Source organism: Plectropomus leopardus, chromosome 1 (genome assembly GCF_008729295.1).
Source record: "Plectropomus leopardus isolate mb chromosome 1, YSFRI_Pleo_2.0, whole genome shotgun sequence".
In the NCBI taxonomy this organism is placed as follows: Eukaryota; Metazoa; Chordata; class Actinopteri; order Perciformes; family Serranidae; genus Plectropomus; species Plectropomus leopardus.
The window spans coordinates 8,225,156-8,297,244 of NC_056463.1; the positions used below are offsets into that span (position 1 = coordinate 8,225,156).

General features: G+C 38.1%; 4 protein-coding genes across 17 annotated transcripts in view; 1 reads left to right on the forward strand and 3 right to left on the reverse strand.

The window, feature by feature from the left end:
• myo9aa (myosin IXAa) overlaps nucleotides 1-4,913 on the reverse strand; it is a 141,086-nt gene extending 136,173 nt beyond the window's left edge. For all 10 annotated transcript variants that reach the window (XM_042491017.1, XM_042491039.1, XM_042491047.1 and 7 more), the window contains exon 1: nucleotides 4,585-4,913. The gene's annotated coding sequence lies outside the window, so the exon portion shown is untranslated. The remainder of the gene's footprint in view (nucleotides 1-4,584) is intronic.
• Nucleotides 4,914-6,326: 1,413 nt separating this feature from the next.
• senp8 (SUMO peptidase family member, NEDD8 specific) lies at nucleotides 6,327-10,247 on the forward strand. 2 transcript variants are annotated; one of them, XM_042491363.1, is made up of 2 exons: nucleotides 6,327-6,520; nucleotides 8,886-10,247. In XM_042491363.1, exon 2 carries the CDS (start codon nucleotides 8,905-8,907, stop codon nucleotides 9,568-9,570), a length of 666 nt encoding a protein of 221 aa, XP_042347297.1. In that variant the 5' UTR covers nucleotides 6,327-6,520; nucleotides 8,886-8,904; the 3' UTR covers nucleotides 9,571-10,247. The 2 variants fall into 2 exon arrangements, with proteins under 2 accessions (XP_042347297.1, XP_042347288.1); XM_042491354.1 differs by lacking the exon at nucleotides 6,327-6,520 and adding an exon at nucleotides 6,610-6,698.
• A 12,225-nt stretch (nucleotides 10,248-22,472) lies between these two features.
• Nucleotides 22,473-56,846, reverse strand: gramd2aa (GRAM domain containing 2Aa). 2 transcript variants are annotated; one of them, XM_042491424.1, is made up of 12 exons: nucleotides 56,639-56,846; nucleotides 48,768-48,872; nucleotides 41,448-41,505; nucleotides 39,082-39,154; nucleotides 36,505-36,608; nucleotides 35,882-35,980; nucleotides 32,151-32,222; nucleotides 31,976-32,032; nucleotides 29,589-29,766; nucleotides 27,014-27,107; nucleotides 25,889-25,993; nucleotides 22,473-25,333 (listed from the first exon to the last, which is right to left on the reverse strand). In XM_042491424.1, the coding sequence occupies exons 2-12, from the start codon at nucleotides 48,860-48,862 to the stop codon at nucleotides 25,330-25,332; spliced, it is 939 nt and encodes a 312-aa protein (XP_042347358.1). In that variant the 5' UTR covers nucleotides 48,863-48,872; nucleotides 56,639-56,846; the 3' UTR covers nucleotides 22,473-25,329. The 2 variants fall into 2 exon arrangements, with proteins under 2 accessions (XP_042347358.1, XP_042347349.1); XM_042491415.1 differs by having other exon boundaries at nucleotides 39,082-39,397.
• An 8,593-nt stretch (nucleotides 56,847-65,439) lies between these two features.
• LOC121946717 (zinc finger protein 609-like) overlaps nucleotides 65,440-72,089 on the reverse strand; it is a 109,123-nt gene continuing 102,473 nt past the window's right edge. For 2 of the 3 annotated variants that reach the window (XM_042491447.1, XM_042491438.1), the window contains exons 8-9: nucleotides 71,439-71,517; nucleotides 65,440-69,378 (exon numbers count right to left, since the gene is read on the reverse strand). In XM_042491447.1, coding sequence (XP_042347381.1) covers nucleotides 71,444-71,517 — 74 coding nt within the window. In that variant the 3' untranslated portion in view covers nucleotides 65,440-69,378; nucleotides 71,439-71,443. The remainder of the gene's footprint in view (nucleotides 69,379-71,438; nucleotides 71,518-72,089) is intronic. The other variant, XM_042491455.1, reaches the window with a different exon arrangement.

The window sequence follows — 72,089 nt, forward strand, 5'->3', positions numbered from 1 at the left end:
GTTAAATCAATGTTTTTCTCAGTGGAGTTTGGCTGTGAAGAAAGTGATTTAACCGCTTCATTTTTATGTTGGAAATCAATGTCAAACTTTAAACTACAGCAGCGAAAATACTCTCAAAACAGTGTATACTGAAACTTTTTCAGTGGTACTGTATTTAAGTGGCTACAATATGTTTTGTTGCTGGACCCCTATGCATAGTAATACATTGCTTAGCTTCTGGATCTGACTTCCAGCCTTATTCTCCAAACTGGGGGTGTGCCGACTAACATCTACTGTATGTAATACACTGACTATAGGTAAGTAACTATCCCTTTAAAGCACAGTAACTGTTACTTGTTATAAGGGTCACAGTGTAGTGAACTTTTAACAGGAAAATAAGCTAAACAGCAAAATAAATACTTTCCTTTATCCCCCTGCTCAGTTAGAAATGTCTTATAAAATAATGCTTTTAAAATAGTCATTTATATATAAATATTTCAGCAAAAAATCCAAACATTATGATAAACTCCCCCACACTAATAAGTTAAAGTTGATATGACGATTATTCATAGAACAAATTCACCGCTGTGGTCGCCAAGCAGTGATAACTCTACCTCTCTCTAAATTTTGTAGCTGCTGTACAATATCTGCAGAGCTATTTTATAAAACCACAGACATATTTCACTCAGGAGAATGAGAGGTTATATATAAATACAGAGTTGTTCTACTGCTGATAAATATCTCATGACAGGAAGGTTTAAAGCTGCAGAGTGATGGGTTGCTCTTATGCCTTAGCTAGTCTGCATCTAAAATGTGCTGCAGTGCATTTCTGACAAACACAGGGGAGGTGTCTTCGTCTTCAGAGATGATCACGGACATGTAACTGAAACAATCTATGCCAACCTATATGTACAGAAAGGTTGAAAACTTGTGTTTTGAAACACAGAAAAGCAAAATATTTCACTGAGGAATCTCACAAAATCTTAGTCATATTTGCATTGTGACCGACATCTTTACTGGTGACTAATTAACAGGAAGTTCAATCGATGGCCACGGTTTCAATGTGACAGACGTATGAATTTATGTGAACTTGAGTTGAACTCATGATACAGTGAGGCCACACCTCAGGTCTGACCAGAGACGGACATCATGTACAAGGTTACGAAACCTGAAATTGTTTCCAGGAGAAGAGCACAGACCTAAGGTCTTAGTGTGCATGATTAAGGGGGATATATTGGCAGAAATGTAATATAATAAGCATGTTTTCTTTAATGTATAATCACAAGAAAATGAGAGTTAGTGTTTTTGTTGCCTTAGAATCAGCTGTTTTTTTCTACATAGGGAGCTTCGAGGGTGAGGAGCTCCTCGACCTCTTTGTTTTCCCAATTTATTGACATTTTCAGCCGCTTTTCTTCTTCTTTGAGTTAGCTACTAACTGCTATCAGCTACTTTTAAAATCTCAAACAGTGAGTCACACACATAACAGGTTGTCCAAACACACCTGTGCCACCCATGATCACGTCGTGCTGGACCTCATTTCGGCGCCGTTACTAACTCCATTCCTGGCTCAAAGGCGAGACAATGCTGTCCCCCCATTACTCGATCGTACCTTACATACAGCACAGCGAGGCGGCGTAACGGCTGTGTGTAAGGCGCTACTAGACGGGGCCATTCATGTTTTGACATCCGCCACCACAGCAAGCAAAAACTCTGCGACAAGCCGAAACGAAAAACAGATTTTCTCACATGACTCTTCTTCATTTAGTGTTTTGTCTTTTAATCATTTGTTCAGGAGAGGAAGAGACCTCTGCGTAAAATCAGGCTCCCCGTAAAAAGCTCCTGAACAATGAACACTGAAGAATTTCTAACCGGGAGATCACGCTTGGCACATGGGGGAAGGTTCAGCTGGTTGCTATCTGCAATCTTCACTGCTAGATGCCACTGAATCCTACTCACTGCTCCTTAAATCCCAGATTGTGTATCTTTAAAAATGAAAACTTTGCATTAAGCGATGTATTTTCCAAGTAAAGGTTTGTGCACCATCAATAGATTAGTCTTAAAAGGTTATACTCTTTCTTTTAAGTTCAAGCAAGTATTTAAAAGTAGAATTAGAAAGGCAGATTGTTTCATTAAGGCCGCAAAATCTCCTACAGAATACCTTAAAAACTGAGCGTTGAACCTTTCAGGTCACAGTTCCAGGCTCTCAGGTGGTGTCGGTGATATCGCCCCGCACAGACAGAGGCCGGTGTGATGCAAACTGAGGCCAGTCTTTTAGAAATAGCAGACAGAGGGGGCCTGCGGGGTGTCAGATGTCGACTGGGACCAGTTGCTGGAGTCTCGGCCTGCGCCGCCTCTCATGCTCACAGCAGCTGTGTCTTCTCAGACCTCACATTCCTGCAGGACAGACCCACTTTACTCTCATCACCTGTGCTGATCTGAGGGCAGGAAAAGCATTCAGTGGGAACTGTACTGCTACTTGAATTTAAGTTATATCTCTTTGGTAGATATAAAAAGGATACAGGGATCTAAAGCAGCAATTACAAACAGTTTTACTGAATGAAAAGACAAAAACTTGACTAAAGTAAGGCACCATATGAGGTTTGTTTGTTTTGATATATATGAAATGGGGAAGGTTGGGAGTCCTCCCTAAGGAAATACTGAGTATAAAACACTTAATCTTCTGCATTCTAGGAAATTTATATGCAAGATTTTTTTTTTTCCTTTTTTGCATCTATTTAAGGTGAAAATGTTTAATTCTTGTCAACACAGAAGTCTCTGCTGCTTCCATGTAATTACTGTGGGGGCCAAATAGTAACTGATAAATGGAGCTGCACTTGTACAGCACCTTTCTAGTCTTACAACCACTTATAGAGCTTTTTACACGACGAGTCACATTCACTCATTCACACACACTGATGGCCAAAGCCACCATCTGAGGTGCCGCCTGCTACTCAGTTTTCACCGATGGAAATTCGTTAGGAGCAATTTTGGGGTTCAGTATATTGCCTAAGGATACCTCCACATGCAGACAGGAGGAGTCGGGATCAAACTACAGGTCATCCGATTGTTGGATGATGGCTCTACCTGAGGGAGACGTGTCCCTTGTGTCCCACTCAAAATTGATGCCTATTGTCACCTTATAAGTATAAAGTTTTGTCAAAATTGGTATACATATTCTTTTTCTGTGAGTGAGTCTGTGAGTCTGTGAGTTATATGCATTTTTAGACTTTTTATCTAGAAAACAAACTTTGAAGATCAATATCTCCAAAACAGCTAAAAACACAGACAGAACCTTTTTTCTCACGTGGTTCTGTGTCTAAATCTAATAGCGATGTTAGTATATAATTTTCACACAGAAAAAGAGATGGAAGATGATCAGGGTGGTTCACAGATACTGACCACGTATTGCAACGTCCCGGTTCGAGCCCAGCTGAGGACCTTTGCGGCATGCTACTGCCCTCATTTTCCTGCCATCACTCTACTGACAACTCTATGATAAAAAGGCATAAAGTGCTCCTAGCAGAAAAGACAATGTACTGTACTATAAACTCAACACCGAGCAGCACAGACACAATGAAGGACAAAGCCTCCAAAAGCCTCCAAAAGGACTTAAAAAAGTGACCAAATACAAAATATTTTAAACGTGCAATAAAGGCATCATGCACAGACTGATATCTGGTGTCGTGAGTTTGCAGTCGTGAAGCGCCTTGAGTCGACTCTCTGTCCACTGAGACGAACACCCATGATTCAGCAGCTTCCTTACCCCATTAGACCTCCCTGTACAATTACAGCTGCTTTGCAGTCTTTACTGCCTGCGCTGCATTATAAGCTGTACTGTCTGACCTCCACTAAATAATACATGTAAACATTTACCCCACCCTGCTGCAGCCAAACACTCAAAACAACACACAAGTTTATCTTTCCAAGCTCATGAATACAAAATACGAGTTGGTTATTTGAAATATCTGGCTTGTATGGTTGTGAAATGTGCTGTTCTCTAAGGTTTCCTTGTACTTGTGCTGTATGTTTGCATTAATGCATTTTTGTCTGCCTTGTTTGTTTGTTTAGATGCATGGCAACATCAACCTGCAGATGTACCACAGATGAAAATGAGTCTTTTAGCTAAATGTGACACATTCACATCGTATTGATTCTAACTAATGGGTAATCTTTAATAAGTAAAATCAATAAAATAAACCAAAATTCCTCATTTTTACAGGGTTCCACATTTCATTAACACAATTAGGTGGCTTCAGGTGTAGATCAATTACTCTGTAGACATGACACTGAGCTGCAAATTAAACTTTTCACGACCTTCTACACACACACACACACACACACACACACACACAAACAGACACACACCTCTGTTTGTGACTATTCATTCAACAAAAGCACCGACTGAGCCCATACACCTTAAACGCATGAACAACAATCTTGCAAATGCTTGGAGATTAACAGAATAAGTTTCCTGAGTCACTGGTTGCTTGAAGCCTCAGAGCCCCTCTCCCCACAGCGGGGCAGCCCATACACACACACACACACACACACACACACACACACACACACACACCAGTGTCCAACTACTAAACATCACACTCTTACCTCCAGACGTGAACGCTGAAGTCAGTTGTGAGTGGGTATCAAGTTTTCCGTCTGCTCTCGGGATGGCTTGCAGAGCCACACACACTTGTAGCCACACAGAAAGCCTAAGTCTCTATTTAATTCCCAGCATTCCCACTGAATTAATTTGTTTTCCTCTCTCTGTCTCTCTGCCGCCGCTCGCCTCCGAAAAACTCCTCGAAATTCAACTCCGCGCTGAATTCTTGCGCATTTTTTTATTTATCCGTGCGTGTTCGCCGTGGTGAATGTAATTAAATAACGCAGTCTCTCGCAGCTCGGTGACGGTCGCTGAAAACTCCACTTTGCCTGCTAATCAGTGCAGCCGCTTTGGTTACGCGCGGCGGTGCGCGTTCACGCTGGCTCCTGGGCGGGGAGAAAATAGAGAGACAAGCCCCCAGCACCGGAGCAGAGGCCGGGCCGGGTTTGACCTAGTGGTCGCGCGAGGTATTACAATTTCCGCGTGCATTACTTTCATAACGCCCAAATGTGCGCATCCGTGCCCCAAATTCATTTTTTCACATACACATTAAATGGAGAAGGAGTGTCTGACTCGGATAATGATGTTTATGCTTCCGCATAAATACGTCTACCTCATCATGTACAAGGTTAAGGAGGTTTCATTCAAAAGTAAACTATTGCATACATAGATATTAAATAAAATATATCTTATCATGAGCTTCTCTTTTTGTTATATTTATCCAGAAACTGTTTTACAGTCATTTTGGCAAATTGTTCTCAAACTGAAAAAAAAACTGACAATAACCTCTCAGATTTTTCATTGATTTTTTTATTGGCCTATTATTTATTTTTATTTTATTTTATTTATTTGTTTACTTGGTTGTTTATTTACTTTATTACAATAAAACAACACAAGCAGTAGAAAAAAGAGTACCTAGTACCATTTAGTACCATTCACAGAAAACAACGGAAAAAAGTGAGCTACTGGCCATAACTTAAAAAAACAACTTTATTTGGGGAAAAATGTGATGTTTGATGTCTTCTAAATTGCAAGAAAAAAAACATTTATATGTAATAAGAAAGTTGGTAAAAAAAAAAAAAAAATACAGAAATGTAGCCCAAATTTAGGGGGGGGGGGGGGGGGGGGGGTTGTTGTCTTCCTGGGAAATGCTGAGCAATATGTGAAACTACTTTCTAATTAGAAAAACAAAAAGGCTATTATCTGTATGTTTTATTCTATCAAGAACAAACAATGACATGGCACCACAATAAGGGGCCTTCGGAATAAGAAGGTAATTAGCCTAAAACTAATAGTATGCCTACTAAATTTTATATGGATCAATTATAGATTATTCTCAATTGTGATTATTTTTTTTCTTTCGTCTTCTCCTTATTATTATTATTATTATTATTAATATAATAGTATAATGACAATGATAATAATAATATATTTTAATGGCTGTATGCATGTACATGCATGCATGCATTTCTTAAATTATTTTCTCTGTTTATGGGAAGTTTTTTGTGTATATCATGTTAATGATGGGTTGTTGAAGAAATTCAGTATGATTAATAAAAGGCTATTTTTGTCTAGTGTTGTATGCCTCTGGCGCGCAAGCCCAATGGACCTAACACGGAGGAGTTTTTCTGCGTATGCGCTATGGATATATAAAGAACACTCACCACACGCGCCCGCTGCAATACATCCATGATTCTAATAGGAATGAACGGGGGCGCCATCTTTGAACGCCATATCCAGTCTTCTACCGTGAGTGGGGCGAAGGAACCGGAAGTAGGCACAAAATAAGACGGCAGCGGTTTACACCATGACACCACACTTTTTAAAATGATAACAAACCAAATATGAGCGAGTACTTTGTTTTTGTTAAATATTGTCATGACGGGACCTGCGTTTATCTTCACATAGGCGGCTATCCTTCTGGTTTTATAACTGTTAAAGGTAAGCACCGATAACTTTTAAATCTTTGCAGGTACTGTCACAGACTGTTAGCCTTTCAATTCAAAGTACTGTGCAGTTATCCTGTCGCAAAAACGTTCAACGGTTAACGGCAGTAACTGCAATGAGGGACAAGACTGCAGTTTTCGTGGTACTTTTTATTTGAGTGTGTCTTTTACAGGTATGGACATTAAATATGCGTCATGTATTTTAATATTACACTCCACAACTAATATTGGAGAGGCTAAAACGACTGTTTAGCTGAGTTCTTTAGCTTCGCGTGATGGGGAAAGTGGTGGTTAGCTAACTAGCTCATGCTAACGTTTTCTCAGAGAGCTGTCCGTTGACAAACACGGTGAACTAAACGCATTGCAGTAATGTGATGCTCCGCAGTGGCATCACCGGACACGGCAGCCCGTGGTTTATACCGTAACGTTTCATAAAACGCTGTTGTATATATCTGTAAATAACAGCGTCATCTCCTAACACGGTTGCCAGTAACGTCTTTCAGAGAGTAACGTTAGCGGTCCTAACGAACCAAGATGGCATCATAACGGCATCAGTCTGTGTTAGCTCCGATAAAGTTTAACGTTTTCATTTTAATGGTAACATTTCAACTTTGGCACAGCCTCATCCCTATGTAACTTTTTCTGCAGAGAACCTTCAAGTGAAGGTCAGTATTTGGGTTTATATCATGTCCAGGATGATTTTTGTGGCACATGACAGTGAAAGTGTGATTTTGAAACTGCAATTTAATTCAGAAAAACAGACCAAGATCACTGCCTAATACTCTACAACTACATGACACTGAGTCACTAACTCAAAACAGATTATTCCCCTCAAGGGAACACATTAGGTTCCCCCTCTTTCTTATTAAATTACTTAAAAAGCATAGATTGAATAATTCATAACTGTCTAAAGCCAAAAGGTGACATCTTTAAATTGCTTGTTTCTTGCAACCAACTGTCATTTAGTTTACAATTAGAAAAGAAAAAGAAAAGTGGCCAACTCTTAAATTTAAGAAGCGTGAGTTAAAGGTCCGGTGTGTAAGATTTCTGGGGATATATTGGCAGAAATGCAATATAATATAAAAAAGTATGTTTTCTTTAGTGTGTAATCACCTGATTCCTTAATATTTATATCTAATAGGAAGAGAGTTCTCATCTATGAAGAGCTATGAATGTATTAAGAGAACTGGATACAGCAGTGAATGTGAGGCCCTATTCATTCTTATGACAGTAACCCAGTGACGCATACAGCCAAAATTGCCAAAAGTGCCTTGATGAATTCACCTAGATGATAAGTACTTTTTCCACACTGCACAGCCCATAGAGCATTTGCACCAGAAACTTATGGCAGCTGAACGGCTAAACGTTTTTGGTGCTCTGCTAACTTGAATGGGGATAAAATGATTTAATTGTGTGGCAACAGACTGAATAGATCAAATTCTGACAGTGAAACGAGTCATTTCGCATGTGTTGTGGCGCTCAAAAAAAAAAAAGTATCCACTCGAGTGCTCTATGGCTCAGGCACCCCATTTACAGAGGCTTTATCCTCATCACAGAGACCTCAGGTTTGATTCGGTCTCCGCCCTTTGCTGCATGTCATCCCCTCTCTGTTACCCTTTTACGCTTATGCTGTTCAATCAAATAAAAGAAAAAAAGGCCCCAAAAAATCTTTTTAAAAAAACCTCACATATCCTGAAGACATCGCTTTTGTCATGTTAATCAATGGGAAATCATGTGATGGTGTAATATCATTGTTTGGCCATGACAAAAATCTTTCTGCCAAAGTGAAGAACAGACAAACCAAACACTGGCTCTAAATAGGGCCATTCGCATTTTTTGCATCGGTCACTGTAGCCCCTCCGCAATGAGAGCATCAAAAAAACACTTTGTTTTAAAAACTTTAAACTGCTTTATTCATTGGTTTTACTGGTTTTATTCACCTGCCCTGTTTGGTTTGAAGAGGGAGACTCCTCTGTTGATAATCTGGCCTCTGGGAAAAAAAAAAAACCTGAACAGTAACAGTAAAGGAATTATGACCAGGAGAAGTTACAGCTGGTTGCAATCCTCACTGATAGATGCCACTAAATCCCCCGAAATTTTACACAGTGGAGTTTAAGAAATGTTTAGGATTTGCACTCGATTATCAAAGTAGTTGTTGATTCTGGTTAAACATTTCAGGACTGGGGTGCCTGGTGGCTGAGTAAAAAACACCCCATATACAGAGGTTGTGTTCTCGCTGCAGGGGGTTCGACCCCCCCCCTTCACACTTTACCTGTTCTGTCAAAGAAAGGCAATAAAAGCCCCAAAAAAAATCTTAAAAAGAAAACACCAGGACTAAAATCTTCCTCTGTGTATTTCAGACTGACACTCTGTTGGAGGATGGACCCTGTAGTGCTGAGCTACCAGGACAGCCTGTTGCGGCGCTCTGATGTGTCCTTACTGGAGGGACCTTACTGGCTCAATGACCAAGTCATTGGTTTTGCCTTCGAGTACTTTGCTGCCGAGCGCTTCAGAGTCCTGGGGGACACCATCACCTTCATCAGTCCGGAGGTCACCCAGTTCATCAAGTGTGCTTCCTGCCCTGATGAGTTAGCCCTGTTTCTGGAGCCACTGGATCTCGCCTCTCGACACTGGGTCTTCTTAGCCGTCAACGACAACTCCAACCAGACTGCCGGTGGGTCCCACTGGAGCCTCTTGGTCTACCATCACAACTCCAACCACTTTGCACACTATGACTCTCAAAACGGCAGCAATTCTCTTCACGCACGGCGCATCGCCAGCAAGTTAGAGCCCTTCTTGGGCGCAGGGAGGAAAGCGCTGTTCGTGGAGGAGCCCTGCCCGTCACAGCAGAACAGCTACGACTGCGGCATGTATGTTATCTGTATCGCCGAGGCCTTGTGCGAGAAGGCCAGGGTGGAGGGCTCACCGCGTCTTCCAGTGCAAATCATCACCCCAGCCTACATCACCCAGAAGAGGGCTGAGTGGTGCAGACTGATCCAGAGTCTATCTCAGAATGACCTCTGCTGCTCGCTGTCTTTTCCTTAGCACGTTGATTGCCCGACACTATATGCAGAACAGCTGTCAGCCCCTACATATCTACTGCTGGAGCACCTGAATGCACTCCTTCAATACAGTATTTAACTATATATGACGTTAATTTCTATTACTATCATACTCCACAACAGAAAAAAAGTCAAAAATAAACGCAATGTTACGAATGATTGATGGAACACGTGGTGTCATGTTTATGCCTTGTATCTGCACAGCAACATACAATATGTAAACCTGAACACCAGCATGCCGACAGAGGAGTTTACTCCCATGTACATATGTAGTGAGGATGAAGAATATGTCATGTCAAAGAGGAGGCACGGACGTTTCTTTTCTCCATTGTATGAGTTTGGGGCGAATGTAGAAATGTTTACACAGATTATTGCTCAGGGTCATTTTAAATGAACTAGAATTGACGATAAGAATGTGAATCTTAACTTTGGCTCCTACTTTATGTTACATGTTCATTCTGTTTCTCACAACTACAAACTTTTTGAAAGAAAACTGCTGTATGAGGGTAAGATGTGCAGTGTGTGCTGTTACTGTTTACGGGACAAAGGGCAGAGTCGAGTGGTGGAATGTATGATATGATCTCACTAAAAGTAAGTATCAAACTTAGTGTCTGTTGATCTAATAAATTTTGTTGTCACATTTTTGCTGACAAAATGGTACATTTGCTTTGCTGTTTTTATTTGAGCTCCCACCTGTGTAGAGCCTTATTCGTGTAAAACTGTTGATAGTTTCACTATATTTCCCATCAGCCAAGTTGATTTTAAGTAAAACTGTTGGATAAAATATTTTTCTTTTAAGCTTGAATAAAAATACTTTACAGGTTAATGTAAGAAGGAAGACAAAAAAGTCTGTATCCAATACTTAATTAAACCTTCACTTTTAGTCTGCGAAATAATCAGAACCATAATGACACCTTTTAATATTATAGGTACTACAACTAAATTTTGATCCCTATTTTAACCATTTTTGGGTGCTTTACAGAAGTGGGACCTCATTATTGTTCTACAAGTCCTGAGTAGGTTGTGAGTCTTGGCACACAAGTCACAGGTCACGACAAATAACTCCTGAGTCAAGTCGCAAGTCAAGACTGACAATTCCCAAGTGAAATCTAAACTGCTATACATGTGTTTTTGGTCCTAAATAAGTCAGAACTCTCCATTAAATGTAATGCCATATTAACAACAAAGTAATGTGTTGCATTTTCCAAGCTGTTAATTTCATTTATTAAAACAAGTCTTTCTGTTTTGTTTTGTTTTTTTTAGAAGTTATTGCATCTCCATCTGTAATTTTCAACTTGCACATTTCGCATACTGCAATTAGGCATTTTTTGTTGACCGCTGTTTATTTTTTATACATGAACTAATTTATCTTTGTCATAATTTTCTAATCTCATTAATGTAACATTAGTTTTTTATTGTTCTCTTCAGCCTGACTAGATGCTGTCAGATTCAAACATAGTGGATCGGCTGGGGAATTAAGTGTCGACTTAGCACAGCTACTGACCTGTGACATATTTAAAGAAAAAAACATTTCTTTCTTTGGGCTCGGAAGAAGGTATCAAGTTTTTCAAGTGAATAGGCTCCAAGTCCAAGTGAAGTCATTGGTGTTAAAGACAAAGTGGAGTTTTTCTTGATTTTGAGTCCAAAGTCATCAAATTGTGACTCGAGTCTGAGTCATAGCCAAGTCATGTGACTTGAGTCCACACCTCTGGTGCCTTACTTTTGGGAGTAGAGAGATTTTTTTAAAATTCTCTACTGAGTATTTTAAAATTCATCAGTAGTGAATGATATAAAAACTGCTTAAAAATAAAATCAAAATGAATTTACAGCAAAATTTGACCACACAGAATAAAAATATGTAAACAGAATAATCTAAAAAAAACATCCATAACAAACTTTCAGTACTTCTCCAAGCCACAAACATTTCAGTCAGTGCATAAAATATATTGAAGTATAATATCAATACTGTAAAATATCTTACTGTTGTGGTTTGAAGAAAGAAATGTAATACTTACAAGTATGGAGCAACATGATGGATCACAACTAATAAAGCTGAAACACATGAGGGGAAATGTGTAAAGTTCATTGTGTTGACAAGAAATCCACAAGTTATTGTTCAGACAACTGAAATAGATTTTACTTCTCAAGTTTTAAAAATATTTTTATGTTCATCTATAAAGGCTTTCATTTTTTGAAAAGCACTGAAAATATCCACAGTACATTTCCACATACTATGATTAGAAAGAGATAAACAGTAAAAGCTGTCATCCAGTATTGTTCTTAAAGCACACAGGAAGACCGAACTATTCTTTATGTACAACCTAGAGTCAGACTCTTTGACATATTTATAAGTGAGCATTACATTATCATCTGGAACAGGAGACAAACATGCAGCCAAGGGAGTACATTTTGCTTCAACATTGGGGGGAGACATGTGTAAAACAAGGAGTTTTGGGTCCTCCTACAGTACATTTTGACAGTAACACATTTCATTTCCTCCCTTCTGGTGAATTTTTTAGCATAAAGTTTTGAACAAAAAAATATGTCACATATGTGTTTCCAAACAGGTGTGTAGGAGAGGGACAGACAAAACACAACTTGCAGAAAAACTCCAACAAACTAAAATTATAAAAAGATAGTTTGACAAATCGCTCCAACTCAAGTGGATCAGTCCTCACGACAACTACAACAGAATCTGTCTTATTTAGACGTCACATCCAACATAGATCCGAACATCTAATTTGGATCACAAAATGTTTTTGTATGTGATATTTTTGTGTGTGAAAGATGTATGGAGTGTGTAGTTGCACCGCTTTTTACATAAGGTTATTGTTCATGAGTGTCGATGCAAACATCGTTATGGTTATAGTTATAGTGCTTGGTGTGGCTAGCCCTTAACTTGCAAAAATAATCATTTAATTGCAACATTGCAGTAAGCAGACCTTTTGCCCAATGAAGGTCGAATTAATGAGAGGATGCAATAAAACCAATAAAGTGACAGTTTTTCTGCAAGCATTACATTTTGCCTCATTTGCATCAATTTATGGTGGAAAATGCCCTTTAACTTCAAAATAAAAGCATGGGGCTACTTTCATGTTTTTATTGGCGCTCGCAGCAAAGTAACACTATGAACAAAGACGTCTGACAGGAATTTCGTGATCTCAGGAAGAAGGTCATTGTCTCATGTTGTATAATGTAACTGCCAACCTAGAAAGCAAAAGCTAGTGCTGTGAACAGTGAAGATTAATCACACTTCACAACTTAATTACAGTTTGTTGAATATTTGATTCAAAGAGAAGAGATTCAAAAATCTAAAGGCTAATATTAAAAAGTATCAGTTTGTTTTTTTGTTTTTTTTTATCTGAATTCAAACAGTATAATCAGGACGACTCATCAGAAACTCTATTGCAGGAAAAAAAACAGTAAACAGAAAGCGCTCCTGATCTGGCTGACTGCCCTACTCTGCTCTTAAATTGACGCTGCTTGGACTATTTTCACCCTCTGTTCTCCTTCATCTTGCATCTTGTGCACATCTACGTCCCACGGGCGTATTTCACCCGGAGTAACCAGTCAGACAAGTCATCAGGGTTTACTATTGTCCTAATAAAATGCCACAAAGCCGGGCATTCACCACCCAGGCAGCACACTGCATTAGTGAGACAAAGAGCCCGGGGAAAGGCACATTCATTTAGACAGATCTGCTTCTAAATGGTCAATTTACCAAGTCCGCTCCTCAAGTGCTTACAAGAAAACACAACTTGTGTCTCTCTCTCTGTTGTCATCTCAGGTCTTGGTACTCTAATGTACAGTACAGCAGGGCACTAAGGGTTTGGTGTCCTAATTTGAGGGAATGTTACAATGGTGCACTTTGTTATGTGTTGGAAAACCTAAATTGAGATGGATAAACTTAAATCCTGCAAAATCCTGTACCCTGCTCTTTGCTCTTTTGGCAAATGATACACAGCTTTCTGTGGCATAAAAGAAAGCTTCTTAGTATCAGGTGCTATTGTTCTGCTGTAAATCAACAGTAGGCTTACTGATAATCGCTGTTGTAATTAGAAATTAGGCCACGCTTCACCTTTAGGACCTGATTTAAGTCTCTTGTGTGCTTTACGGTGCACCTGCAGTGGTGCAGTAGAAGCACATGCCGAAAACACAGACCTACATCACGGCAAAATACTCCATCTTATAATGTTTTGGATCTGCTTCAAGATTTAATGGGTTCATCTTTGACCCATGCTACATCCCTCCAACAAGTGTCATTAAAACTGGGCCAGTAGTTTTCGTAATCCTGTTGACAAACAGACAAGCAAACAAACTGAACTAAAAACATATTCTGGTGAAAAAGGCTGAAGACAGCGGTTGGCCGATTAAGTGATTAACTGGTAGCATTTGTGAAATTGTAAAAACAGTTTTAATCAATTACTCAAGAGCTATACTTTAGTGCAATTTTGAGGTTCTTGTTCTTTTCTTGAGTATTCTCTTTCTGTTTTTCTCTATATTTCTGCTCGACTACATTTCAGAGAGAAATAATGTACTTCTTGTTCCACTACATTTATCTGACATCTTTAGTTACTATAAAAATTAAGATTTTAGCACACAAACATATGGAGGGCTTATAAAAAGGTTTTAATGTAATTGTAAATTAAACTACAGTTTATACAGTTGAAATGATTAGTGGGTTAATTTAAAAAAAAAAACTGCACTTTTAATAGTTTAATTACATTTTAGATTACAGTTGCATGCTTTCACTTAGGTAACATTTTCATTACAAGACTTTTACTTGCAACAGATTATTTTTTATACAGTGTAGTACCAGTACTTCGTTTTAATTTAATTTAATTTTTTGAATACTTTTTCAACCAATGCCAATTCGATGATATTGATTACAAATCAGAAAAACTATAAGATCCACAACGTTTGACAAAAGGTACCGTAAAATGGATGAAAGTGTTCTTACATGATTTGAAAGGAACATGTTTAAATACTCAAACACTTAATTGTCAACATTTACTAATGGATATATGCCCCGAGAGACTAAAACGTGTGCTACCACAATTTTGAGCTCTAGCTGCATTAAAAACACAGACATAGCTGAAACTATTTAAGTATGCATTTGGTTAAAATTTTAGACCAGACATATACCTTCTTTTACAGACATAAACAAACACAGAACTCCATTAGTGAACTCACTCACCGCTGTTTTTCATCCGTGTTGTGTGTAATTGATTTCAGGAGCAGCAGCCAAGGTTTCCCCTCCAGGATCTCCAGGTGGTTCATATTTACTCGTTAGATAGAAGCCTTCAGGCCTGGAGCAGGTACATATACATTCACAAATGCACGCGCACACACACACACACACACACACACACAAACATTTCCATAACATGAGCTGAAACTGTCTCTAACCTCTGACATAAACAGGAAAATCTGTTTGAATGTTGGTTGTACATTACATCATGTCCTGTTACAACACATCTGCAGCCAACTACAACAACTTGGAACGATTTTAGCTTCATTTACAGCAGCATGCGTGAGAATCAGTTTAATTAAAACAAGCAACATCCTATCGAGAGGCCCAAACCGACACAGTTACATCCTGGATGGCACTGTTTCCAGGTGTGCAACTGCACGGTAACATGTCTTTCTCAAGGGGGTGGAAGTAGGTCATGTCCATATCGCAACATCACATCAGAAATGAAAAGAGAAGGCAATAATTAAATGCTCCACCGCATGTGCAATGTGATTCCCGCGAGATAAGGCTTCACCATTGTGCTCTGTGTTAACAAACTGCACCAGTGAAATGCAGAAGTGCCAGCCAGGCTTGTCCATCTCCTCGGATCAGGTGGTGAACTGCAGTTGCTATGTAGGTCAGTGACTGAACGAGCAATAGTGCAGAAAACAATTGGGAAATCATACATTTGAAATTAAACAGAGACAGAGCAGAGATAAAGAAGCTCTAGGCTCCAGCTTCAATATGTAAAATATTACACTAATCTTAAAATCTGATGTGAAACAGCAGAACAAGACCATTAAAACATATTTAAGTGTAGTCTAAGTAATGCTTTATCACCCTCTATTGGCAACCAGGGAACTGGAGTGATATCTGCTCTAAAGCACTCTGAAAAATTGGCTAAATACTAATATAAATAATCCCGTAAATCCCATTTTGATAATAGCACAGGGAAAATAAATAGTTGAGAAAGCAGTGAATATTAAACCTATTAAACCCTGTGTCATACTTTTAAGCTTGTCATTTTGGGGACTAGACTTCATGGTCAACTTATTTACTCACACATCACTGACAGTATAATTTATGTATTTACATGATAAATAGATCAATTGCTTTCACTAAAACACATTGCAATGCAAAGTCTATGCAGAAGACGTGGGTTGACAGATATTATTTTTTCAGGGCCAACACTGATACGATTATTGGTAGTTAATGAGACTGATAAGCGATATTTGCAACCAATATGCATTTACAATAAGCCACACCCCTACTCTGCTAATTAAAGTACAATTCCTTACAGTTTTTAAAAACAGCGTATTTAATATTTCTGTGCACTGGGGTCCATCAACAGTGTTGGAATTCCGTAAATTGGGTTTTGTTTGATTTTGCTGTTTTCTAATCATTCATTAGAGGACATTTTTTCAGCCTGGGACACACATGACTGCCTAAAATTCCTGGCTTAGTTCAGCATAAATACTGGGGGCAACAAAACCTGCCTTGAGCTTTATGTGCAAAGGTGTATTTTGATCAGTTATTTGATTTAACAGACCTCCATCGGCTAGTCCAGATGTATCTACATTCTATTCGAGATAAATATAGATGCTTACTCTATGAAAAACAGCTAATATGGGTGTATTTTTTGTCGTCTACACTGAGAACTCGCCAACAAGAAGGCATGGCAATTCTGGGCGGCTACAATGAGTTCAACTGTACAAAAATATCTCAGCTACCTCAAAGTTTCAGTGTAAAACATTTCCTTTATCTCTTGCCAGAAGACCTCAAATGCAGAATGCAAAGCAGCCACATGTTAAACTGTGTTTTGATTAGTGGAGATTTGCAGTAACCACAGACACGCCCGAGCGTTCACAAACACGTTAGATAGCTTTACTATATTTATACATCCACGCGCCCACCATTGACTGAGAGCAGCCAGTTCACACCCATTCTCAGGAGAGCTGTCGAAACGCTTTCCTGGAAGGTTGGACCAAAACAATATATTACATTACATATTTTACATATTATATTTTGCATTTCAGCACAAAATAACTCCAGGGATGACATCAAATACAATATATTAGACATAGTTATAATATATAAGGGAGAATTTATTGTTTAAGGAATGACTCTTCTTTATTGGACCAAATCTCTTGAGTTAGGAATTTGGATTTAAGTCAGCTTGATTCAAGGTTTTATGATACTATTCATCATTTCATAGGATGAACTGCAGCTCATTATGTGGAATAAAATAAAAATCAGTTAGGGTCCTCACGGTTGGATAAAAAGCACAAAGATTACCATGGAATTAAATTTAATGTACTTTTTCGTTTTCCTCTTTAATCTCATCTTTTCCTCTGTCTCTGTGTGTTTGCATCTGCACTTCATCAGCTATTTGGATTTCTTTACTTTTCCTTCCAGCAACAACTAATTCAACCCAGAAAGTCCACTGCAGAAAGATCTGCGGCCCGTCATCGCAAATCAGCACATGTACACTTCCCATACAACCAGTGGCTTTGGTTACAAATAGCGCAGTATGTTTGAAGATGACACACGAGTAGTGAAACAAAGAAAAAATAGTTTTTGTACTTACGCTTTTTAGTTTGAGCCATTAAAGACAGAACTAGTTGCTCTAATGTGTTTGTTCAGATACTTTAAGTGACAGACATTGTGAAGATGTTTTGCTGGACATGCACTTTTATGTGTTCCTTCTGAGAGTCAGACAAGCAGATAGATAGCACTCTTTGTTTGCATGATAGATGTAACAGTTAGTGGATTAGCTCATCTTGGCACAAATACTGGAAACTGGGAAACAGTAAGGCTCTGTCTGAAGGTCACAAAATATTGCCTCCCTGCACCTTTAAAACAGCACATTACGTTTTGTGTAGCCTTGTTAAATGCTGTTGTTCAGATTTGCTGATAGGAGGATTTTGTTCGGACAGAGCCTAGCTCACTAGAGTGCAGAGTAAAAATCAAAAGACATGGTTCAGAGGTGTTTTAAAGGTCCAGTGTGTAGGATTTAGGGGGATATATTGGCAGAAATTGAATATATTATCATAAGTATATTTTTTAAGTGTACAATCACCTGAAGATAAGAATTGTAGTGTTTTCTTAACTGCAGGATACTGGTTCCCAAACTATGGTACAAGTTTCACTGGTGGTACATGAGCTCTCATTAGTGGTAGCCTACACAATCTCCAAAATATTTTTTTAAACTTAAATACACTAATTTAAATATATGTTATCTATATCGTGTTAAATATGAAATCCCTGAAATGTAATTTAAATAAATTTTGCCTTTTCAGTGGTATTTTTGTGATTATATCATCCTGCTTTGTGGTCATGTTCAGAAATGTAGCACGCTCGTACACCCATGATTAGTAACAAGCTAAGCTTTGATGGGAAGATATCAAGCGCGGGTAAAATGAATAGTTGAAAAACACCGCAAATGTGGCTCAAGATGACAGCTAAGCGAAGTGTCAGCCAGGAGAATATGATAAGTCAAGTCAGTTTTTTTGGGGGGGGGGGGGTGCTGTGAAGCCCTCTGCTGCTTATGATGACATTGGACTTTGATGAACATAATAAATTTCACATTGACAAGAAATGACTATGTGCTCAGCCGTTTGGGGCATGCTCTGTTACTGGGCTATAATGAATTTTGACTTGATCACTTTGTAAAGCGCTCTGGGTCCCCTTTGGGTATAAAATGTGCTATAGAAGTAAATTTGTCTTGTCTAGGGGCCTCATCTCCACTGAGCCAGATAACAAATAAACACTGACTTATAATGTGAAACTGCTTTATTAAGTATTTTTACAGGTTTTAATCACCTGGGCAGTTTATTTTGGAGAGAAAGAAACCTCTGTGGATAACTCGGCAGTGAACAAGGAATTCTAACGGGAAGATATTTTAATTGGTTGCAATCTGCAATCCTCACCACTAGATACTAAATCCCCCTTAAATCTTACACACTGTCCCTTTGATTCTAGTTATGTAATATTAAAGAGAAAATGCTCTCTAATGCAATTTCTTAGGCCTCGCCAGGTGAAATTATAATAAAATGCATGAACATTAATTGTACACTTCAGCATTTTTCTCTTTTGTAAGTCACTTCATAAACATGCACTTTCTTTTACAGCAAATTGTAACAAGAAACTATCATTTTACTGCCACAGTGTAAAATATTTCCACAAGATGTATGTTATTTGTAATTATATTCTCTCTGGATTTTGGCTCCAAAACCCCCTTGGCTAGGGAGAAATATTTGCACGATGTTCTGCACTGAAACACGGCACCTCTCACTCCATAAATTGATAAACTGTAATGCACTTGGATTGCGCTCTCAGCAGACGCGGACACATTTAATGCACCGCTGAGGTAATGCGTTCCTGGAAAACCTCCAGCAACGCAGCCTGTGTGTGATGATTTTACTGTGTGTGATACAGACCATTACCGTGAAGTTACAGTCAGCGCTCTCCATCACACCACAGAGGTCAGAGGTCACCTGCAGAGCATTCCAGGACAGACAATACGGCTCCCTGGAGGTATGGATGAGGCTGCTGCTTGTCTGGCCATCTGCTTCAACCTGCCCCCGTTTCTCTGCAGCTAAAACTGACTCACACGAACATACAGAGTTACAGTAGTTGGCCCCTGCCCTTTGTGCTTCTTAAGGTCACCAGAAGGCCAACTGTTCAGCTGAGACCGATAAACTATAGGTGCCACATGAGCTAATAATTATAATTAACTTGCTTCTTTTTATGACATGCCAAATTACAAAGTGCTACATACTTCTGCATACTTTAACCCTCTGAAATTTGAACAAAGCGGTTTGATTTCTTTTAAATATACATGGAAAGAAGGCAAGGAGTAACTTAACATGACTTGGCTCAAAAATGAGCACAAAATTTGTAAAAAAAAAAAAAAAAAAAAAATAACAAGAAATGCAACTTTTAAAAGATTACAATAAAATGACGAAAACTTGAAAACTATTCTAAAATATTTATTTTATCTATATATATTTTTTGTAACGTTATTTTAATTATTAAATGACTGATAGCAGTTTTCAGGAAACTTCCTTATTTTTTGGATGATTTTCTAATAATCCTCCCCTCTTTTTTAAAACAATTTTAAAGCTATTTTTCTTGTCACATTTTATTAATTTTTTGGAATTTTTGGGACATTTCTTGCCAAGTTGCTCATGGCTTTTTTCCCCATGTTATCGAGAGAAATCAAACCAGTTTGCTCTGGTTTCATGGGTCAAATAGCTTGGGAAAGGCATCTGAATGCAGCACAAGAAAACTTATGTCAATCCAGGTTTAAAGGGGTTAAATAACTGACATGCACTGGTTTTGGAAGAAGTATTCTGATTCTTTACTCCGGTGAAATGGAAAAATACTCTAATGTGAGTAAAGTCTGGCCTTAACCATTTCTTGATGTAAAAGTATGGATGTATAGTCAGAAGAAAGTTGTATGTATACATACATATATTTTTATTTTTAAAGGATTTTTTGGGGGGGGTCACTTTCTTGTTTTTTTTGTTTTTTGTTTTTTTTTTTTACTAATTTCCTGCTAATTTTTTGGTTCATATTTTGTTAAATTGCTCATTGCTTCCCATGTTTATAAAACAAGTCAAACCACTTTGCTAAATGAAGGCAGTTGCTCAGGTAAATTGTTCAGTGTTGGCATTTGACCAAATGCTGAAGAGTTTTATCTGCCAATTTAGGATTTAAAAAACAACCCAGTTGTTTTGCATTGACAGTTGCACATTTTACAGATTTCAACTCTTTTTTTCTTAATGGTTTTAAATCTATCTTTTTCATAAAAAAAACTATAGTAATATTGATCCAGAGATAAAAAACTCCATTAGAATAATTGACTTTAATTTTGGAAACATGGTGCACTTATAGGTATAAATGTACTATTTTTGGTGTTAAAGTGAGTAAATACTCACAGTAATTATGTTTGGATGACGGCAGAGCGATGTAATGTAATTAACCAAATCCTTCACTGTTTCATATTCACGTTATTCCACTTTCCATTCCTTCAGTGGAGATCTGCATGATTACTGTCACATAGGCTACTGTGTATTATATCTGTCAAAAAACCCCAAGGCTGCTTAGGTCTGCAGGTTCACATTCAAAGTGCCTCTTCAACCACCGCCCTGAGGATTTCTTGGTTTGCAGTCACACATCCAGCAGTTTTCACAGTGAGGCTTGGGGCCTCAGGAACTACTGAACTTAACTTGTACTTTTAATTAAACATGATTTCATTTAATTAAACTTCTTCAAGCTCCCAGTGTGTCTTGGAAAAAATGTGATAAGAAACCCTCCAAAGTCTTGTTAAATACAAAAACATTAAATGTGAATTTAAATATAATTTATTACTTGAAACATTTTAAAAATCGGAGCCATCCCCTCAGTTCAAGGTCTGATCGTCAGCAGGTTTGTTCAGGATCGATTGTGCTGGATTCCTGTCATACTCCTCGGACAGTGACCCTGTGAACCAGGCGTCTTCCTCCCTGGCCCCACGCCCCCTTTTTACTGCGGGAACTACACCACCTGTCAATCATTTAGGTTGTCATGGTATCCAGGTGGTCTAGCCTTTAAAGTAGCAAACTATTGAGCAAGTGACATGATGAATATTAATTGTATGATTGAGGATATGAGAACATGAAAGAAAAGTCTAATCCATAATACTTACACCGGACTGAGCAACACAAAACACTTAAAATAAAGTTCCTTTAATTGGAGTTTTCCAATATTTCAAGCTAAGTTGATGTAAATGTGTATAAACTGATGCAGAAGAGATCTATAGTATGTCTTTCATTGATAAAACGGCACACATCATGAAAAACCTTTTTTTTCCAATACTTACACTGCATGGAAACTTTTATTCTTGTGTTTTATACTTGTCTTGGTATATTTTACCTTTCTCTCATCAAGTCTCTACTCTTTAAAAAGTGTTTTTTACTGAATTTTAATGTCCTTTTATAGTAATAACATTGTCTTGCTTTTGATGTTTTATGTAATGCACTTTGAATGGCCTTTTTGCCAAAATGTGCTGTATATATAAATAAGCTTGTCTATATAAATAAACTTGACTTGTGCAGAAACAGTGTGAACTAACATGGGCTGCTGGTGTCCTTTTTAATTCAGATTGCATTTTTCAGGTAAATGGACTAATACTGAAATTAGATCCATTATATTTGTTTCATAAACTGTCAGAAAGTCTCTCTACTGAATAATTTCTAGTCTTTTCAAACTACATCAGATAATATTAAACAATTTGTATTCATGTATTTAATGACTTAAGTCTAGGATGGTTTTTGTAGCTTCTGAACAGCTAACATTTCAGAAAATACACATTTTTAACCCATGAAAACAGCGACAAGTTATTAAACGGAAACATGGAAGAAAACCAGCCACTGGTTTCCAGCCAATGCTCCATATGTAATCTATTAAAAATCAAGTGCTTCTGCCAACTTAATGTTTGAGCTTTATAATTTAGGGTGAGTTGTAGAGGTTACGTAAATTTGCTGTGCTGTCAAGAGTCAAGGTTTTCATGGTGGTCCTGCAAGTTGTGCCTCTATGACAGGATGGATAAAGTCTTGGCGCCCGAAATGACCAAAAACAAAGTAAAAAATAGCCACAAACACTTTTGGTTAATCTACAGTTTGTTGCCAATTTAATTCATAGGGATTTCACAAACTATTATAGGACTACATTCCAGATTTCTGCAAATTTCATTAAATATCTTCAAACAAAGATATATAATCACATGAACACTCATTTTTAAGTCTTTGGTGACTTCATTTGAAATGTATAAAAGAAAAAAAACCCTGGTAACTCCTTTCACACAGCAGATTAGTACAACTAAAAATAGAAATTATGCATGTCACCTCACCATTTCATTCACATTATAGTTAACACCCAGGTGGTGTTATCACTCCAGTATATTATAGTTGACATAACTTCATTCGGTCAAGAGTCTGTCGACTTTCTTCCATAAATACCCTCAAAAATGACATCTGAGTACCTAATATCGAGCAAAAATAGATCTAAACTCTTAAAACAGTTGCATATATCTGAAATAATGTGGACATATTTTAAAAAGTGCATCGTCGTAGCTTGTTGTAGCCGTCCAACTGAAGGCTGTGACAAGATTAACACCAAAACTGACCTGAAATATCTTAACCGTCAGTCTTTCTCAGTCATCAATGTGTTGAATTATCTCTTACCTTTCCACACTCCAACACCAACCTCACCTCTAGTCTCCAGCACCACTCCTAAACTTCACCAGTGTCACCAAACAGCAGCTTCGACGACAATCTGCTCATTATTTGAGGGTTTACACTGCAGAGTCACGTAGTTTAAATGTCTGCGAGAGGGAGAGGTCAGGGGAGACAATCATCATCTACAGCAGGGCTCCAGAGTGCAACCAAAAATATGGCAAGTATGATTAAACTTTTTCACTGGGTGCATCGGTGCACCTGACATTTAGCAGGTCTGTCTTTGTGTGTGTGAGTGTGTGTGTGTGTGTGAGTGCTCTTTTTCCCCCCACACACATTCTGCAAAGACCCTGATTGGCTCTGAACCTAATTTCCTGATCCTGACTGCAGGTGGGCAAAAAAAAAAAAAAAAAGGCATGTGGGCCCACTTCCTACTCCAACAACTGCATCCACATGAAACGACATACTACGTATATGACTTACGTATTTCTGATTGGGGTCAAGGGATATATATATTTATATATATATTTTGTACACATCAGCCTAATTGATTTACACCTGGAACGTAACACGTCTTGCCTGGTTTCTGTATTTTTTTGCTGTGTACCATTGCAAGTCAAAATTTGATGATTCTGTGTGGGTTTTTCCGACTTCCGATTCTGATTTGGCTACATGCAGATTCATAGCTAACAGGCTAGTAGGCTACTACATGCTCACAAAGACTTCTATCAAACACAAATCAACTGAATGGAAATGCCACTTCGAAGTTGTTAAAGCACGCTTCAAACCACAAACACTACAGAAAAGTAAAGAATTGCAATAATTCTGCTTCCCATTCACCGTGTGCGCCGCCATGTTGCTGTGATGTCAATTTGACCGACTTTTTGAATGATTCCATATTTCCCTGTTAACTGAAAGGATGTTGGACGTGGACTTGCGGGAATCCTGTTTCCCGAATTTAAACAAGGAGGTTAAAAAGAAAGTCACAGTGTCATATTGCATCCTAACACATGCACACTCAAGGCTCAATAGCTGGCGTACTATCACAGAACATGAGCACCTTGGATTGCTTTTCCTGAAACGTCCTTTGGTTGCAGTATTTTTGTTCGAAAAATGAAAAAATGGGAGAAAATTACAATTCTGTAATTATTAAAATGTCAAAAGCTCCCTATGTGCAAATGTTCTACTGTTTATCATCCACCATCCCTTTGAGTGTAACCAAAGGTTTTGTTAACCAGGTTTTTTTCGCACCCAAAGAGCACCTGAGTGGACACCATCGCTTTATTTCTAGCCCCGTCCGCTGTAACCCTCCAACACCGCAGCTCCAGCTACACTGCGCATGTCTCACACTCCATAGCTCGGCCAGATATCTGTTAGATCGAAACGCTGCACAATCACAATTTACTGGGAGCTTTCAATACAGTGTGCGGATCTTTTGTTTGATTCTTACCTTAGTTTGATTTTTTGATCCAGCACCTGTAAAAGTCCTTCAGATCTGCATGCCCTCCACCTTGCTGGTTCCTCACACCCCATAGCTCCCATGGGGTCAAAGAGTGTGACCCAGCCTTCTTTGAACTGCCTTGGGATTAAACCCTAGCGTGTATGTGTGAAACTGAACCTTATATTTCTCCTCCAGCAGCATCACATATGGGTCATCTAAAATGAAGATAAAATGAAAAATTGAAAATTGATTTTCTTCAATAAAAATGCTGCCAATTACACCTGTCTCCAACCGTTAAAGGTCAGCCCTGACTCGATATCACCAGCAGAGGTAATCGCTCCAAACCCTCAACCCTGACCCAACATCTTCCCAGTTTACAATTCTTTACATTATCTGTAAAGATATGGCTAATGTGTATGGGAACTGATGAAAAAGGTTAAAAGTTTGAAATGTATTATTGCAACGTCAAAAGGCAAAGTGAAAATTGTTAGGTGCATCTAAATTATTTGCCAGTGTACCTAAATGAGATAAAAGTTAGGTGCACCAGTGCAACCAATGTAAAAAGTTAATCTGGAGCCCTGAACAGTAAAATCTACTTTAAAATTCACAAATAAATAGACAGTCTGGTTTGCATAGTCTGGAAGTGATCACTACATAGGAAGTCGTTCCGCTGAGGGGAAGATGCCTGGACTCGGTTGATGCTGCTCCTTCATGTTTTGCAGCTGGTGCGGGGGTTGCTTGATCATTTCTGGGCTCTAAAGCTGGTCCTGGATCTGTGTAGGAGGGCAACTCCGAGTATTAGAAGAGAAATCAGGCGCTAATCTGATGGGTCAGAGCGGAGAGCAGAGGTTACCTGGTAGAGGAGAAAGCAGCCAGGTTAGCGAGCTCTCTGGATTTAAAGGAAGTTAAATCCACAAAATAAACCTCTTTTCTATTTCCTCACCCTGATCACATCACACAAACACTGATACTGTAAATGTGCAAGCAAACAGAACATCTAACAATCTCAATGCAAACGTCATTCATTTTATTTTTGCTAAATAGAGGACAAGAACTGTGATTTAGCAAGAAGCTGTGATAGATTACATCTGACACATTTATTTATTTTCAGTGGCTTTCGGGATTGCTTTCTTTTTTTTTAACTGGGGGGGGGGGGATTCAAAGCATATTGACATATTCCTCCACACTCCCATCTCTTGACAACAAAACAAAGAAATAAATAATAGTGAGTCAGCGTGCAGACTGAGTGTGGGATTGATTTTTTTTTTTTATCTTTGAGTAAAGTGTAAAGCACTCTGAATTTACATGTAATGAAATGTGCTATATAAATAAAAATGCCATTACCAATAAAAAAACGTCTGTATCACAAATGATAAAGCACTGATGAAGATGATGATTCAGTGTTTACCTCTCTCTCAGGGGCAGATTTGGGTTACTGAGGAAGGACAGCTGCTGCTCCAGACTGCACACACGAAAGGCCAGGTAGCACGACGACAGGATGAGGAGAATGATACTGACGAAAGAAGACGAGGCACACAGATTAGCTGAAAACTGTTAAGTTTGAGGGTGGTTATGACACTAGACATGGAGGGCTGTAATGTCTTCTGATGAACACTGGGAGGCGACATTTGACTTTCTGTCACTGCACCTCACTGTCCTTGAACAGTTTAAATCTGTCTTAAAGGAACATCACAGTGTTTTTACATGTTTTGATAATCGTGTTGCATTTTGCATTGCTGGTGAACATTTTCCAAGTTAGTGTTTTAAGGTTGTGAATGTATCTACTTTCCTGTCATTTCTGTACGGTACAAAAACAATAAACGAAAAAAAACTTTTATGTGTTACTGAAACAGAGAAAATCAAATCAATATTATTTGTAGCCATTTTATCCATTATTCCACCAGCTTAGGTGCCTTTTATTTAAAATAAGCCTGCAGGGTATTACCAGGCAATTATGACATCAAAATATATATCTTTTAATGCACTTAAGAGTCACTACATAGGCGCGCATGTTTGGCTTCCATTACATACATTGTGTATTCTAATTTAGTCATAAACGTATGTAGAGTTCTCTTTGTAGATTATATGGATTATAAACTGTGATAATGACTGGAGGGTCAGAGGTCAGCAATATGACAAACCCTCAGTAGCAGATATGGATTGATCGCTCTCTCAAGGACACTTCACGTAAGCAAAGCGGCTTCACGCCCTCTGGGTGAAGGACAGTCTCCCTGATGACTGTGTCGTCCTGCTATGCACGAGGGCAGGTGGAGTGAGAAGATCACAATTCTCACAAAGAAAAATTATTTGATGAATTGCAAAAAAATCTTCTAGGAGGCAATTTCTCTTTATAAAAAATACAACTAAAAAGTGTTTCAGCAGCTCTGATCCCATGTGTGCAGTTTGACTCAGTGAATTGCCCACTATTTATATGTGCATGTTAATGCTCCCAGTGTGTGTGTAGCTGTGACTCAGCTGTTGGAGGAGGTGAAGGTGGTGTTGTTGGTGTCTGTGTGTCCCTCTGTATACTCACAGCAGGGTGAAGAACTTGAGCAGCTGGTACTCCATCTGGCCCAGCTCTGCCAGTGGCTCTGATAAAAGACCTCTGTCTGTTTGCAGAGCTCGCTCTGTGACACACACACACACACACACACACAAAACCATTAACAGTACTTGGCTTGACTGTACTGTTTCACTTTTAATCGTGCCAGCCCACCTGTTAGTGTGGTGGTGTGACAATATGCACCTTTGGAGCTCAGAAATGAATCAAAATATCAACTAAATCTGGTATTAGTTTATACATGAAATTGAAGAGGGTGCCATTAAATTATATGAAATAACACTGTGAGCTGTCCCAGACCTCTACAAATAGAAGCTTTTGGCTGTTAGTCATAATGCAAAAATATAAATAAATGTATACATAGCTGAGCCTGTAAACTGTAACTAGAAAAAGAAAAAGTGATTCATTTAATGTTAATCATTGGATTATTGGCAATTTGTAAGGATACCTGGGAAAGAAAGATATCGTTAAACCTGAAACTTTATTTTTTTTATTCCTTCTTTAAAATAAAATTTAAAAAAATTTAAAAAGGGGGCTTCAGGTTTTATTTAAAATATGAATTTATTTTACTTTATTTCCTTTTTTTATTTATTTATTTTTTAAATCACTTTTTTTTATATACATTTTATTTATGCCTCACTTTAAATAAATAAAAACTCTGGATTTTTTTTTAAATTCAATTTTTTAAATTAATAAATAAAAAAAATGTACATTTGAAATATTGTAAACAGTGAACACTACATTGTCTAAATCAGGAGTTTGATGACTGAGTGACAATTTAGGGAGCCAGGATATAATTGAGAGCTGGCAGGAAAAGTGTAGCTGTGAGTTGTTGACCAAAATCAGTTTAGCTAACAACATTTGCACTCATAACATAATAATTCCCACAACACTCTCAAGGTGCAACTAGCCAAATCATACAACCAGTATCTTTCTACAAACTGTCGTTACTAATGTGACAGACCCCTCCATACAGTCACCTAGTAATTTATTAAATGTATGTATTGAAAATGAAAGTCAGATACAATGCAACCATTTCATGTCATGTTTGGGCACCACAATGTTTCTGGGGCCCTCCACTGGCCTGCAGCAAGCACTTTGAGCAACAATGGTCTAAATCACATAAAACCATACGCTATTACACCCTAATGTATCTACAATTGTTGCATGCAAGCTGATATGTATGCATTGCTTCTTTTAGTGTGCAACATAAAAGCTACTATAATACAGGTGTCGATGTCGTCGCCATACATCTTTTAATGTCATTCTTTCCCAGCTTTTCCCTCCACATGTGAGCTGTGATGATCATTTAAACAGAAGCTCAAGCTGATCAAATACCGAACAACATTAATGTATGTTGGTAGAAACGATCGGTCACCATACAGCGTTAAACTGTCCTCAGACAACTCTGACAGCAGACATTGTTTTGTGATAATCTCGACTTAATCTGCATCCGCCCAAAGCTTTTTTAATACACACCCCCACATGATTTAATCTCCATTTGGAGCTTAACGCGTTGTTGCGTAAGTGAGATGTTGCCCTCCAAAAGCAATTACTCTGTTTCTGTCTTCCGCTGTGTCTCTCACACACACACATAAGAAACTCAAAGGAAATGAAAACTTAAAAGCACAATTAAACTCTGTGTCCGTGTCGCGCAGTATAAGCACGATCACAACAAGCAGTCACAGTGTAACTCTATTATGGAAGTGACATTTTTAAGATGTAACACCGATTCTGTCCTCAGTTCACTGCCTCTCTGTCTCATCTGGGTCAGCTACAAACTACTAATTACCACTAAAACTCTTCATGGAGTCACATCATCACTTGGCAGCACCTCTTATTCCTCCGCAAACACTTTTACTACATAATGCAGGCGCTCATTATTCTAAGGATTAATAAGCAATCTACTGCTGGTGAAGCACTTTTAGGAACACATCACCAATCAGACCGAAAACCAATATCAAGTTTTTTAATTCATTATCATAATTGCTACTTTGTTCTGGTTTTGTTGCTTATTTCCAGCCTTTAATGCAAATAAGCAATAAAAATGGATCTTTTTATGTATTTAATTGTTATTCTCTTTGGTAATTGCTGTCTTTCTACTTTTGTTAAAGTCTGCACTGTGTGATTTTATACTCAACATGAACTCACTTATATTTTGCTGGATGAAAGCAAAAACACCCGCAGGGACTTTCTGATCAGATGGAGGAAAAACAGATTTCTCTTTAAATTAAATAAAATCCTCCAGGATGCTGATATCCACTAAAAGAACCAATAAATAACAACGTATTTAACTCTAATATATTCCACCGTGAAGTTTTCTTATCACAAAATGTAGGATTTTTCTCATTATATCTATATTTGTGCTACAATGATGCCACAGATTTCGGTACAGAGTTAACAGCGAGCTAAAAGCAAATTCACAACTGCAACCAGTGATGCAGATAATTTTGATAACAGGCACTCATACAACGTGCCAACAACTTTCATAAAAGTATAATGACATAATAATGACGCTGTTCTGTCACTGTGTGGGCAGTTTTATCACCTTCCAGCGGCTGCTCTGATTTGAAGGGCGTGTCGGCGGCGCTCAGGCTGCTGGTGGAGTTCCCCAGGAGGTCAGGGAGGGAGGACGACACAGACACCACTGACGGTTTCCTTCTCCACTTTAACACTGATGGGAACTCGTCGACCACCGGGAACTCGTCTGGAGCCGGGAACTCGTCCTGTGGCACAGAGGAAAAGAGGAGAAGATGTGTGTCATCCATCTCCAACAGATACCAGGTTTTTAAAGGTTCATTCAAATAACCTGAGATGGCAAAAAAACAAATTCTAAGCCTTACTTGGTCTGACAACGCTGGTAAAATCACTTATTATAAATCAATTTTTAATAATTATTTTGCTTGTGACTCCTGAAAATAAAGTGAAATCTCCATGAGACCCCAGACAAAAGGTAACTGCTTTAGTGCCGAGGTGTAGGCAGTTTAACCAAAATATTATATTTACATCTCAGTGTCCTACATTCAATAAGAATTTTTCCCATCTTTATTTTAATCATATTGTGATATTTTGACCTCCTCCCTGAAGGTGGGAAACACTAAGCTATATCAGCACCTCAGAGGTAACGCTGGGAATCAGTTAAGAGTGTTAATGACATTTATGGGCTGCCAGGTTGTGAAAAATCTCTTTGGTGGGTGTTTGTCCTTTGAATTTGGTAATAAATTTGTACATTTTTTTTAAAATTAAATTTATTTTGTTTTACTTTAAAAGTTTAACTTGCAGAAGACTTTATATGCTGATGTTTTTACTGCTATTTTTTATTTGTTTCATTTCATTCACATTTTAACAACTGAAATTTAGAACGCCTTGTGAGAATTCATTATGCCTGAGTATGATAACAATAAAGACCATTAATAATTCATAAGTAAACTATAAACAGTAATCTATGAATAAATGCAATTATAAGATGTTAATAAATTTTGTGCTGAGAAAGATGCTCAACAATCAAAAACATTACAGGGACTTTTAATAACCTGGCAACCTAAAAGTTCCTCTAGTTAATGGCTCATAAGTAATAGTAAATTATTCAGTCAATGATTTAATAATTAACAAAAGGTGTTATTGTGCTATTCATCTTAAAACTTTGAAGGCCAATATAACTAAAAACACCTGAAAATAAGTTTACCACTCCTGGTTCCCTCGTCTTGGTCATTGTTTTTTGAATGGGTTTTTGTTAAATGCCTGAAATAAGCTGTAGAGACTTTTACATTTTGTTCAACAAAATAAAATATGCCAGTAAATACCCCACTGATAACTTTGAAGCTTTTATATGTAAAAACAAAACAAACACTAACAAGTGGTTAAATGAGACTGCAGATTGTCATCACACCAAACACAACTTTACAGCCTCGTTGTGGAGGCGACTTTGAAGTCGTGCGACTGTATTATAGTTATTTTACGGCCAAATGTTAGCTCTTTGTTTCTGGTGAGTGGATTTACACTGCAAAAATAAAAAAAGTAGCGTTCATTTGTTAAGATTATCTTGCTGAACAAAAAGTGTAAGTATCACAAACGTTTATTTACCTCAAAGCTTATTTTCCACATTAATCCAAAATCCAATGGAAAAATCCCATAGGCTTTTTGACAAGGGAACCAGGGCAATGCTCACTTCTGCAGTGGTTTTTAGGGACGGTGTCCTTTAATGAATTTTTGCACTTACGTATGTTACTGTTCCTTATAGCCGACTCTGTGTGATTGTTTATTCTGTGTCTTGTTCTACCTGACTGCAAGGCAAATTTCCCTTAGGGGACAATAAAGTTGAAAGTTGAATTTGAGTCTGCATCAACCTATAGAAAGCCCCGTCATCCCTGCAGCACTTTACTGAACTACATTGTAGGTGAACATTTTTGAAAGTTGGATTATTTCTGCATTTGTGTCTTATAAAAACAAACAAAACATAAATCTGGCATCTAAATATTTTCTGAGAGTATCAAAGCTCTTTGAAATCTTGGATCATGTTGGCATCATCAGCAAACACCCTTTTTGTTCCGATACTTTCAGTCTAGATTAGGGCGCGATCAAGGACGAGCATGTTAGCGGAACTTAATTATGACTAAATACAAAAACTGTTCTGTCGCAGAGCGGCCTGTAGTGCGCACACACACAAGGTGACTTCAGAGCACTCTCGGATAGCATCTTGCCAACTCGGGGGGTAATTCACTGCAGGACTGCAGCTGCAACAGAATGATCTATTGATGCTGTCTGAAGGTGAGTCAGCCCTCAGGTCAGCTGTAAGTGGGAGCTGTCAGAGGGCTTTATAGACCAACATGAAACACAAGTAGGAAACATTAAAGCAATAAATATCTGTGGATAACCAGATAAACGCTCTGATCGGAACAATTTTACGGCTTATGAAAACATGTTGTCATCACTGACCAGCGATAGTGTCGGCTCCTCCATGAACTGCTTCAAGCTCAGACTCTTCCCATTGACCTGGAGAAAAGGAAAAAAACACTTTAACTGACACCACACAGTATTGACTAAATGAACAGTATACGTGTGTGTGTGTGTGTGTGTGTGTGTGTGTGCATGTGTGTGTGTGTGGTCTGACCTGTAGGTGTGTGCAGATCCTGCGGAGGACATCATATACGCTGTCTCTCGATAGCAGAGATACAAATACATACTGGAGGACAAAAAGAGAAACAGTGATGTAAATATCTTTTAGATATTCTTTTTATAATTCTGTTCAAAAAGTTGTTTTTTTTTTTTTTTTAAAAAAATCCCTTAAAATTATTCTGAATTTATCCATAATCATAAAAATGTTTATGAAGCACAGTTTGAGCTCATTTAAACAGAGAGATTCTCACCAGTGTACTTTATATTCAAGAGGTTTCTTTTGGGCAACACAGATAAGCGATATACTCGGATTTTCATTTATCACCTAAATTAGGTTAGATGAGAGATGATATTAAACTTTGACGAGCCCTGCAGGGGGAAACCAAATAGAGAAATAGATCAAGAAGATTTTCTTTTTCACATCTCAGCCTGCCTTTTCAAATATCACACGTGTAAATCAGAACTTTGGTCTCTTTTCTTTAGTTAAACGATGTCTGCACAAAATCACACTTGTTCACACTTAGAACTATTATGTGTTTTTAGTTTAAAAAAAATCAGTAATTTCAGGCAGGTTAAGAGTTGCATAAGTAGTTTGAGCCTTACAAACAAGGGCGTATTATGTGACAATATTGCACAGACATGCAGCACATGCAGACATCCACCTCTCTTACAGCAGCAAGGAACAACATGCAAGATGTTTACATCTCTTTGTAGTCATGTTGTGTGTCTTTGAGGGCACTTCATGTATTTTTTGGGTTGCTTTGAATCTCCTTATGGATATTTTATGTCCTTTAAGGTAATTTTGTGTCCTTTCTGGTCATTTTGTGTCCCTTTGAGTTAATTTTGTGTATTTTTTGGTTCTTTCATGCCTCTGTAGATGTTTTGTGTCTGTGATTATTTTGTCTTTTATGGTGATTTTGTGTCTCTTTGTGAATGTTTTGTGTCTGTTTGAGGTTATTTTATGTCCTTTATGGTCTTTTTGTGTCTGTTCTTGGATGTTTTATATCTCTGAGATAATTTTGTTTCATTTTTAGTCATTTTGCATCTCTTTGTCAATGTTTTGTGTCTTTTTCAGTCATTTGGTTTCTCTGTGGTCATTTTGTGTCTTTGTGGTTGTGTTGCGTCTTGCTAAGGTAATTTTTGTCTCTAGTTCTGCTCTTTTTTTGTAGTTATTTAATGTGTCTTTGCAGGTCCTTTGCATCTTTTTGTGGTTGTTTTCTTTCTCTTTGTGGTCATTTTGTGTCTATGGGGCCCCCTGAAACTTTGGGCCCCTAGGCTTGTGTCCAGTAGGCCAATTCACTAACCCATCCATGCTTACAGGGCATATAATAACACATTAACATTACTGGGAAATAGTAGAAATATATTACAAAACGACACATCTGGGCCACATAAAGGATATTTTTCTAATCACATTTTTGTTCTGTTTTATTCTTTCATGAATGAATAACAGGTCAGTGACAGCTTACCAAAATATCCCCCTGACCTGAATAAATATCACTGCTATCTGAAAAGTACATTTGAATTTATTCAGGAGCATTGGGAACACTGTGCTACTGTGTGTGCATTTTATCAGTTGTTTTTCTCTCGTGTCTCTCGTGTTGGTGAATGAGCTGAAAAATTACAAATAAGCCTGAACTTTGTTTTTACAGGCACAAGCTGTGAACTTTTCACATGATAAACACAAGAGAAACACTGTGCAGAGCCATGTATGTGCTCATGGTTATGTAATGCATATTACACAATCATGCACACGTTCTGTATAGTAAAGGACATTCGGCCTTGTACAGTATGAGACACACTATCCATATGCTATAAAGCTCACATGCTTTGAAGAGGGTTGTTGCTTTAATCTGAGCCGCTGTGTTAGTCAGTGTGACTCTGTGCACTCTGAGATAAAGCTGAGGGGCTCATTTTTTAGGAATATGCCAGCCTCACATGAATTTAATAATAGTGTTTTGCACAAATGGAAACGTAAATTGGGTTGTGCCTTTACTCACTGAGTTAACATTAAACTTTAAATAGAGAAAGCGAGGGGGAGCACCATCTGAAGACAGAAACCTTATCTGAAGACTTTCTGCATTTATATAGAAACTCAGAGTTATCTCATGTACACCTCAGTGCTGATAGTGAGGTAATCCTAACCTTTTTGCATTTATGTGGCAAAAAATCAGACCAGTCTCTCCATATATTAATATTTAAGGACTTGTGTTATGAATAAACAATGTATGCTGTCATACTGTAGATGTGAGTGTACAGTAGAGTATATGAATGTCTGAGGAGCACTTAGAAACGTGCTATTTCTGAACTTTGGGATGACTGCCATAGTCGGCTCCTGTGTGCTGCGGCATGAAGCCGATATGTGTGTACTACCACAAACATGCAGAATATTCTGTAATCTATTTTCTGGTATTAAGCAAAAAGATGAATGAAGAAAGCAAAAAATGACCTGAAAAAAGTTTGACTTGCATAGAAACATGGTCAGTGCCAAACCCCATTCTGCTACTGCTAAAACTGTATCTAAAAGTGTTTTCTAGTTTGATATGAAAAGGAAACTTTAGAAAAATAAACTAAATGTATGTCCTTTAATCTATCTCATTTCAGGAGCTCATGTGCCCTCATATGCCTAAGTACAGTGTATCAGAGCCATGAGCATGACTGCAAACTCTTTTTGATAAATCACCGCCTACATGTTACTTATCTTCTACACACAATATATAAAATCAATTCTCTCGGTTTCGTAATTTGAACTTCAAATAACCGGTTTTGCATTCAAACCACAATTTGGTCTCTTTCCTCTCTTGTGGACTGCCTTCATCGAGAATCAGAAATAAAAGACAAACTCATTATCGTTGTCTGTGGGCACAGAAACAGAACAAAACAGCAGAGGGCTCAAAGAAAAGTGAGCAAAGGCATAGGACTACATGGTAAGTTGTGAATATGTGTAGTTGTCGGTTGTACTTTATTACAAACCAAGTTAGCACTAATGTTAGCATTAGGGGCCGACAGATTATTTGCCTGGCCAATTATCGGGGCCAATATTTGTAATTTTGCAGATTATCTGTACTGGCGTTTTATTTCAATTTGCTGATTGCTGATAAAATTACTTCATGAAAAATTGTGCTGCTTTGGCTCCACTGCAGCTGTGTATTTCCCTCTGGTCTTAAACATTTGCTTAAAGCATTTAAACAAAGTTTTTTTTTTGGGGGGGTGGAGTTTGTTATATTCCAAATTCTAAATTTCGCCAGAAATGTTTTCATCTAAATGTAAATGCAAATTGGTTGCAAATTGGTTGCAAATATCGGTATGAGCCCTGAAAAACCAATATCGACTCCTCCTATATTTAGCATGAACTCCCTTTCCCATTTTGTACAGCTGGCACTTTTCCTCACATTTGTTCTGAGCACACCTACAGAGCTCCACGTTTTTCTAGGTACAAAACCTAGAAGTCACCCCAATATTCAGGGGCTGCTGAGGCCTGAGCTGTGTAAAAACACCACTTGAAGACCGGCTGAGTCTGATTTGACAGCAGATTAAGAGGCCTGTCTGAACGCTGCTGTAATGGTGGAAAAACCCTTCTCTCTCTCTCTGGCTACCAGGCTGGGACTCCGCTCTGCTGCTATCTATAGCACGCTGTTGTTTTTTCCATCACACCTCTCCTGCAGTCATGCTGCGCTAATCAGCGTAAGTATTTTAATTCACAGCGACTGTGATGGAAGTGTTCACCTTCTGGCCGGTGTCTGTGGTGATAGCCAAGCCATTGGGGACAAGGCCTGCTGTTTTGTGCTTCTTCACCAGCCTCACAGAAACAACAGGGATAGCCACCTAAAGGAAACAACACTATTAGCAAACCTAAAAGCAAGATGGCGAGAAAGTTAAAAGTAAGATAAAAACACGAGTGCAATTTGAGTAAATGAAAGCAGACAGAGGCCTCTGGAGAAAATGAGTAGTGGACATGAAAAGTGTCTTATTTCAGTCAGAATGTGAGGAATGCAGTCCGAATAAGTAGCTTATTGTCACTCAGATGTCAGGAGAGCTTTGGTTTCAAGGAAATGAACGAAAGGGAACAATGAATAACATCAAAAGAGAAAGTCATGTAACTGGTTGAGGTTAAAGGTTCAGTCAGTCGACCTGTTCTTCGTACATTATTTCTCAGCACAGACAGAAAGAGAAAATGTGGGAAAATAACACTGAACGCTGAAAGTCAGCCCGTAATCCTGAGTGACTTTCAGTCAAATAATTTGTCAAGTCTTCCAATCAGACGACTTGTCAGATTTTGACGGGGAGAAACGCGGTTCATATTTGTCAGTCAGTTTGAGTCCATTAAGCTGTCTGTCAGTCCCCCGTACCTTTATGTCCTTGCCGAAGAGGTTGGCATAGAAACACAGCCAGTTTCTGGAAATGTAGAGCCGGCCTTGTAGAAGGATGTCTCTGAGAAGAGCACAGGAGTACACTGAGGACAAAAGAGACACAAACACTTTTGAAGAAATCTCACTCTTAACCCTTTAGAATCTGGACTGACATTAGTTCTGTTGACATCATAAGTATGTAAACCTCTGGGACCCGAGAAAATTGGTTTGATTTCTTTTAAAAAAACATGGGAAAAAGGCAATGAGCAACTTGTAAGAGCAAGAAATAAATACATTTACAATTTAAAAAAAACCTAGGGGAAAATGTCTATTTAACTATAATCATAATTATCATAATTATGTATAGCACCTTTTACAGGTTAATTTCTTGGCTTTTTGCAAAAATTGTAAAAAGTTAATTAACGGTGATAAGGAAATAACCTGAATAATTTCCCTAGTTTTTCTGAGCTTTCTTAAGGTAATTTTTCCTTTTTTTTGTTTTGTTTAAGGTAATTTTCTTCAATGTTTTTCTAATTTCTTTCTAAGTTTTTAGTAATTTCTTGTTAAGTTGCTCAATGATGTCTTTCTGTATAGTCCAGAAGACTATCTCAGGTTTCAAAGGGTTAAAAATTAAACTGGATAAAGAAAAACATACAGGCTCATCAAAATCTCTCTCTGTCTCTCCAACATTTCTAACCATTTTTAATCCACACCTCCTGTGACCAAACCTTTAAGGGGGTAAATTAAAGAAAAAAAACTTAACAGCTTGAGCTTAACTGACTATTTTAGAGGATTTTGAGATATAAAAAAAAAAAATCTTACATCAAGGGTTCATGAAGTTTTGGTGACTAATGGCCATTTAAGGGAGCCAGCACATGATTGAGGGCTGCACAGAGAAAATTACCAATATATGATTTTTTATGACATACCATGCTGACATTTTTAACGACTTTGTCAAAAAAAATAAACATTCTCTTTTTTTTGTACTGCGTCCTCGATGACTTTTACCTTTTCATTCTCTTGCTCTTCACATACACTCCCTCGAAATCCATTAGACTCCATTATAACTTTGACGTTATCAATCAAAGATCTCATTGCATGTTGTTTAGACTGCGATAACTCACTTGAACTTTTTTCCCCTGTGTGCAATTTTAGCACCCTCCAGTTCAGTGGTTCCCAACTAGTGGGTCATGGTCCAAAATTGGGTCGCAGGTCCATTCTGAATGGACTGCAGTGACTTGTGAACGTGTCAGTTTTGTTAAAAAACACTATTTATTTTGAAGCACAGTGAATTTCTTGCACAGATCTTCTATTTTGAAATGTAATTTCTGTTTATTCTTGCAGTGGACTATGTTTTTATTTTTTGTGATTTAAGCCAACATGTTGTTAAGATTTTGTCAAATAAAATTGAGTATATGGTCATTTAAGATGAACTTATGACATGAACTAATACATCTTAAGTAATGAAATAGAGAATCTGTTTAGTGTTTGACAATGACTGTATCCACAGCAGTCGAGCTTCTGTTGGAGTATGGCAACACCACTTAGACAAACCACACACCAACTACACTTTAAAATTAGAAGTGGTAGAAATAATTAGGCATGAGCGAGTACACAATTATCTCAAGCTGTTCAACCAGCTAAATTATCTGTTTCTATGTCTTTGCGTTTAAGCCAGATGTGGGTGGAGCTTTGAAGAGTTACATTTAAAGTGGGTAAAATTGTTATTTTAAGCCTGAAATTCATGTTTTAATCAGAAGTTGCTATATTTATTATTCATAATTAAACTTTTTTACAGAACAATCTCAGGACTGAACTTCAGATGTTTTCTTGACCACAAGAGTAAGAGATCATTTACCGCTACTTATATGAGGATTTTACTTCATCGTGTACAAATAGACACTTTTTACTCGCATGATACTTTTACTCAAAAAAGTACATTATGTGTACCAGATACTCAATTCATCTGAGTATTCAGCTCAACTCAGTGATAATAATGGCAATTTGTTGAGCAAATTTATGATTATGATACATCTAGTGATTATTCAGACAGTGGTGTGTGTTTGCCTGTCATTACATAGCAAAAGTTTTTTTCTTTGTTTTTTTATCAATATATCAGGGAGACATTAAGAGCATATTTGAATATTGGGGGGATGCTTCACCCCATTATATGTTCTAATCACTGCCCAGTCATTAAGCCTTTTCAGTGTCCAGAGACAAAGATGACGTCTTATAATTTCTAATCATCCAAAGCTGAAAGATATATTGCATTCATAACAGATTTTAAAAAGAAAAGCACTGCAACTCCACAACTGAAATGCTGAAATATGTTACTCTTTAATAAATTATGCTTGATAATAATTAATTGATTAATTGACTTATGTCAGCTCGAAATAACATTAATCTCTTATTAATATCTGATATTTAATAAAAGGTCAGTTTCAGTCTTGTTACTGTATATGAGCAGCTTTAGCAGAAGTGCGTAATAGCAAAGTACAAATGCATGAAGGCAAATTATAAGGATGAAGCATGACATGTTGCACAGCCTTAAAGTTTGTGTGGTAAGAAGCACCGTACCTTTCATGAGGATCTCATCCTTGGGCACACACTGGAACAGTTTGTGGTACTGCGAGTTGTACTTGCTGACAGTCTGTGCAGAGGGACAGGGCAGAGTCATGAGCAGCTCCTTGGCGGACCGGCCTGCCTGCACAGCACCGCCGGCCGCTCCGCCGGCCACTCCGCCACCACCGGCCACTCCGGCTCCGCTCGCGGCAGACACCACCCTCTCCCTCAAAGGACGCGAGCTCTGCACCAGGCTCAGCACGTTGGCACCGTACACACACACACACTCGCGCACATCCAAGGCCTGGAGCAAGCTGCTGCAAGACACACACTGTTTCCCTGTCGCCGGTCAGTACGGGGACGAGATCCACTACCTCTCTAGTCTACCGACACACACCTGGCTCTAATGTGAACACCTATGCACACACACACACACACTACTACAGAGTTACAGCAGCAACGCCTCAGTTTACAGCCACTGAGCTCCCTCTCAGAAACTACAAGCCTCTCTTTCTCTGTCTCAAATACACTGCTAGTGACTCTACACTTCGCAGCACCCGGCTGACACCCTCCCTCTCCCTCTGCCTCCCTCACACAAACACACACACACACACACAAACACACACACACACACACAAGGACTCCTCTCTACTCTCACTTGAAGCCCTTTCTTTCTCTGCCTTTCCTTGCCTCTAAACTGTCACTTTGTCTGTCAGTCTGACACCTAAAAGTCACTTTTCAGAGAAAATCAGACATTTTTCCCCTTTCTGAGCACACAAGAGGTCTCATTCATTCCCTGCTCTCCTCCCTCACAGCTCAAACTCACCTCTCGCTCTAGATACCACCACTCTATCTTTCCCTGTTCTTCCGTCCTGTCCTGTATCTTTCCTTCAACTCCTATCAGCTCACTTTGCTGCTGTCTGCTGCTCCTGTTTTTGTCTTTCTATTAATAGCTCATAGGAGAGCACCTCCTGTCCTCAGGAATATGGCGCTTACAGTACAGCGGGCTACAATTACACAGAGGGCTCGCTCACTAAAAGGGAAGGTGTGAATGTATACTTATTTGTCTGAATTCAAAGGTAAAATGCTGTCAGATTATTTGTTTGTGTTGTGGTTCTATTAATGTATACTCGTTGGTAATACATTTACATTAAGTGACTCATAACAAGGTTGAACTTTTGAGAAAAGTCTAGAGGACACCGGAAATGATGGCTATAAGTCTGTGTGATAGTAATTCAGGATTATATAGCACAGCTGAACATGTCAATGCACATTTTTTTCATTATTTGGTTTTATATATACACAGACATCGCCCACTTCAGTATAGGCAAGTGAAAACACCGCTCTATGTAGTGACAAATGCTAATACAAGTCATTAAAGTTATGGTCACACATTTTAGGTGACATAAATAGAAGAAAAACACATTTTTGAGTGGAGGTGGACTTCAGTCATAATTAAACTTGAGAATTCTCACATCAATGTCAGGGGGGTAAGCAGGACACATTTGGTATTTTCTCACTAATTTATAATGGTTATAATGTCTTTTCCAGCTTCTTGGCATGTCATGATATGATTCGGAAAAGAAATAATAAATATGCATCAGATTGCAATCAGATTTTGTCATATTGGTGGAAGCCTTTTGTCACCTTGTGCATTCAGTGACACTGACTTCAGCTTTTTGAAACGTATTTCAATACTGCAGCATATATGTGAGAAAAGCCTCTGAGTCAGGGAATCACGAAATTAAAAGTTTCAGTGGTTCTCAAATTGTAGGTCAGAGTCCAAAAGTGGGTTGTGGGTCCATTCTGAATGGACTGCATGTGACTCATGAACTCGCCAAATCTGAAAGAAAAAAAAACCCTTTATTTCGAAATAAAGTGAATTTCTGGCAGAGAGCTTTTATTTTGAAGTGCTGTTTCTGTTTATTCTTGCAATATGTTTTATTTCTTTGTGTTCTACGCCAATGTGTTGTTTACATTTGGGCTGTGGTTCCCAATTTGGACCAGTTAGGAATCACGGCCCTCGAGGGAAAGCGTTATAGTTCCAGCGTGTCAGGTTTAAGGGGATATATAGTAGGACATGTTATATAAAGCATTATTTACTGAAAGTCTGGATTCAGAGAAAAAAGTGAGCACACATTAGCAGGTGCTGGCCTGTTTCCAGCGAGCCAAACCTCCTGAACAATGAACACTGAAGGGACTCTAATCAGAAGTTTCAGGTCATTGTCTCCCTCAAACCTCACCGCAAGAGGCCATTAAATCCCCCTAAAAGTCACACTCTGGACCTTTAACAGGGAGCACTGCTTTTACTAATAAGCATAATAATGAATATTATCACAGACACAGTAACAACGAGGATCAAAAGAGAGAACAAGACTCACCGAGCCCCGGTAACATTTCTTCACGTCTTCGTACGAGAGGTCTTCAATCAGATGAAACCTGTGATGACAAGAAAAATACACAGAGAATTACAACGAAGATTATTTAAATGCATGTTTTGTCCACTGTCTATCTTTTATCTACAATAAGGGTGAGGGGAAAATCGATACACCATAGTATCACAATATTTTGCAGGCAATATTTTATCAATATATCCATCTATCAATATAACGATATATCAATACATCGATATACGGACAACACTATTAATATTAATATTATTAATATTGCATATAAAAATTACATTTTTGGTTGGCTACTTAAACAAAAAAAAACCAATTATTTTCAGGGCACTAAATAATAATAATAATAAACTTGATTTGTATAGCACCTTCAATACAAGAAAGTCAGCCCAACGTGCTTTACAACAAAGAAATTTCACGAACCAAGTGCTTCAAATGAAAAGACATAGAAGACAGAATAAAATCTGCATGTGAAAATAAGATAATATCAGAATAGAATAGACAGAATGCATCTTCACATGGATTAAACCCACCAGGTAAAACTAACAGTAACATAACAGTAACATAGTAACAGTAACAGTAACATAACAATAAGGATAAAAATAGAATGCACAGAACACATAGCATAAGAAGGAAAATAAATTAAATTCTAATTAATAAAAATAAAGCTAAAAATAGCCTGTATAAAATGCATTAAATTAAGGAAAATACATTTAAAAGAGATGCAGCAGTGCGTAAGTGCATACACACATTTTTGCTGCAATAAAAATGACTAAAGTGAGATGAACAGACTGAAAAGTTAAACTTCTTGGATAAAGCAGATCCTTTTGGAGACATAATGTGCAGGTTAACAGACATAATAAATCGCAATGTATGGCTATAAACATACCACAATACTTAACCTATCACAAAACATTTAAATAATATTGATAATATCGTATCATGGCGCCTTTGGTGATTCTCACCCCAAATTTACTAGTCTTCTCTGTGTACGTGTGGATAGAAATATATAACAAATACTGTATATAGTACATTTGAGGGCAGATTAATGCCTTTTTCCTGCCTGAGGACAGCATGACAAATGTCAGCTTGTGTGCGTGTGTGCTGTATGATTGCATCTGTGTACATTGCATGGAAATCCGAGCTGGGTCAAAGCTTCCACATGACGAGTTATTCATCAGTGTGTGCATAACTGCAGGGAGACGAAGGCTGTCACAAAACAACAGAATCAAAGATAAATATTGAGTTGTTTTAACACAAATAATGATCATGCAAGGAGATTATCTGTGTTGTCCTTTTTATAGTCATGATACACAAACACACAAACACACACACACACACACATCACTGGCATCACGCTCGCCTCAGGAGGAACATTCGGAGCAGAGCAGCAGATGTCACAGCATGATACTCATATCTGTTGCTAAAGCAGACAGAACCAGGCAGCAGATAAAATACAGTATAATCAGCCCTTTAAGGAAAATGTCACTGAAATGAACTGCTGTCCCAGTTAAGATGCTTTAAAGAAGAGGACATGTTTGCAACAATAAAGTCTGAAAGGCCAGATGTTTTTGAGGGATTATTTCCTGACACAGACGTCCTTTTGTTCCCGTATCTTTCTGTGAGTTTGAGGTGATTGACAGCAAGCAGAGCGCCACGTAACGCAGCGCTGATATGAAAACACTCTCGCTCAAGGAGATACTGATAAAACAGAAGCTCTGGCAAATTGCAGCTTCATGTTTGCTGTGATGGATTATCTCACTCTGTGGAAACCATTTTTCATACGGTGTAAAGGAGAAAGGCATCAAATAAAGTGAGAGAAAGTGAGACTTGATATCTTCAACCCTCCAGAGTCTGACGGGAATAATGTGAAGGACACGTGACGACTGTTACATTTGTCATTTAGTCCAAAAACTCAAAGTATTTTCTCTTGCAATGTTAAAAGTGGAAACATATTGTTTGAGAATATGAACAAGTAAGCAGCCAGGGTTTGTTAGAAATATTAGACACATTTTTCCTTATCGTACTTATAATCACAGGTGGACTTTAAGCACTGTACGTTTTATCACACTTCAGACTTCTGCTCTGCTGTATTTCAAAAGAAAAAGCTTAATTATTCACTCTTACATTTTTCTGACATTACTGCTTACTTTTCAGATTAGGATTTTGTGCATAAAACATCAGTTTATAAAATATGCATCATTAGTATAAATACAGGTGTTCATTTTAACAACCGTAAATGTACAGTACAAAACTCCACTCAGATCTACTGCTGTACTCTGATATCTAGATATCAGTATGATATCTGCATCAGTACTGATGCAAAGTGACAATCTGTCTGTAAACACGGCTGCCCTCTGATTCAGCAGGGGCTTTATCACATCATATCATAACAGCATCACATTTGTATTCTCCTTGAACAGTGTCCTTCAGTGTATACAGCAAAGTGCCATTATGTTAAAACACCCCTCTCTGTTGTCTTTATAGCAGCAGGTCTGTCCGTGTCCCCGCTCTGATGAGAGACTCTCCTCTGGGTAAGAAGATAGTGTGACCTCTGTCCCCGAACAACCCTCCCCGACTCGGACGCCTCTATCCATGTCGCCTTTCCTCCCATGATGGAGCGCAGTGGAGATGAGAGGTAAACTCAGCACCAACAGGGTGTCTGTCACGATGACACCGAGATAATACTGTCTGGAAACAGCTGATTTCTATGACAGATAGACCTACAGCTCATCATTCTCAGGTTTCTATTGTTACTCTGCTGTCTTCGTCTATACATGTAGAGAATCTGAACAAAAGACGAATCTACAACTCAGGCCGGAGAAAGACAGACAAACAAAGTTGAAGTGTTAGAGAGCAGAGAGGGTTAACAGATGCTCTGGCTGCCTCTGTGTGTGTATGTGTGTGTGTGTGTGTGTCTGTGCGCGCTTGTGTAAGAGCAGGATGAGGCTGTTGTTTACAGCAGAGCGGTACAGCTGTGACAGCGCTGCCTGCTCTCTGGTCCGATCAGCCTCACAGACTTAAAGTGATGCATCACTCACTTTACATCATATTTTATCTTCGAAACTGCAGCGAGAAAATCCATCACGCACGCATCTAGAACCGCAAAATAAGCTCTAACCTGTTACAAAAGTGAAAATGTCCTTTATGCTACTTCAACTGTTTCACATTAACCCCGTGAGACCTGGACCGACTTAACTTTTCTTGTGGTACATTCACACGCCTTTCACATGCATTTAAACCTGTGAACTCAGAGCAGTTTGATTTGATTTCTTTCGAAAACCTGAAGAAAATGGGAATTACCAACTTGGCAAGAAATATCCTGCAATTAGCAAGAAATTAGTAGATTTAGAAAACTAATAAAAATTAGCTCGGGAAAAATGTCCAGAAAACTATATATATATTTCTATTCTATTCAATTATATAAAGATTCATTTATATTATATCATATTTTTACAGAATTATAATCAGTTTTTTTTCCCATGTGATTTCCTTGTTTGGTTTTTGTTTTTTACTTTTCTTAAGCATTTTGCTTCTTCCTTTTCCTTTCAAGGACATAGAATTTTAGTTAGTATTGCTTCTTGAAAATCTGTTATATATGTACACTTCTTCTCTATACATGCAAATTTTAAGGTAATATTCTTGTACTTTTTTAAAATTTTATCTTATTTTTTACAAATTTCTTGATAATTTTATTTATCTTATTTAACCTTCGCAAGATGCTCATTGCCTTCCTCCTATGTTTTTGACAGAAATAAAGGCAATTTTCTTAGGTTTCAAACATCTTATCCATTAAATATTAAAAAAAATAGTAACCAAAATACATATGACATGATGCCTTTGAAGGTAAGAATTCATAAACAACTTCCATGCTGGCATGATATCTAATAAGTAATACATAACCAGACTCAAATACATCAGATGAATCAAAAGCTGCCCTCTACTTAACCTTTCCAACATTTGATTATTTTACGCGGCTTATCCTAGATGTGCAAATTCATCGCTTTCTTCATTAAAAATCTCCCTCTAAGAGGCGACATCCTATTATCTTGTGACCATGTTATGAACAATAGTGCATATGTGCTGCTTTTCCTGCCTGCTGGTTACTGTCTAAAAATAGGCTCCACAGTGGCTCCGCACTCCCAGGTGGAGAGAAGAGAGTGATTATTAAAAACACAGGCAGCTCTGTGGGGACTAACCGGCTCAACAGTCCTCTCACTCTCCATCTGTCTCTCGCTTTTACACGAGATCCAGGTCTTAATCAATACTGCAGCTACATCTAGATTCTAGGTGAGTGTAAGAGGACAGCCGCTACAAGCAATTCCCATCACGCCGTCATGTAGCGGAGCTGTGAATGTGATGTGTCAAGGTATTTTTTTAAGGGTATAAACAAGGTCATGTTGTTGATGTGGGAGAATGATGGACGGTTGTCAAAGACACAACAGTAGCACCAAAGTGCTGTTATTTTGGACATTATTCAGAGGGTTTAAAGTAGATTCACAGGCCCAGGGGGAACCATCGAATTGTGCAACTGAAGCAAAAGCATGAAAATCTCTAAAGATCTCTTTTTACACAGAATCAGAAAAAATACGTTTTTCAGGTGCTGGGAGGCTCAGTGCACTGTGGATCACATTGTGCACATGCAGTGAAGACAGACTGCATGAAAGTATTGGACGCAGCCAGCATGACGTCACCCACTGGTTTGTGGACGATCGTTTTGAAGCCTTGAATTCTGCATTTTGGAGCCAGAAGTGACCATATTTCGATGAAAGGGTGGAGCTACGGAGGAGCGAGGGGCAGATCTGACTCATAAGGTCATATTTTTCCATAACCCACCTGTTTACATTTTAAAGGCTTAAAGGTTATGCGTATTTAAGGGCGGGGCCACTTTAGTGACAGACTTTCTACAAACATTTTTTATACAGTCTATGGGCGTAACCTGCGTGATACATGCTCAACAACAGACAGGAACGAGGAATACTTTATCATTTTGACAGCCTACTTTCATCAGGTCAGATAGTAACATTTAAAGAATGATTATGACGTTTCGCCTTTGAGCCAGGATGGGAGGTAGTTATAGCACTGAAACAAGGTACCAGGCTGTAAGCATGTTTCTTTCTGCTGTTAAGTTGGGCATTTTAACACGGGGGTCTTTGGGCATTGAATCGCTTCCAGAACAAGCCTTAAGTGGCAACTCAAAGGACTGCAGTTTTTGGCACTTCAGTGTTGGCTTCATTTTTCAGCCCAGGAGGTTGCTGCTTGTTAGTAAACCCGTCTGAGTCCTGCACATAAGATATAACTAAGCAGAAAAAACAAAAAACATCACAGAGTAACAACAACTGTCACTGATCTCTGCCATTTCAGAGGCTGTGGTTTGGAAATGAATCTAAATCACGAATCAGCTTGTACCCTGGTGAGCAAAGGAAAATGTTGCTTTCTGCAGTGTGTGTTTGTGTGTGTGTGTGTGTGTGTGTGTGTGTGTGTGTGTGTGTACGATGTGTCTTTGTCAGTGTATCTCAGTGCCCTTGGCTGTGGAGCTGAATAGTGAAACTAATTACAAGCTCAAAGAATCCTAAATTGAATCCTAAATTAGAAAGCGAACACCTCCCATCGGTGGCTGGTGTAGGAGTGGACTCCCAGTCAATAATTTAGCTGGAGGAGAAGAAATTGGGACTGAGAGAAAGTGAGTCTCACGGTGAGACTTCAAAAGTATCCACGAGAAAAAGATGGGAAAGATGAGAGAAGAAGAACCTTCAAATAGTCTCCTGAGTTTAAATTCAAGGTATCAGATTCATATATCACACAGACGAGACTTTTATTATAAAGAAACAGTTCAATAAATGTAAAAATGAAGCCAGTCTTTTATCACCCTCACTGATGTTTTGTTCGTACAGCAAACCAACACACACAGCACCTGCAGCTTAATCTCCAAGGAAAAACCTAAGGCATGCATGAAATATTTATCTTGTATCATAATGAAGCATTTTCTAAGTTTTATAGTCAAATATTGGGACAAAGTGCAGCTGAAAGTTCAGTCGTGACCTCCATATGTCAGATAATTTCCTTAGTGGTAACCCAAACATTATCAGTGAGGAAATTATGGAAAATTTTCGCAATCCGGGGCAACAACACAATTGCTGAATAATAATAATAATAATAATAATAATAATAATAATAATAACAGTGTCTCGGCACTCTTTTGTTTCAGTTACATGAGCTGTGTACACAAACTTACTTACTCAAATACTTTCTTACTTTTAGCGTGTAGGTTGTTAGCCTGAAAGTTTTTTGTTTTTTTACGCACAGAGCTAAAACTAAAATGAGATTATAGGCTTGGCTATGCAAGAATACTTGGCCGTAGTGGAGAGGATTTTGCACGTTACCGTCTGAGACAGGCAGCCGGTGACCGTTATTTTATTACCCACAGCCTACAGTTTGTGAGCCAGTCTACCTAACTTCCTTTTTAGCCTCTTTTAGCTTGTAGTTTTGATTTTTACAGCATATTCAATTTATGATTGAGTATCATTAACATCCACAGAAAGCCATTTCTAAAAAAAAAATAGCTCCGATAAACCCTGCCTGCCCAGCATGAAGCGACAAGCTTGTGAACGTAGTGGAGCTTCAAATGTTGCTTTGTGTGTTCCAGCTAACTCACAGGCCTTAACAACTTTATAAGCTCGTGATATGTGTTTGTCAGCCCGTTTTTATCTACGATTGCAGCTTCAAACGCTTATGTAAACAAATATTCCCAACCTAAAATACTGCATGCAGCAACAGAGGAGTGCTGAAGTGAGTTAGGTCCTCTGAGAAAATAAAGAAACACACAGTGCTTACTAAGTGCTGAAAGTTCAAGACTGACAAGTGCATAAAGTCTGTACCATTCGCTGAGTCTACTAACACACACCATGCTTCAGCGCTAAATCCCATCCACATACAGATTCCCTGGGATTACACTGCTCCTGCCTGGAATCCTTCTTATATAACACACACATTATGTCTGCAAACACATGGACATTGTGCATATGAATACTTGTAAGAAAATATGTTTAAATGGATTAAAACACTTAGTATAACTATAGAATTTTACATTTTCTTCTTTCCAGGCCTTTGTAAGGAAAGAAAAATAATTCTTTTGTAAATCTCTTTTTGTGGATATTTAACATCAAATAAAGCGGAAATAAAAGCACAAAATAAGTGCTATGAAAATAAATCTCCTGGGGCTGTAACCCATGACCATGCACAGGATGCAGATGGTGTGTGGGAAAGAGATGCAAGTGTTTGTGTGTGTGTGAGATTTGCCTGAAGTGGCCGTGTGTGTCATCGTCCTTGGAGTGGTCCAGGTCCTGCGTGGAGAGCAGGCCTGTTTCTTCGTTCTGCTCCTGCTGCTCAGTCATGCTCCTGGCCCTAAACACACAAACACACAGCTCTGTGTTAACAGCAGGCACCTCTCTGCTGGACCATCATGTACAGTTATAAAATTTTTTTTAAAAAAAGTTTGTTTTTGACTCCAGTTTGGCTTCAAAGTGAGAGCTAACACAAAAACAGTTTATGGGGCAAACAAGTGGACTCTGTCTTCAAAATCAACACAGCTGTGATGTAACATTCAAAGTCTGATTCTGCTGGTTTACACTACATTAATAATCTCCACTCAGCAGAAATAAAGCTGTGCTCTTGTGCTTGTGTAAACAGGGTCAGTGTCTGCTCTTACCCAGATGTCTACAAAAAATAGAGCACCTCTGAGGTTGTGCAGATGGCTGACCCGATGTACTGCTGCACGCTGACTCAAACATTTTTTAAAATATACTTTGAAACTTTGCAGCACCAAATGTCTCTTGAAATAAACTGTGACTTATATCATAAAGAGGGTGAAACAAAAGATATGCCATAAGTTGTTTTAAGGTGGGATGTTTTCAAGGATTTCTTCCTCCTGTGGGTGTTGAGAGACAACATGTAAAGCAAAGCATGATACACACACTACCATGAAAACACCAAAGAATAATTCAGCTGAAACTCTGACAGGACCAAATCCCAGCTTCATGTTTACTGTGATGGACTATGTAGTTTGGGTCATTTTAAGGGCTTTTTAAAGATGTTTTGCATAGGCTACTTTGAAAAAGATGGCAGCAAATGACTTGACTCAAAATAAGCCTTCCAGTCCTGACAATCACACTACAATAGAAATCTAGATCACTCAATCTTTTTTGCCCGACGTACCCCCGCAGTCCTACCAGATGAGGTTAGCAGAGCGCTAAACTGATAGTCTGTCACTCGGCTGGTCAAAGTTAGCCGCTCAGCTGCACTCAGCAGCTTAAGTCTCTAAGGTGTTTGCTCCATGGGCCCCATAATGTGGAGCCACAGCCAATACTGTATCCACTATTCTTTATACATCCATGTTGTAGCCGCAGAATGACTGTAACGTAAAAAAGGGGCACTTTCTACCATGATAAATAAGCAATAAAAGCTTCTTAATGCAACCAGACATGTTTCAGCAGAAATATGATGTGACATCTGATCTTGATCTGAAATTGGGGAGCAATAAATCCTTATTTCACCAATTTGATGTTAAAAAACAAAAAGAAAATAAACAAACAAACAAACAAAAAAAAAACACAACATGCCTATTCCTAACAGTCTCTCTCTGCTGTTACTGGCCACCGGCTGTTTACAGTCCTGTAATTTATCCCTCCACTACTAGTTGTCGCTGTGTCTTTCAGATTAGCTGCCTGTTCCACCAGACCAGAGGCTGAGCTCTGGTGGTGCGTGCTGTGCACTACATGAGATTAGTTTAACAGAAAGAGGAGCGCCTGTATTTATGACAGTATTGAAAAACATACCTTTGGGATTTGTACTTTGGTATACCATAATACTGTGATACCACCCAAATTCTGAAAGCTTAGGTTTTTGCTCACAGGAATTACTTTGACTTACAAATGACTTTTAACACTTTAATAGTGTTAAAGGGAAAACACAAAAGGTCCTCTTTAACACTATTAAACACTTTTTTAGTCTTTATAAAAACTGTCGGTGATAAAGCCACAAATACTACTTTTATCCATTACCTTTAAAAGCTGGTGTTATCTTGAAATGTTTTGCAGTGTTGTTACAAAACAGCACAAGCAATGGAAACCTCTAACAGTCTATTATGTTTCTTGCTCTCATCTGCACATCCACCCCCACCTGCCCTGTGCCATGTTTCCTCTGGGAGAGGGGAAGTCGTTACCACCTGCCCTGATATAATTACAGGTGCTGATGGAAAGAGGCTCCTGCATGCAGTTTTCACTGCTGTATTATCTCTAATTGGCCAGAAGCTCCACGTCAGCCACTGACCTGTTCAAACAACAAAGGCCTCCTGCTCCTGGAGATTTTTATGTCTGACTGGTCATCTGTGATCACAGAGGGCTGAGTGGGAGGTGAGGGGGCTGCTGTAACAGATAAGGAAAGGGTTTGCGGGGTCTTTTCACCTTAAGCCGGAGGTTAAGGGATTCAGGAGGGTATGTGAGCCCAGACGGAGGCCTGAGGGCAAACTGCAGCTTTGTGCTGCTGTTTCAGTTCACTTAATGCTCAAAGGGGCTGATTGTAGTTGTACTCAGCTTTCTTTACAAGGAAATGTAGCATTTTAATCAGATTCTCTGGATCAGTAGCTGAGGGCATGGAGAATATTTAAGCAAATATTTTTCTAAGAAGACAAGACAAAATTACTGAAAGATGCATTGTTACATATTTCAACCAAAGATCTCTCTTGGTCAACTGGTGCAAATCAAACCATCTTCAGCGACAGAAAATCTTCTGTTAGTGGACTGGATTCACTTTGTTGAATATATTTTCTTAAATAAACAAGGAGTAACAGTATACAAGAAACTAAGTTATGTATTTGAAATACAAAAATATTGAAATGAAATTGATTATTTGAAGGGATTACTTTATATGTTTTGTTTTATTTACTCTAACAATGGGCCCTTACTGAGTTTCGGTTTGACTATATTGAATTTATTAACTGGCCACAAGTGACGAAGCACTGCGTTATTGAGCTCAATTTTGTTGGACACCCTGTTTGTATTTATACCTGATGCTCGCTTTGAAAGCTCCTGAATAGATGGAGAATGACTGATTCATGGAGTTCAAATAAAGAGTTATATACACAACACCTCCTCATTTCACTACAAAAACCCAAATAAGGGGGCAGCTCGTTAGAGGGAATTCATCAGGTAGCTGAACGTTTCTGATAAATGACTGTCCCTAATAACAACCTACTTGCTGTTGGCTATGATGTATATTGTTTCCAATAAATATCACAGTAAAACTTCGCTTTGAAAATTACAAATATAGAAGATACTCATCTTGAGTGCTCAAACGCACAGCTGTTAGGTATCCTACATGGTTTGTGGTTTGTTATTTAACAGATTCATTGAGGACAGAGAACAATGCTCGCTTGCAGTTAGGACAAAGTATAAATTAATATGAGGCATGCATTTCCCATAACAGAATAATAAACTGTGCACAGTGCACCTGCTACACAACAATTGCTGAGGAGACGCACAGAAGGACACTGTCATGGGTTACTGGCACTGAAACCCAGACAAATGAGCTCAGACAGATGAATTGAAGTATGATAAAAGTAAAGCAAATGATGTGGAATACGTTACATAATTTCCATATTCTAATGAAAACTAAACAAATCACAGTTTAGTGCATGTATTCAGTATAATTTGTGGTGGAATAAAGTTAAACGTTACTCTTCCATTACTTTAAAAAGTCAACAATTTCTTAAATATAGTGAAATTAAACTTAGAGAAAGCTGTTTTTCTGCAATGTAATTGTGTTCTGCCTCAACCCCTTTTTTTCTTGTTACACATGGGAAGTTGCGCTTTATGTAGCATTGCATTTTTATTTTTATTTCTTTATTGATTTGCTGCCTTTTTTCTTAAGCACACTATGAGTCTGACATTAATTTCCTGTGTCCCAGAACACTATTGATTAAGTTTCACATGAAAACCAGCTTGCAGACATGTGACACTTGGACAGTTAACCACCATATTTTTAGTATCAGTGTAGAGAAAAAAGACCTTATAACCCTTTACCTGACAGCTGGGAATTTCTTTGACACCGCACTGTGTCCGCTGTGTCTCATGGCACATGAAACAGACGTTGGATTGCTCTGTAGTGACCTCATTCATAAAATGTTTGCTTGCAGCAAAATAAACTTATGAAACACATACTGACCCTGGTCACAGTCATCCGCACAAAAATCCCTGGGATAAACTTTGTACGACAGGAAATTTTTTATTTGCCTTGGAGGTGTTTTAGGCTTTGCTTTTATTAGTGCCAGTTTCTGGGAAGTGGAATTAAACAAAATGATCACAATAAACAACAAACGTTGCTTCCTCTACAGCACAACCGGTGATATCTGCTCTGTCAGTGTTATTGTCTACACTTGAAACTGTCAAGTTTTATTGTTCATGTTGGCCAGGACCATGAGGCAGAGACAGAATATACCACACTGACCAGTTTCTAGGGTAAATAATCAATGAGATGCATCAATGTCAAACTACTGCTGCAAAAACACAAAAAAAAGGCTGCAAGAAGCGATGACCTCCCCTGCAGTATGAATGGATAAACAGTCCAATTTGCAGGTTGATCTTATTTGATACTGAATCATTAAGCATACTGTTAAAACACTACGTCTTATTCCCTTATTTGATCTGAAAGCTACCAATGTAACCATGTTTCTGTAGAGATCAGGTTTTTGAGGGGCATTGGATTCACCCATTTTGCCCGTTGGTAATGTAACTCGCTGGACAGTCAGTTATTGTATGGTTATGTCGGGCACAGCATTTATTCTTATTTATTTACAAGCTCTTCTGCAAAAGTTCCCCTCCTATCATTCAACCATGCTATCGAGGACTGTTGATAGCCATCGTACTCGTTCCCAGTCCTTGCTCACCCTGCAGGTGCCAAAAATGGGGAAAGAACAGCCTTTTACTGCTGTGCCCCACATACTTGGAATATGCTTCAGCAAAATTTTAAGCTGTCCTGATTGATCACACTGAGAGTATTCAGAGGTTTAGTTTGTTATCTTACTGATTGTGACTGTCAGTGTTTTTAGACTTGTTTATTTTTATGTGTTTATGTATTATAAAAGGTTTGTATTTTTCTGCTTTGATTATTGTTTGTTGTATGTACTTCGGCACCACTGAAAATGAGGGTTCACCCTCAGTGTATTTTCCGAGGCTTTAAATAAAATAAATGAATGAATGAATGTAGGGTTTGACTATAGCGAGGGAGGTGTAAAGGAGAAGTTCCAATAACTACTCTGTACACTAGAGCTGTGCTATATGACCAAAAATATGGTCCGACGACAAAAAACGTCTAGCGTTTCACAATATGCTATATCGTTTATTTCGTTTACGTCATCTAAACTGCTGCGTCTGTCCACATGGCCGAGGGGGCGACTACACGATGCACAGGACCAAAACAAACATGGAGGAGCTGGAAAGCGAAACTAAACTGTCCTATAAAAGTACTTTATTTTACTATATACTTTAGTTTATTTTACAATATAACTATATTCAACTGATATTGGTTTTTCTGGGCTGATACCTATACCAAGTAAATAATGAGACAGATAACCAATATTTGGATATGCATTTACAATAAATAAGAAAATAAAATTTAAAAATTCTGGTGAAATTTAGAATTTGGAATATACCAACCTGTGTTTAAATGCCTTTATCAAATGTTTAATCAAAACTGAAACTTTCACCATCATAAACAGGAGGAAATATTCAGAGAAAATTTAAACAATTTGTTTTTAAAAAATAGCTCCCTGAAGTTTTGATGCTGAATCTTTCATTGTACTTTTTCATTAAATCAATTTTATCAACGATCCTTAGGATCAAATGCTGACACAGATAATAATATTGGAGCTGATAATCTGTTGACCCCTAATTATAACAGCATTTATGCAACTTTATTTTTTGGCAACAGCTACCTAATATGTAACTATATTTCATTTTATAATTATGTATTTCAGCAGTTTACATTAGTTTAGAGATTTCAAAATATCTCAATAAATATCATGTATTGCGGTATAGCCTAAAAATATCATGATATTATCCTAAAGCCATATCGTCCAGGCCTACTGCGCAGTAACACCAGAGAGCTGAAACAGAGCGCCACTGTAGCAGAAGAAGTGGAGAGATGTGGAAAACGTAAAGCCTTACTCTTTCTAAATAAACAGGAATGTTACTAAATCTGCTTTTCAGCGGCAGCAACTCTAAAAACACAGCGGACACATTTTTACCTATAGCAACACTGTTTTCTCCAAGACAGTACACAAGACAGACCATATTGACACCGTCATTGTCTTCCAGAACGAACAGGTAAACAGTAACTTCCTAAGGTCCCAATAAACGACAAATGAGCCACCGTCCTCCTGCTCTTCTGCTGGATCTTCGGCCTCCACCTCTCCTCCTCCTTTTTTTGTCACAGGAGACAAACATTTTGTGGCGTCACAAGACGTCCTCCAATCCAATAAACTGTAATCTTGTTAAGGTTGCTAGCCACTGAGATTGTTGCCTAAGAATCGCTGCACTCTCTGCCTCCGCTCGCTCTTTTCCCTGCAGCTCTGTGCCACCAAGATGTCGCCAACCAACGGATTTCCCAAGATTTGCCAAGTGCTGTGCCGAATAAATAACTTAAAATAAACACTTATGAATGTAAAACTTCTTTCCTTTACAGGGTTGTTAAGAAAGGAGACTCCTCAGCAGCACAGCTTTGTGAGCACTGTTGTGTGATTTGTTTACAGTGGGTGTGTAGAAGCAAAGGTTTAAATCGTTTGAAAAGGCGAGGACGGGTTTCTCCTTTTATTAGAGAAAATTTAAGTTGTCTGCAGCCTTATGGCCAGTTCACACAGGTTTCTTTCATGTGTGGGTTAAAACTCAGACAAACAGTGCGCTTACAAAAAATAAAGAAATACAAAATAAATACAAAAAGGGAAACTACAATTACGCCCACTCTAAGACCTTTTGCCACAGTTTTGTCGCATCTCTTGGCATAATTAAGACTTTTCCCCTATAGTGCCAGTTTTCCCTGGACTTTTTTTTGTCCCCTATTGTAATGCATAATTTAATTTGGTCTTCTGGTTTTTGATAGACACATAAAGTCTATGAAGCAGCAACAGAAGCACAGCCTTTGGACTCTGCACTCTGCACTGCTTGAGACCGCCTGAAATAACGTCTCCATTGTGCAAGCACCTCAAAACAGCCTTTGATGACAGAAGTGTGCTTTTAAGACGCCACAAGGCTCCCAATGTTCCTCTTACTCATGTTTACATGGAGCACAATAATTAACCTAATGTCAGTGAGAAACTCAAAAGGGATTTTATGCAGGAAAATGTTTGTAAAACAGCCAATTTCATGTAAAGTGTTTGTGTCGTCTCATAATAAGACCAAAGTAATTTTTCTATGTTTTTTTTAAACAATAACACTTTTTTTTAGGCAGTAGCAGATATTCCTAAACTCCTGAACCTCTTAATATATGTAACAGACGGATGTAAATAAAGGCCTGTTTTAACTGTCAAAAAGTCATTACAATTACTCACATTTTCCACTTTATATGACTAAGATAAATATGACATACATATTGTGATCCTAAATGTGATGTGATCCTAATATGTACAATATGTACATCTATAGCACTTGCCTCTTAAAAAAGGCTGCCTTATATTGTTTCTTAAAAACAAAAAAAGGGTATAAAATAAAATAATTTTTCAAAAGAAAAAAGCTGTAAAAGTTGTAAAGAGAAATCAGGTTACGAAACGGAACAGAAGCAATTATTCAAAATAAAAGCGGAAATGCTTTAGTTTGGGACGCCACACTCAGTCTAGAGTCTACAGTGAATAAAGTGCAATACATGGTGAATAATGTTGAATAATAATTCAAATATGAGAATGAAAAAGGTAACGGGAGAAGCTGCACTTCTATTCAGGTAAATTAATGTTAATTATTGACAAATTACCCACTGCATTGATGACACCAGTATGAACGGTAGTCATTTAAATATATTACAAGACATCACTACCCCCAATAAAATCATATTTATAACACTCGTGTCAAATAACAGGTTACAGTCGCTCCTTTGTGCTTTTATTTTGAAATCTATGTCGCTCCTACCTGTTGCTTCACAAACTGCAGCGACTTTTCCCGCCGAGTTGTCGCCTTTTAGTTCCAACAAACTCCTCCTGACTGCACCTCATGTCTCAGTCAAAACATTTTCTCCTCTTTAACCGCGAAAAGCTGACAAAAACACCCGGGTTAGGGCTCGAGAAGTCCCGACAGGAGAGCGCGGCGGTGCCGGAGCTGTGACCTCCTCGGGGTTGTGTCCTCCTGTGAGAGGTGGGCTGGATTACCTTCAGCCGCGGCTGTTTGCGCACCGCCGGGATTAAACTGGGAGACTTTCTTCCCACGCGCTCCCGGAATAACTTCACGGCTGCTCATTAATTAGGGGACACTGGGGCCGGTAGCGACACTTTCAGCATTTCTCTCACTGACTATTTGGACTACAGCAACCGAATTTGAATTTATATATATTACCTTAAATCTGTCTGCTATTTACCCATGGCATTTAAACATGATTAGATGTGACGTATCGTTCAAAATATGCATTTGAATGAAAGAAGTCAGATGTTGCAGCTTCCCTGGAGACAGCAGGGAAGGGCAGCATGTAAAGAAACAAATTTTGTTAATTAATTTTTTGTATTTTTTCTCAGTAAGAACAAAATGCTAAAAATGTGCATTGTTGTACAATATTATCAAAATATCTTTTATTTGTACAATAATAATGTAATATAAATATTGTTATTTTAATGTTACAGTATTTATACAATTATTTTTATTACATCTACAATAACTATAATACTGTTATTGCAATATTTTTCATTGTGGGATGTATATATATAAATATATATGCACACACACACTATGTTTAGGCATTATTCGCACCTAAAAAGGACAAAAATATTGATTTCAAGCCAGCTCAGACTAAAGTATGTCATGGGAGGCCATTGTTTACAGTGATTTTACAACAGTTTAGGGGCATCATCAGGTACAACACAGAGCGTGAAACCTAAAACTTCAACAGCTCTTCAGTTTCTCTCTTGTTAATTTCAGCTTCTTTCCTTTTTATCTTCCTCCTGTCTGTCTCTTTCAACCACTTATCCACACTTATCCAAACCAGTGAATCAAAATTCACATCAAGCTCTGAAAATGTGAAACCACAACTGGAATATGATTTATGTAAGCAGTATTTTAATCAGGAGAGCTGATTTTAACAACTTTATATAATAATATGTGGTTTGATTTATAAGAACGCACTTTTTTTTAGGCAGATCCTGTGTTTTCACATATTATATATATATATATATATAAACAAAAGCCACTTTCCAACCAGTCATGAGAGAGATCAGGCTCTCAGGTTCAAGAAATGCCACAAAAATATCTAAACAACAAAAAAGACAGAGGCGCTTTCCTCTTTTCAAGGATGCTGCCATTCACTCCTCAGTCCTGGAAAATATTCTGACTCCTACTGTAATGGATGTAAACTGTCTTGTGAGGACAAAAGGTAACGCCTGCATACTTACTACATGCAACACGAGTTTATTCAAAACAACGTTTTGATCCCACTTCGGTCTTCGTTAGGTCAAATGTTTGAAAAAATGAAACCACACTTATATTTATACATAATGCACACCGGTAGGCTGACGAGCTTTATGGTTGCAGGTGCCGTTCACCGTCTGAAACATTCAAACATTTAAACAAAATAAAAATTAAAAAAGTGATGTCAAGGCCATATTACAGAACAGCAGTCTCAGTCAATAAAAACATTACATCAAAAATGTAATGTAGCTTTATATCACTATACATATTTTTATCAAAAACCTTATTAAAATCATCATAAGTCAACTACCTTCAAAATTGTATTAAATCGGGGTTAAGGGAGAAAACTCCCAATATTAACAAAAACTTGTAAAAAGCAGAACATATCGAGCTCCAATACAGGAAAAATGTTTTAGTTCAGGGTCCAATGAAGGGTAAAAATAGTAAAAATCTCAATGAGGAGAGCCACACACTTATTATATTAACAAAAAACCTTCTTATATAAATAAATTTGCACTTTCAGTGTGTCAAACTCTCCAAGAAATACATACAATTATAACAAAAAACAATAAACACAGATAAAGCCCTAAAAAGAACATAATAATTTGATTTAGAGGAAATGTTTAATCTCCTGTTCTTGATTTAAACCTCTGGGTGTCAAAGTTTGGAGGGTGAAGATGTAGAAACTCTCTCTGAAGCAGGAGAGTATTTAAATCTCGTCCTCTTGGAGACCTAACGTGCTCAGTGCCAATATATCTGAGGGAGGCCACAGAGTCATTAACCTCCCTGAAATGTGCCGCCACCGCGCTACGCCGATCCTCCAGGTGCAGCTCCTACGTTCTGCTATCCTGGTTTTTATGGCTCTTTGTGTTTTTCTCACATATGCTCGACCACATGGACATTTTATTAAGTAAATTACTTTTTTTGTGCAGCAGGATATGGTGCCTTTTATTTTTAGGTTTTTTTTTGCTGTGTATGAAGTACACTTGTATGTAAAATTGTGATTGTACACTATTTTGGGTTGATCCTTAAATTCATTTTGTAGAATTTGAAGATCAGCAGTCAAATGTACCAATTTATAATCGTTTCAAAATCTTTACCCAGAGCTGAGTATTTTTAAAAGTACCTGGGAGCGTTGCTTTGTGGAGGTTTTTCTTTTTTTTTTTCTCTTCCTGTGTCACTGTGCTGAATCTGTCTCGTGCGGCTTTTACCAAGTTTCTCTGATAACCCTTTCCCTTAAATCTATATTGTAATTCGTCTTTTTGTCATAATCTGTTTTATGCAGATTCTTTTGATTCGACTTTTGAGGGTTTTTTTAGTCAGATAAGGTTCACAATGTCAACTAGCAGCACCTGTAGTTTCAATTATCAGTAAATCCAAACTGCAGGAGTCACAAACTGCAAAAATATTAATTATATATTAAAAAGATGAAGTCTGGAAAATTGTGATAAAGTATTTCAAAACGCCTTTGCGATGGCAATTTAATCTCCTCACTTAGTTTTCATTTGTCATTTATAAATATCATATCACAGTACAGTTACTCAGGAGACCTCAGAGAAAAATATCTTCTATTATTTCTCTTATTTTTATTATACATTTTTGAAATTATAGTATTGATTTTATTTTATTTATATTTAAAGGGAATTTTGTATCATTTCTCTTTTTATTTTTTGGGATATTCTAGATGAAAATCTGACACTGAATGTAAAAGTAATAGCAATTTTTAAAAAGTCTGGAAATTGTGATAAAATATTTCAAGCTCCCTTGGCAATGGCAATTTAATTCCTTCATTTAGCTGTCAGTTTTAAATTGTGATTCATGTTATTATTCAAGACTAATATTGCAAATATCCAAAGTGCTACTCTAAAAAACAAAAAACAAAAAATCAATTAGCTGACTGTACATTTCTGTATTAATATACGTATATATAGTGTAATATTTAGCATTTTTTATATTTAAATATCATTTTTCTAGATAAATACACGAAATGAATAAAAATCTGTTAATATAATTTCATTAACATTACATTTGGGCTGGCTTCCGAATAAAACATCTCCTTATATGTTTTTTGTCTATTTATGTTTCTTTCAGGCTACCCCTCATGTTCATGTATGCATTCTTTAATATTTAAGTGTTATTTTTCAGGTTGAGTAACCTGAACATAAAAAAAATAACAACAAACAAATAAAAAAACAGAAGGAACATCTTCCTGATGTTAAAGTCACTTCTCCACCCACATCCCATTGCTCCCAGTTTAAACATCTCCTGCTCTCTGATTGGTCCAGATGCCGTTAACCGAGCATCAGTGTCTTCACCTGTATTCACCTTGTCAGCGTAACTCAAGACAAACATGCTCAACACTCAGAGCACTTCCTGTGTGGCGTTCACTGACCTGGCTCTGCTGGCTGCTATCCTCTGACTGCAGTTACCATGAGGGTGGCGATACTGGGGGAGCTGGTAGTATCTGTCCTGGCCTGGGGCCTCGTCGGCGGGCAGGGCCTTAGGGCTGGCTGCGTAGATAGTGCATCCCATGAACACCTCCTGGAAGTCACCCTCAGTGTCCTACAGTGAGCAGAGAAGAGCCGTCCTGAAGGTATCCTTCCTGTGCGCGGCCTGTCCTGTCCTGATGCCAGCCAGCTGCTCTCTGCAGAAAGCCATTGGCTCAGCACATTGCTATCTTAACCCCTCCTTCCTTCCCTCTCTCTCTCTCTCTCCTCCTCCTCCTCCTCCTCCTCGCCCTCCTCCCTCCGCCCAGCTGAGAGCATCGAGGATAATCAGATTTCACATTTACACTCAACAAAATCATCCCCAGCGTAATCGCTCCCTGTCACTGATGTTGCATTATGCTAATGCACAGAGCGCACTGTCAGTTCAGGAGCATTAGGGGCAGTTAAAAATATCCTGACTGACTGATGGGAGTGCATGCAGATAAAGTTTTTACAGTGTTGAAGTGATCTGCTGAAGAGACTGACAGCTGGTCAAACACGCTGCCAGAGGTTGCAACCAAATGTTCATTTTATTTTATTTCTTTCTATTACGGTAACTGTCTATTAATTGTAGGAAAGGAGAAAAAAATCGATACAGCATAGTATCACGATATTTAGTTTGGAAATATTGTATAGACACAGAGATGCCAAGTAATGACTTTTTTTTTTTTTTAGATGATTTTTTTCAGCTTATTCAGCTTTATAGGACAGGATGGACTTTAGAGTGAAAGGGGAGACAGAGGGCCGAGGCCAGACTCGAACCTGCAGCCGCTGCAGTGAGGACATAGTCTTTGTCCTTTGTACATGGGGTGCCCGCTCTCTAACAAGTGAGCCACTGGGCACCTCAGGTATTGATTTTTTATTATAAAAATAAAAATAAATATAATAAATAATTTTTTAAAAAATGCATCTGGATGGAGAAATTCACCGTCATTTTAATTACTTACAAGACTTTTTACACTTTTTATTTTAAAAAAGTGGTCTGAAGTTTTAATTATAACAATAAAACATTTGTTTAACTACAAAAAACTTCTATTTGAATCCCTATAAGTGTCACTGAAACTGATTATTATCATAGTTTTGTAATACCACTGGAACCCTTACTTAAGATACAATAAGCTTTTTGTGGCCAACTAGAATAATAAAATCTATTGCTTTTCAGTCCACTATATAATTTTATCTTTAAAACTTACTTATTAGATAAAATAAATGTTACTAAATTTCTCCGAATGGGGCGTACATTTGCAGTTTAAACTGGGATAAATTCTACGATATGTTTTTGTAACTCTAATCAGCATATTACGAAACATTTAAAATTGCAGTACTATTGTATCATGAAGCAAGTATTGTGATAATATCGTATCATGGGGCCTCTGGTGATTTCCAGCTTTAATAAAATGTCATAAAATGTAAAAAAAAAAAAAAAAAAAAATGCTCTGCACAGTTTTACAGATCTTAAGGCTAAATAATTAAAATATTATCAGTTTGGGGTAATCAAAAGTCACACACTTACAATAAAAAAACAACAATCTATAAACTACTTACAGATTATTCAAGTTACATTTTCTCCTCGTCCTACAGCTGGAACAACATCCTGCTGCAATGCATGTGTTAAAATCTGATTTAACGGTTGTCTTTAGAGCTTTCTGACCTCTTGTACTGCCATGATGTGCTATTCCACCACTCTGCAGGTGGCGATGTGACGCCATCATATACACAGTGCAGTCAGGGAAGCAGCTAACTGCCAGCTCTTACTCATGGATGTAAACAAAACAGGAATTTAAAATACTTTTCAAAATTTAGCTTTCCAGATGCATTGTGGGGGAATTAAATGCAGCTGGCATATTTGTTAGACCTCAAGGAGACATGCAATAATTTCTGATGCATGTAAACATAACTTTGTATACAAAAAAACTCCCAGAGGGGTTTAACAGGAGCGCAGAGAAACTGTCCTCCATCAGCAGATGGATGTAAAAACAGACTCTGCACTGTGAAGTTAACAAGCAAAACATGTTTTTGAGGAGTGACTTGAAGAGATTAGCTGATTAGCAATTCTCCCTGCATCAAAAGACTAAACACTGACTCAAACTGAAGTCTTAAAACAGCTTTCAGTTTCACACAGATGCAGACAGATGTTTCTGTAACAGCAGCAGATGATTAAATGACATGAATATTGTGTTGAAACAAACCTGCACAGGTAGAGGAAGTCAGTCTGCAGTGAGACTCCCTGAAACAGGATAAAGAGTGACATTTGCTCCAGCTGAGTGGCCTCTTTAAAGACACTGCTCTCCTGTGGACAAAGGCCACAGTGCAGCTTCCATATTCTAACGCGCATTTATAGCATCAACATATTCGACTTCTGCAGCAAAGGGATATTTATTAAAGAATGCTGGAAACTAACATCCTGCACTTATAATGATATTTGACAATCTGATTTAATATCCACAACCCACTCTGAGATTAAACTGCCAAACTATTTCTTCTTAATCATTCACATTTATTTTTTAATTACACTTAACAGAAATATGGAATTTGCTCACATTTTTCACAGGTTTAAGTAAAACATCTACAAGACTTTCCTGACTTTCCTATGCACAAAAAAGGCTTATTTCTCTCAAGTTTTGGTCACAAATTTGTTAAAATCCATGTTAGAGGGGACTTCTCCTGTTCCAGGAAAAGCCACCCATCTGACAGGTGGGACATATTGTATGAAAATGCTGATTAACCCTTTGAAACCTGTGCAAATTAGCATTCTTTCAAAAACATTGGAGCAACTTAATAACAAATGGCCCAAAAATTAGCAAGAATTAAATAAGATGATAAAAGAAAATTACTGGAAAAAAGGGGAAAAAAATGTAAAAAAATAAACATACAAAAAAATAATCGATAATCGATAAGTGCCAAAACAAAATATTTTTCTCTTTTTTTTCCTGTAATATTATTATAAATATATAATTAAGAGAATTGTAAATGTCGTTTTCTGGACATTTTTTCCTCCAATTCTTTAATTTCCATGTCACTTTTGTTTTTTTGTTGCAGTTTGTGGGATATTTCTTGTTGCTCATGTTTTTTATGTGTTGTGAAAAAAATCAAACCAATATTCTCAGGTTTCAGAGGTTAAGATGCTTGTTACTTGCATTACTCTAAAATGTGCACTTCGATCACACAACACATCGCCACATGTTTTGAGGGGGCGTGCCACTGGCGTGCTGACTGCAGGAATGTCCACCAGAGCTGTTGCCCTTGAACTGAATGTTTGTTTCACCACCACAACACGTCTCCAAAATTCTTTCTCAGAATTTGGCAGTACATCAATGTGGCCTCACAACCGCAGACCACATGTAACCAAACCACCTCCACATCCAGCATCTTCACCTGTGAGATCGTCTGAGAGCAGCTGCCTGAGCAGCTGATGCAACAATTGATTCACACGACTAAAGGGATTTCTGCACAAACTGTCAGAAACAGTCTCAGGGAAGCTCGTCTGCACGCTCATCATCCTCACCAGGCTCTTGGCCTGATCATAACTGGCCAACCTGTGGGACACTTCTTCAGGCTACCCCTAAAAAGAGTGTGCCGAGATTTTCTAACAGCATCTCTGATAATCCCTTGCATGCTCTGAAAGGAACATACCAGCTTCAGCCCTCCCACAGACAATTCAGAGTTCCTCCATTTAAGCACAACAGGCTGAAAAACTCAATACATCAGTCAGTGCTGTTGCTAAACCAAAATGTGTGTGCTGCTAGTTAAAATCTGAGGATATTGTTTGATGTGCAACATGGTCATGACTATTAGGTGTTGATGAGTATGTGCTGTTTGTGTGTGTGTGTGTGTGTGTGTGTGTGAACTCTGAGGATGCAAAATTAATTTCAGTGTAAACTCACAAAATTTTAGCGTCTTGTGGTACTTGAGCTGGCAATGACTCACCGTCGATGGCATCTGGCACTTTGGAGAACAGATGAATCCTGTGTGACCAAATAAATGCATAACTTTGCCCCAGTAATGTGAAATCCATGGTTAATTGTGTCCAATAAATGTCTTTTTTGCAAGAAAAAACTGCAAATTTTAGAATGTCCTTTCACGGTGCCCTTCCCAAAGCGCGCACGCACGCACACACACACACACACACACACACACACACACACACACCTGTGCACTAACGATGTTGTTTAATCCGCAGCTCATTGTGCTGCATCTGTCAGGTGGCTGGATTTCCTTGGAAAAGGAGAAGTGCTCACAAACATGGATTTAATGAATGTGTGACCAAAATTTAAGAGAAAAAAGTCTTTGCATGCTTAAAAACAGTCTTAGATCTTCAATTTTAACTTGTGAAAAATGTGAGCAAAAACCAAAAGTGTTGTGTTTAAATTTTACTGTGTAGATTGAAAAATAGCGCTACAGATAAGAGAGAAAACTGTGTTTTTGTTTTTGGTTGAACTGTCGCTTTATTAAGATGTTTTACGTGTATTCGTAAGTGATAAACAGAATAATATAATATTCTATAATAATATAACATTCTGCATAATGAGTGCTTTTAATACTTTTAATACATTTTTAAATACTTAAGTACTTTCACTCAAGCTGCTCAGATTCCCCGTCCATTTCCATGGACATACATTTTTTAGGATGTCTAGATCTAGAAGAAATGGGAGCAAAAACAAAAGTTTGGGATTTATATATTTGTTTCTAAAGTAAAATAAAATCTTCTGTAAAGTAAAATGTCCAAGGTCCAAGGTTGATGAATATTACTTTAAAGAGAAATCCTGCACAAAGTCCGTAGTTGAAATCAGATTAATTTAACAGCACCCACAGAGCAGCTCCCAGGACAGATTGTCTCATAAAAAGATTTATTTTTTTTTTCAGCCCAAATTTACAAAGGCAAGTTACAGAGTATTGTATAAAAAAGAACCATGATAATGTACACTTTACACAAACTCCTGAAGGGAGGGAGAAAAGGAGGAGAGGGTGAAGAGTTCTGAATTTCTCACACAGAAAGAAAATGAAGACATTGTAAACATCCTTGCAAGCACCAGAAACTGGTACTCTGGGTGGAGGAGGGGGGGCGGGGGCGGGGGGAGTGGGTGTAGGGAGGGGGGTGGGGGTGGGGGGGAGTTTTGTGTGACAGTAGGCGGGTCGGGAAAAGGACAAACGAGCAAGTGTCTCCGTGTTTTCACAGAAGAATGTTCAACTAGGCACCAATTGAGACAACTGCTGGCCAATAAATATACTCTTCACCATGAAACAAATACAGTCCTGCAAAATACAAGAGCCAAGCACTTTCCAATATGTTGATAGCAAACATTACTTTTCTGGCTTTTCATACACTTCAGTATATATGATTTTCACTGGGCTTCGCTTACTACTGAGATAACATTACTACTCTCAGAGAGAGAACAAATGCACTTGTCACAACCAATGTATGATAAAACTATATGTACTGTATGCAGTCTGCTGGTACTAAAACCCACCGACTTTTAATGACAACATCACAGCTGCCTAGATTACCCTTACAGATTAAGTACAAACACCACCACATTCAGCTTTTTCATGTCAGCCATTCTTCTTTAAAATGCGCAAAAAAGTCAAAAACATCTTCTGTGGGACGAGAAACTGGCAACATATTGACTGGGAATGTCCGAAAATGAAGAGCTGCAGTTTCATAACAAACATCCAACTTGAGATTAGATCAACTGGTGGATCACATACAGTATTTAATGAGGGGATAAAAACAACAACAATGGGGACATTAAAAGAGTAAAAATCAATGAAACAAATTTAATGACAACATGGTCAAAATTCGGAGGAACGTAAAGACTGTTAACAAACCACAAACCTTTAATAAGTCCCTCTCCGGAGCCAATTTTTCATTCATTTATTTGTCATTTATTTATGAATGAAACCACTACATCCAGCTCAGAGCAGAAAATGTGCTTTTTTTTCTCCCTCCACAACCATAAACAGGAGCCCTCAAATCAATGCAAATCGCATCTGGATAGAATTTCACTTACAACCCCTGAGGTATGAGAGAACTGTAATTTAAAGCCTAAGAGGGTCCTCTGGCAGAACAGGCCGCCATGACTGTTGCTTTTTGTGTAGATTTAATTTAGTGCTGCTCCGAGCTTTTCACTGGCTCACCCTTCTTCTTCATTCATCGTCTGCATCTGATCGGCTCCTGTTTGTAACAGCTGCTTTTTCGCGGGTGAATTCACGCATTTTCTGTGTCAGTATGTTGACCTACCAGCACAGGCAGCAACTAAAAGAAAGAAGTTTGTATCAGATTCGTTGGCCAAGTTGATCCAGAACTAGCTGGTTGTGTAAGATGCATACTGTCCGAGATGGATGCGTGTTACAGTGAAGCCACACAAGCAAGCGAAGCACCAAGAGAAATTCTTTTTTGCCCTTCTGATAACAATTTTTTAAATTAAATTAAAGGAGCAGTGTGTAGGATTTAGCGGCATCTAGCGGGACTGCAACCCGCTGAAACTTCTCCCGTGTGCCAAAACTTGAATTTCTAGTTGGAATTCCTTCTGTGTTCAGGAGGATTCGACCAGGAGCCGAATTATCCGCAGAGGTCTTTCTGTTCAGAACAAACAGACAAGGTGATTAAAACTGCCAAAAACACTGAATGAAGCAGTTTCACGTTACAAAAAGTCAACGTTGTTCCGATGCAGTTCGGCTTGTCCCCACTGTCATGGGAAAACCTGGGAAATTTATGGAATTTCACAATCACATATTCTAAGCCTGGAAAAAGTATGGAATTAGTAAAAATCATTTAAAGTTTTGAAAAAAACACGGGCTTTTGTTGTATGCAGTGAAACGTGATGTAACATAACAGCAAATCTGTTTTCTGCTCCAATATTCACTGATGTTTTACCATCAAGTTTCTTAACTTTCTCCCCTCGTGTATGTCGGCTACCTGAATTATGTGAAGAGAGACTGAATTTGATATATCTGAAAAAGGCTGGTCCCTGAAAAATCGAGGAAAAGTTTTGAAATGTATTTGTTATTTGTTTATTATTTGTCCATGAAAATGTTTGGAGGCCTTTTCTTCCGATAACTCAAAATGCAGACGTTCAGGTTTCATGTTACAAAACAGCGTTTCTCTGATGCCGTTCACTACAGGCTGCTTATGGTGGCAGACGCAGCAACGGGAATATCCAGAACCAGTGTTTGGTTTGTCCATTCTGAGCTACTGTAGAAACAGCAATGCACAGCGAACTCTGTAGACACGGGCCCACTGTGAAAATATAAACAACTCATTCTCAGGGAAACAAAAACACAACTGTCATTATATTCAATTCTCCTCCAATATATCCGCCTAAATCCTCCACACTGGACCTTTAATCCGTCAGTTTTTGTTGAGTCACTGAAAAACACAGAAGATTTGGAGAGTGACTCAGAGGTCTGGAAGCAGTCTAACTGCATGCTGCATGTTGGGATGGACGTGAGATGTGAACAAAGCTTGTGACGTGCTGACAAAGTCGAGGCCAAGTGAATAAAAAATTCAGGAAAGTGCAGCAAGACATCCAAAGCCGGAGCAAAGAAGCAGCACATTAATGATCTGAGCACATAATGTTGAGCGCTGTGAAGGCTGAAAGCTATATAACAGTGACAGTTTTCAAACAGTTGCGTGCTGGGATAAATATAAACATTTATGCACATAAAAGTCTATATTACAGCAGAAAAGTACATGAGTGAAATTTCACATTGTTTACACAAAACAACTGACGAGCTGAAAGAAGCACAGTCTTACAGTAAAACCCCCCAAAATCCCAACAAAGAGGCCAAATGCAGTGATGACAGATGCCCCGTAAACCTGTCGCTTGCTCATGTGGCTTCACCGTTTTTGAGAGTAACGACAAACGTGACCCTTTGACTGCGAGGAAAAAACAGGACTCATACCAGCATCAGACACATTCAAGGATGAACACAATGATATGGAGCAGAAGTGAGAAAAAGAAAACATGAATAGTGTTTATTCTCCGTTGAGGTGTGTGCGGTCCCTTCGCAAAAAAAAAAAAAAAAAAAAGACGACATCATCCCTGAAACAAGAGCTGAGGGTTCAAAGAGGATGGGAATTGACAATGATGATGGAAAAATGAATAAAACTTCAGTCTCAGGCTCTCAAGTCTCTGAAGAAAGCAGCTGTTGCCATATTCCCTCTCCCCCATGAAATATAGCCAAACATTTGTCAAGTTAAGGATATACTGTTGTTTCGCGGCATACGAGAAGCCAAAGACGTAGAGTTGAAATCATTTCATTATGATTTTCTTTTCAGTCTTTTAATTTAGTTTGACTCCCCTTTCCCGTCAGCCACCCAGCTCATCAAAATCCCCTGCCAATTTCTTTCTGCGTGACGAAAAAACAATGCAGTCAAAGAAAGAAAACAACAACGACAACAACAACAAAAAAAGCTGTTCTGGCAGTCCAATAGTCTCTTTTTGCATTGTATTTGTTGACAGTGCAAAGACTAGATAATCAGCGGGTTGGTGTTTCCTCTGCGTGGTGAGGCAGAGTGATGGCTTTGAACCTGGGTTATTATCAGTCCTGTTACAGTCCAAGATTTGGAAAATTTTGGAGTTCATTTACGAGGGGAGGACAAAAAAAAGAAAAGAAGAAGACAATCTGCCGAGCCTCGGGGCAGAAGAACTAAAAATATAGATAGAAACACCATTCAACTGATGTCTAAAAGGTAACACGCGGGAGATTCTCCTCTCATGTGAGCCAGTCACATGAATCTTTGCAGGGTTGAGGTGTGACGGTCAGGTTTCCCTGTCAGAGATACAAAGGAGAGACTCGTTTAGTACATGATCATACAAATATTTACATGAAACAAAGAAACAATTAGGCAGGTTGCAGCTTAATAAATGCTTTACACACTTCTGTAACTCTTCTCTGTATGAGGCAGGCAGTGCTGTGTGTTAACTATGGTTCTAAGGTACTGTACTTTGACATTTTTGGCCACTTAATACTTCGACTTCACTGCATTTCAGACGGAATAAATGTACTTTTTAACTTTGTTTAATCTATTGAAGATTTAAATTTATCTTGTAGATTTAACAAAAAGCGTAAAAGATATCATCTTAAAAATATGATACATTTTTAGACACACAACTGTATGTAAAATAGATTTCTCCACTTTTACCAGCTACAATATTACACATTTAAAGCATGCATAACTGTGATACAGCAATACAAACCCTAATTCTAAAATAGTGGGGAGGTTGTGTGAAACATTATTGAAAACAGAATGCAATGATTTGTAAATCCTTTTCGCCCTATATTCAGTTGATTACACTATAAAGACACAACATTTGATGTACAAACTGATAAAACTGATTGTTTTCTGTAAATAAATATTCATTCTGAGTTTGATGGTGGGCATGTTTACCACTTTTTTGCATCACCTTTCCTTTTAAAAACAGTATAAGCTCTTGAGAACTGAGGACGTGAATTGCTGAAGTTATATTTTTTTTCTCTATATTTGCAAACGCACCACCCAAAATCTTCTATATTTGAAGCCTGTCAGTGTGGAAGAATGGACCAAAATCCCATCTGAACACTGTGAGACATACTCATACAATAATTGTCTTGAAGCTAGCATTACAAAGACTTGTACTAAATACATTTAAGGTAGTGTGTCCAACGCTATTTTCCTCTGGCATTCCACTTTATTGCATGAATTTTTTACAGATCGAAATGCTTTGATTTCTTCACCAGTGAATTTTTATTGAGTTAATACCAACATCTGGTCTAAATTTCATGTGAATAGCTGCATTGGATATATGTTTGATGAAAAAGATTTTGGCATGTTGAAGACTTGTTTTCCCAACTAAATGTTGTGGGATTTGCAAATCATTGCATTCTGTTTAATGTTCTTTTTTACACACCGTCCTAACTTTTCTGGAGTTGGGGTTGCAAAGATATACAATAATGTAACGATGTGGAAGGGGCCATTCTGCATATTACGCTCTTCTTTTGATATTTTAATTAAATATGGCTGATGAAACTTGTGTAAACTTATCCTTCAGTAAAAGTTTTATTTAGTTTAGTTTATTTCTGAAGGGCCTAGCTGAAAGTCTAAAACAGTCCTGTAATAAATTGTACTTTCATCAAGATTAATGTTTTTTTAAACTACTTTTGAGAGGTGTTGATTCAACCTCATGATTATTTTGGAGGTTGTAGTTTGCTTTTTAACCGCTTTTAATTGTATTTACTAACTGTTTTTATTATTTTATCCACTCCATTTATATCCGTGAAGGTAAGCTGAATAATGGAAACACCTCTGTGTATATCTAAGTTCAACAAACCACTTAATCCAACACGATCATAAAGTTGAATCAACACATATTTTTCAAATGACTCAGGTTGTAATTTTAAAAACCTGCCACTGGATGTCAGTGCAGGCCACTCCGACTCAGCGTCTTGGCGGGCTCATTCCACGTCTCTATTATCAACACTGTGATCCACTTGTCCTCAGAGGACCTACTTAGGATGGATGAGCTGAGGGGCTCAATGCTGCACTGCATATTGTGCTGGATTGCAGCAGAGTGGTGAGGGCTTTGTCTGGCCACGATTTGTTTTTCTTCACAGGTTGCTGCCTCTGATTCCGCGACATAAATGTTGTTAGAAAACACTAAAGAGCAGGATGTTGTTTTCACTTCACATCAAATAAAGCAAAGACAAAGAAACAAACGGTTTTATCGTCTGAGCCAGTGCTCACCTAAATGTTTTAAACTAGAGCTGCATGTTATGTCTGCGACCTGCATTTCTTTTATGTTTCGTTTCCCTGTCAGTGTTTCAAGTGTCTCTCCAACTAAAGGGGGTCTTACCGTTCTCACCTCCGTGGTGGTGGGTAGAGGGAGGGGGTTGCTGCTTGTTGGCTGGCAACAATAGCTGATGAGGAGAGACCTATGGCGAGTTGGAAAATGTATGGCTATCAGTTATATTTCCTATTTAGATTCTGAATTTAAGTTTCTGATTGGTCATTTACGTACATTAAGTATTCTGGACTATGGGCTTTTAAAAATCTATATGACTGGCATTAATCTTCTTTGCATATATAATACCTTATTAAGTATGTATATTAGAGTTGGGTCGATTTCCGGTTTTGCCGGTCTGGTCTGATGTATGTCGCTTAAACCGATTTAATTAAGCCAAAACCAGCATTTGTCATTATATCACAATCAGGCAGTTTCAAAAGTAGCCTACTACAGCGCTAAATCCAACTCAAATTGCATTAATACTAAACAATATGAGAGTATTAATATATCATGTTTGTAAACTTACTAACGGAACAACTAGTGTCCTGTATATAAAAGAGAGGGGGAGGGGGGGAGAGGGCAGCCATGCTGTGTTTGTTTACTTTTTGGGCTGATGAGTAGAGCAGAGTTTTTATCTTCAAAAGACTAAAACGGTGCCAATATGGCAACATTTTGGATTTCAAGCCAAAACAAGAGCTATCCTTACTGACTGCGAGCGAT

What these genes read in the sequence shown, in the direction of transcription:
- gramd2aa (XM_042491415.1), bottom strand. Translation starts at nt 48,862, where the DNA reads ATGACTGAGCAGCAGGAGCAGAACGAAGAAACAGGCCTGCTCTCCACG. An exon ending in CCACAGACACCGGCCAGAAG is followed by an intron (nt 32,223 to 35,881) that starts GTGAACACTTCC and finishes TTTGTCCTCCAG; the next exon opens with TATGTATTTGTATCTCTGCT. An exon ending in ATCAGAGCAGCCGCTGGAAG is followed by an intron (nt 27,108 to 29,588) that starts GTGATAAAACTG and finishes TGTGTGTCACAG; the next exon opens with AGCGAGCTCTGCAAACAGAC.
- senp8 (XM_042491363.1), top strand. Translation starts at nt 8,905, where the DNA reads ATGGACCCTGTAGTGCTGAGCTACCAGGACAGCCTGTTGCGGCGCTCT.